Source organism: Ambystoma mexicanum, chromosome 10 (assembly GCF_040938575.1).
Source record: "Ambystoma mexicanum isolate Mex_15411 chromosome 10, UKY_AmexF1_1, whole genome shotgun sequence".
Lineage (NCBI taxonomy): Eukaryota > Metazoa > Chordata > Amphibia > Caudata > Ambystomatidae > Ambystoma > Ambystoma mexicanum.
The window spans coordinates 778916100-778988188 of record NC_090932.1 but is presented as its reverse complement, the minus strand read 5'-3'; positions in this window follow the sequence as shown (position 1 = coordinate 778988188).

Here is a 72089-nt window from a genome sequence, read left to right as displayed (position 1 = left end):
ACAATAATAAAGCTGCCGGTGGACACGTATCCATGTAAACGCGGAGTATTTAACAGACACATTTGGCGTACCTACAGCTTCTTCAATCCCGAGGGCTAGAAGCCCTGAGATAGCAGAGGGCGCAAAAGTGACCATCACCACCAACGTCAGCAGGTATGCAGTGATGCAGTAACCCAGAATTGTATCACATGCAATCCAGGAATTTTAGTTTCCCTTTGGAGCACACACCTGCAAATGCAGTGAGCGTGAACCATAAGTGGGAACCAGCATGCTGTTCAGATCGGGACCCAACAGACTCAAGTAGGAATTGGCATGCACCTGGCTGAGGAGTGAGGAGGGTGGGCCACGTCGGCTGGAAGTCAAGTCAGCGAGGGATTGGCAGCCTAGTATCAAGGCCAGCACATGGTAGGCATCCATCATCTGAGCTGCTAGATATCTGCTGTATGTTCTTTTAGGCCCATCTACATTGAGGATTCCTGATTGAGTGAGGAGGGCATTCCACAGGCTGGCTGTCTCCGATCTATTACTATAATCAGTAGTGTTCACGGAGTGTTGGCCAGGTGATGTAGCCGAGAAATGTACTCCTTGATATTGAAGAACACAATGTTCATGACATCTCTGGTAGTTGTGTGTTCAGCACAGTAGGTTTTGCATTTTCTTCCTTACTCTGTTATTCATTCAATTTAATTTCCACCTGTCACACCAGTGCACTGTACAAGCAGTCAGGGGACAATTACCAGCATCCTGATGTACATGCACGAGGAACTGGACCCTGGAAATCCTGTGCACCAACAATGGAAGACCGAGCTATAGAGCAAAGTTCAACTGTCTTTATTACGCATCCAAATGACAGGGATTGCAGCATGAACAACCTGACATTCTCCACGGTCACCCTCAGTGTCTAGGTGGTTGACAGCTGGTTTAGGTCTTTAATGACATCACAAAATGCGGTTACATCCCAAAAAACCTAACATGAACCAGGATAGGTTAGTATGGTAAACTATATAAACATTTCTAAATGTCTTAGTGTACCCATTAGGTAACCATATCTGGTGGCTCCTCCTGGGACCACCTCCAAAAAACTGTCAAATGCAAAGTTACAGGTTAGTGAAAGGTGGTTGGCTGGTGCAACGTTGTATACACTCATCGGAGTAGGTGAATAGGGATTGGACGGACAGGGTCTTCTCAGCCTTGGAGCCTTGGACAGGTACCAGGCCAAGTGCAATGCTCAAGGTGGTGGGAACGAATCTGAAGATACTCCGTGTTCCCAAAAAGTTACCTTCTCCGATCTCCTACGCTGGGAGACAGAACATTTGTCTTTGAACCGGCTCTACATTTGAATCTTCATGTATTCAGTCCTTTAGGAACAGCAATCTCTATCTATCTTTAATGAATGGGCATTGTCCACCATGTTCAGGTCATGTGTGCGAGGACCATGAAACGGCTCTCTTCTGTTTGTAATTATGAGGATTTTCTGCTTTGGTTTCTTGCAGGTTCCCTATTGTCTCAGCTTATGTGGAAATGTTCCTTCCCCCTGTGTCCTTTGCTGTCGGTGCACAGTAACTGTGCTGGAAGCCTGCTCTGTCAGCTTCAGCTGGATCAGTCTATCAGCTTTTTCTATGTCTCGAATTCACAAAGCCTCTCCCATTCAGTCCAATGTGCCTATGTCGTCCATCTTTATTTGCATGGCCATCCCTGCTAGTTGCATTTAGCTTCAGCAAGTTGTCCTTATATAAACTTATGCGCCTTGCAGTTTACTGCTTAGCGAAAAGTATGTTTCAGTCCTCTAACTATGAGAGTCATAAGCATTTGCCTCGTTTCTATCAGCATAAACTAAAATGTCTGCATAGCTTTGTGTAGAAATGCATATGTACTTCATGTCTAGCGCATCTATGTCATGATGTCAGTTGTGACGTAATCGGCTCCATGTGGCTGCAGTCATTCGGCTTGCTCTATAGAGTGCAGGCTTGTCTTTCCTGTGACGTCATCTGAATGAATATGGTCTGAATGACTTAATGTTTATTGGAACCCCCTGAACAAATCTGCCCGTTACAATTCACTTGATCAATTATTTCTTTTCAGAAATGTCCAATAAATATAAAGGTCTACATATTATGGTGGTAGAAGATCTGAACGCATATATTCCTACTGTTAATGACAAAAGTACTAACTTAGAACTGCATTTAGGAATTGTGTCCATGGTAAAGGGAGAGGAAGGATACTCTAGTGAAGGGGGGCCAATGGGTTGTACAAGGAAATCTCTTAACTGACAAATTGGCTCACTTTGTTTTTAAATTGATTCATGTGTATCCTATGTTAGCAAGCAACCAGGATGGATATACGTGGTCAAATGGAATACAAAATTCAACAATAGATTACATATTGCCCAATGTAACTGTTCACTATGTATTCTATCATTCTGCACCAAGTAATTGTGGGGCCGCATTCTTGTAACCCTGAATCATGCCTTCTTTCATGTCCTTCATAGCGCCTCAATGCCCGAGGGCTGCAGTGCGCTCTATAAATATAAAAATAAATAAATATTCATGTCAGGGAAACTTTATGATGTATGTAAATCTTACACTCTGAATGTTACAAATTTTAGTGACCACAGAATCTTGAAAATCACATTAAATATCAAGGCCAAACTAGTTAGTACGACCCGCTATAAGGACGTTATTGATGTAAACGTAAAAATGAACAGAATAATATGGCATGCGGGAAATATGGAAAAATTAAATGTGGTTTTTAATTCAGATTGTCATAAATTACAATTGGAAGAAAGATGGCAGCTATTTAGTTGTGATAAATTCAACACATACGTAGAGAGAATTATAAGTACGACTATCAAATCAAAGCATGGGATAACATCTGGTTCCCATATCCATGCTTTTGACAGTATTGTAAAGGCGCATAAAAACTGGTGCAATAAAGAGACTCATAGAATAAAAAATCTTCCCCTATGTGGGAAAGAGAAGTCTATCAGAATTAAAAGGGAAAAACAAAAACTTAAAAATTGGCTTAAATCCTATCGGGGGAAAATGTTACGGGCTGATAATGAAACAATGCTGACTACATTAAAAGATGGCTCTGCAAGGAATTTTTGGAAATTAATTAATTCTCTGGAATCACTGCAAATGATATCACACGCAAATAGTGTTTCTCAGGAAGTTTGGGTAGGCCACTTTGGTAATATTTACTCCGCGAAATTTGCTCCAAATGATATTACATTGGAAGTAAAGGAATATGATTGGAAATGTAATCTGACTGAGGAAGGGATAATGATTCAAATTAAGAAATCCAATCCTTCTAGAGCAGCCGGGCCTAATGGCCTCGCAAAAGTTATTTTCAGGGCTAATCCAGGGATGTGGCTGAACATACTTTTTATGCTGTTCTCGGATATTATATCTATTAAAGAAATACCTAACTCTTGGAGAATATCATATATAATTCCTTTGTAAAAGAAGGGTGAGAGAAGTGATACTAAAAATTATCGGCCTATAGCGATAATGGACGCTGATTCTAAGATATTTGCTGGCATAGTTTTAAACTTAATAGAAGAATGAGTGGAAGCAAATCAAATATTCCAATATAAGCAATATGGAGTCAGGAAGAAAATGGGAACTGAGCTAGGAGGGTTGTTGTTCTCTCTATTGCAAGAAAATGCCTGGAAAAAAATGCAGCTCCTATATTTGTGGCTAGTATTGACTTGTCACAAGCTTTTGATCGGGTTGACAAGGTACTGTTATGGTCTAAACTATATCTACTTGGTATGCCAAGATATATGCTGGCTATTTTGATTCACCTGCATGAGGGATTGGTGATACAGGTTCGATTAAACAGTGATGGCAAATTATCGGACCCTATAGGTACATCTAATGGTCTACGGCAGGGCTGCATTTTTGGTCCAACTTTATTTAATTTCTTTTTATCCGACGCAGGGACCCAGTTAGACCAAGCATAATTTATCTCTCCCCAAATAGAGGGGGTAAAGCTAAATTGGTGCGCCTATGCAGATGATTCCTTATCAATGGATACAACCCAGGTAGGCCTGCAGAGGATGATTAACAGCTTTAAAGACTACACTGACAGGAATGGATTGAGTATAAATGGTACTTAAAGGATCATAAACTCGCAATTAGAAGCTTATTTAGGTATTTAGGCTACCCTGTGTTTACTAAATTGTAGAAATTCTTATATTGGAATTTTTTGGAAGAACGTGTGTTCTCTATGATGTCGCTAATGAAAAGAGTTAACAGGCTGTATTGTAGATATTCTATGCACCCCCTGTACGTTTCTATAACCTAAAAGCTATCCCAAAAATGAGCTATGGTCTCGAACTCTTGCCAAAGTGTACACAAAATTGTTTCAATAGGATGGAAACAAAAATTTGGAGAGGTTTGTTGAACTTTCTTCCAAAATGCATCCCAATATCTGCTATTAGGTATGAATTGGGTTTGCAATCTCTCAATAGCATTGTTGAATAGAAAAAATGTTCACTTTTTCAGATGTTGATTATGGCTTCAGGCAACAACTTATACGTTATTTTGGGTTCTCAACTTAATTCAAGGAAAACAAAGTCTTTGTTATTAATCTCTATGTATGAAAGCTCTAAATTATGTAAGGTCAGAGTTGATATCGACCTTCTCATACAGAATCCCATGAAAGTGAAATCCTTATTAAAATACTCAGATTGGGAGGACTCAAACGCCCAAGTATTGTCATCTCCACTCTATTACCAACTTGAATCTAATTGGAAGTCTATTGGTCTACTGGAACCTTATCTGAATCGATTTCCTGATGGTAACAGGACGAATAATGTAATACGTTTTTGCTTTAATGTTTTGGCCACAGGGGAAATCCTTGAAATTAGAGATAGGTTTGGAGGGGACCATATACCGTGTTGATTTTGTAAAAATCCTAATATAAAGGAAACATTAAGACATGTATTACTTGACTGTGAAATCCTACGATTAAAAAGATTGGAGTATTTTGGAAAATTTGTGTCCAACACGGAGAGAGTACTTCCGAAAGTAATGTGGTGGAATATGTTGCACGGAAAATCTGTTTCCTTGAAAATGGCTATAGTGAGATTTTTAACAAATGTCTGTGGCTTAATAACTATTGTATGATTGTTTTTACTGTTGTTTGACTTTTAAAGTAATTTAATAGTTAATGCACAATGTCGCGCCTAAGGTAATTAAGAGAATCAGCAAAATGGGTGTAGAAGGAACGGAATGTTTTACATCTATAGCGACAATGAATATGCTGTATAAAATCTGTTTTTACTGTGTGGTTTTAACTAATTTTTGATTTATGTTTATGTGAGAAGTGCTTCTTGAACAAACAACTATGAATTTGCGTTTAGCCCAAATTTGCTTCTAAAATATATATATGAGATCTAATGAATCTGTGAGACGCTGTTCCATCTAGTTGTCAACAGTAATTGATGAGATTAAAGTAATTGAGAGAAGTAGACCTATTAATCTCATAATAGCAAATGTGAAGATATGTATATATGTATATTTTAATGGAAAAAAGATTACTCTGTGTATTTTTGTAAAGGTTTTCTTTGAAAAGCCAAAAAAAAATTAAAAAAAATTGTCGAGAGTCTGTGTTTCTCTGTCTGCTTTTTTCTCCATGTCCAGTTAGATTTTCATCTCTATTGCCTTTTCAGTGGTCTTTTTGCATTGAGCTATTGCTACCCTGATAACACAGAAGGCGAATAATACTAGCACTAAAGCTGCTGTGAGCACTTTCAGCCCACTAGCCATCCATGATGGTATCCAGCAAAAGATGTATGACAGCCAATCACCATCTTCTTCTGTCGGGTTTGTCACTGCTTCCATCTTAGTAAGCAGGTCTGATAGTTTCATGATCACTTCAGTGAGTGTTCCATTTTGTCCTTCGTGGCAAGGCATGTACATGCAACACAAAGGCCCGATCTTGGTGCAAATGAGTCCTTCCATAACGGTGAGCAGATCCAAAATGATCTGTTCTGTAGGGTTATTGGCCTAACAGCTCCTCCTTGATAGCATTGAACCCCTTGATGGTCAAGTTTATCATCTGCAACAGCTCCCATCTGGTGAGCTGGAGCCATTTGGCCTTCATAGTGGCCTGAATTCCTGGAATCACTGATGGAAAGAACATCTCGGTTCTACTAAAGAGTCTGTGCGCTGCTGGGCTCGAGTCTAATGCGTCTTGGGTGAGATGTAGTTGCTTCTCTTCACTCTCGTCAGTTCTACAGACCTTTTCTTTCTCTGGTGTGCTTCCATTTTATGGAACCCCTCTATTTGCATGTCTTTACCCGGGCACTACTAATGCTGGTATATTCAGATGCACTAGTGGGCATATTCCTCCCCAGTTTGGCGGTAGTTGCATGTACACTTTGGATCTACAGGCCCAATAGTGGTCCATTAGTACTACTGGGCCAACCTTCATGCCTGAAATGTTCGATATTTGCCTGCATCCTATGTTTTCTCCAACCTTCATTGGACCTTCATTCTGGAAGCATAAGGAAGCATTCTCGAGTAGTGTAGGTGAGCATTTTTGCACTTGCTGCCCATCTCTTGAGACAATCATTGTTTTCTTTCTGCCCTATTTCAACTGGAACTGTCAGGAGAGCATGTGCTTTGCTTCCTTCCATTCCCTCTTTCCAACCTTCTTCTGTGAATATTTTCCCATATAGCAGCAACTTAGGTCTCTTGCAGCATCCTGGCATCCCTATCTCCCTTTGTCCTGTCTTTGGGCATTGTAACTCCTTTTGTGTCACTATTCTGGTTTACCCTTTGTTTGGTCCGTTAGGGATGTTCTCTATCGTCTTGTCAGTGCTCCAATAGTCGTCTATCATATTGAGTCTTGATGTAGCTGTCTTTATATGGGAATGTCTTCTGAGACATCCATCTTAGTGTAGCTCATTTCCCTTGAAACCAACCTCTTGTGGTGCAGAGCGACAGGTGCATGAGGCATTGTGCTCTGGCCATTGGGATTTCTGTTGCTATGCATTTTCTGGATGCGCTCATGGCATGGGAAGAGGAAGCATATATAGCAGCCCTCCTTCGTTGTCTTTCTCACCACCTTGGTCATGTGCTTATACCACCCATTGTTAGATACATGGGCCAAATCAGCAAGCTATGTGTTCAAAATCTATAGCTGCCCTTCGCCTGAGTCTTTTTACTTCTCTGGCAGCACTACTCATTTGACTGTCTATGGTTCCTGTGATGGCATAGGTATGGGTGGTGTTAGCGGGTACCAACGCATATTGTAGAGGAGCAGACGTACATATACACAGGAGATCCTACCCCCTTACCTCCCCTGTATTGGAGCCATGAGGCTGTGTCCTGTCAAACACCAGCTGGTGTACCAATACTGCAGCGAGTGTATGGAAGACGATCATATCGAATGTACCCTCGAGTGGATGACAGCCTACATGAGGAACTCCCGGAAGAAATATAAGAAAGAGCTCAGAAAATTAACTGATGATGTCATAAAAAAGTCTGCACTACGTCCTGAGATATTGAATGAAGACGATGTATGGATCCTAGAGGAGAAATGACAAAGTAAAGAACCAAGTGAACCTTAAAGTGTAAAAGAAGAAAATTACACAGTAAAAAGTGCTGCAGAAAACCGAAGTATAAAGAATTTACATATGCTGAAATGCAAGATAGATGAAGTCATCATATAGGCCAGCTACAAGTAGTGAATAGAATGCAGGCGAAGCAGCCATTGTACAGAAACTGGACATTGGTATCATGAGATAATAAGACAAAGAACAATGGAGAAAGAATGAAAGGCTGTGTCGCAGTAGAATAGCAGGTTAGTGGAGCTGTGTTGGGAGGCTGTCTGGCCTAAAGTCAAGAACTGAGAAGTTGAGGTCAGCTATCTCCGCTGAAGAGGAATATGTGTGCGGAGGATTAATCCTCTCACGCTAAGGTGCAAGAAAGAACACAAGGATGCCAAGTCTCAATTCATTTAAAGCATTTAAAAGTTTGCAGAATTAACAGAATCGTGGTCTCTTGTCACGTGAGTCGAGGATGGAAATAGGGCTTGAACTTGGAGTTCCAGATACGATTGCGAGTGCCCTCACTCCCATTACATTCCCAGGACAAGAATGCTCTGCAAGGCCGAGTACAAAAAGAATTTCATGGCAGAAGGCATGGGTGATGAGATGCTGGGCTAATTTGGTGGTAGTGCAGCCTCATGTCCTATCTACTTGCACCTGGGTCTTGGCTTATGTGCTGCTAATTGAATCGAATGTTGCAGACATGGTACAAGCGTGCCAAACCAATTGTATTAGTCCGTATAATGAAGGACCTTATAACTTGAGAAATCAATAAAACACTGTGTTACCGATTTTTGAAGAGGTAGGCATACATTTTCCAACTGATATCGGACAGCCAATAACAAACCTAGCTCCTATAAATTTGTATATCTAGATGTGTCCCTTAACCAATCCCGACCCTTGATAGGTTTTTCACTATTGCCACGCAGCATAATGTCATTCTCACGCATAAAGAAGTATATAATTGTATTTTTTGTATTTTTTGTGGAAATCGCTGAGAGACTGAGCAGACGTTCGTTGATGCACGTTCCAAGGACCAAGCTCAATATGTATCAGACACCACAATCTTTTGCCATGCAGTGAGGGTAAAAAGGTTGAGACAGCAGAAAGCAAAAAATAACATCACAATGAATCTCACGGCAGCCTCTGTGTTCTATATTGCAGGATTTCTTTAATATTGTCCATAAAGTCTATGAAACCATTTCAAAAATTCTTTGGCAAATGTTATTTTTGCTGTATTATGTTAGTCAAGCTCTGCAGTGATAACATTGTGTAAGTGCTGCAAGAAATAATAATTCCCAAATTAATCTAATCTTCATACTTTTGAGTAGCTCAATGACTGCTGGGTTACCTCAAGTTAATTCTGGGTAAATGTGTGCAACGTAAAGAAGGAAAGCATAAAAGAACACTTTATACATGATCATTGGCTCAGAGGTTGCAGTGAATTTAGGAAAGTGCATCTGCAGAGGTGTGCAGGCATAAAAACTATCCGCCACAAATCAGTTCAACTTTCACAATGAATACCTACTGTAAGGAAATAACAGTGTGCCTATTCTAGCTGTTCATTCTGCTCTTGCCTGGCTCTAGGTGCGATCTCATCTGCATGCTTTGTAGTGCCTCTTCTTGTGGTTTTTCGTCTTGCATCCAATCGGCTATCATATGGGCTTAGAAGTTCTCACTTCTGCAGAGTTTGACATCAGAAATATAGTTCTGGGCCATTTTTGCCAGTAAGCTTCAGAGCCTTGTCCATCGCTTGCTCAACTATGCAGGCGCCCTCGAAACAGGGCTTAAACCAGGGGCGTGTAAAATTCTGTAGGAGAGCCTGGTCCCTTGGATACATCAGAGATTGTTTGAGTAGTTCAGAATCTGTCACTTGGGCATCCTCTTCCTCATCCTTTTTCGATCTCCCCAGCCGGGATGTCTGGAGCTGTCAAGAGATAAAAGAAGCACTAGCCGCCATAGAAGCAACTGTCAGGAAGGTCTGTAATCTCCTCTTCCTCCTGAGATGCTCCAGACTCCCTTTCCTCCCCTTCCTCCTCACCTTGAAGTCTCCGGCGTTGAGTCAGCTTTGGATTGTCCTTTGTTCGAGTCTTCACTCCCTTTTTTTTTGAAGATAGGGACGACCAAGGTAGGACGCCACAGTGACACCCTTTGGGTGATCTGTGGCAACCCTCCTCGGTCGCTGGTCAATGGGGAAAAAGCCAGTGGCACAAAAAACCCCGGAAGATTTGGATCTTCAAACGCAGAGAGGTAGTAGTAACACACTCCGGAGGCAGCAGCAGAGGGAGAGGAATCTGATGAACACGGTCCAGAAATAGAAGAAATTCCAATGAGAATCGGGTATGAGACCAGATAATGGGAAAAGTTCCAGTACAGATAGACAGTAGAGGGCTTGGCGAGGCAATCCACAAGAAAGGCTGAGGTCAGTACACCGGGATATCAACAGGAAGTAGTTCCGATACTGGATAAACAGATGAGGTCTGGGCGAGGCAATCCACAAGACAGGCAATGGTCGGTACACGGAGATGTAAGCAGAAAGGAACAGAGGAAGGCAAAAGAAGAGGACCAAGAGAGGTAAGTACAATACAGGAAGGAAGCAAGAATAAACAAAATAAGTATAGAGAGAAAAGCACGAGATGGGAGGGAGGAAGGATAAGAGACGGGAACGGAACAGACAAGGGAGGAGGAGTCAAGAAGGCGAGGAGAAATACTGGTTAAAGGTACGGAGCGCAAGGAACGGAAAAAAAAAGGAAAGGAAGGACAACGGTGGGAAAAAGGGAAACTCCACGAAAAAACAGCAGCGCTGGAAACAGGACGAAAACACTGTACGTTGCAACGCACTTGACCCCGGAAGTGAAAGGATTAAATACCGATGTCAGGAACGTCGCTACGACAACTAGACTTGCACAGCGCGCTTCCCAAAAAAAACGTGATGGAACCCGCTATGGCGGGCGCAGCTTCCACTTCTTCCAAAGCCGCCAGGTGCCCTGAGGCGTGACAGCAACATAGTCACGCATTTCATAACCTAGGACACTAGAGGTGCTCTGGGCATCTGTCAGCGCTCTTTTGGGAGTCGCAAGTGGGATTTGCGTGCACCAATTTATGAGGGGAAAAATTGTGGTTGGATCCAGGCTTATCCTGCAATGCAAACAAGGCTAAGGGCAGGCAATGGAGCCTTCCCTTCTTTAGTGTTGCTTTCATTTTGGTGATTTTTTGCTTGAGTAAACCATTGTGGCATTCACAAATCCTGTTTGCTTGCTGTTGATAAGTGCAGGAAAGCATATGCGTAATCCCCAATAGGGCTGTGATGTGCTCGAAGGTCCCCTTTACAAAGTGGGGTCCAATGTCCAAATGCAGGACCTTGCACACACCCCATTGTGGAAACTCCTCTATGTCAAGGAATTTTGCTACACTCTGTGCATCAGGATTTGAACATGGACCAGCTTCGATCCACTGGGAAAATGGGCATACGGCCACTATCACGTAGTGATATCCTTGAAATATGTGGATCATATCCACATAATCTACATGGAGATGTTGGAAAAGGCCCATTAATGTGTGGTATTTCTCCTTGCACTACGCGCAACGTGTGGTCTGCATTGTATTTCTGACAAATCACACAAGAACTCATGAAAGTGGTGTCAAGTTCTGCCAAGTTTGGATAGAGCCAGTCTTCTCCAATGTGTGCAGCAAGAACATCCTTACTAAGGTGGGTGAGATAGTGCAGCTGCGTGAGCACAATCTGCAATAATGCAGTAGGGATCACTGGCTTTTCTACGCTCTCCTGTCTCCACACTACATCCGTAGGAGATATCGAGCATCCTCTCCTTCTCCACAATTCTTTCTCCTCCATTGGTGCTTGCCCTTGGAACTCTATTATTTGGGTGACGGGCAATGATTATACCCTTCCTTTAATACCAAATTGCGTATGCACTTTTGCATGTCAGATGGGGTATTGAACTCCGTTATTTCTGTAAAATATGTGGCATGCTTCGCTTCTGTGTCTGCGACTTAATTACCAGCTTCATTATCATGGGACTTTACGTCCTCCCCACTTGTGTGTGCCTGGTTGATGAGTTGTAGTGCGTCTATGAGTCGAGCCAATAGGGGCACATGCTGCGCCGGTGGGCTGTCAGTATGCTGATAGCCCCTCCTCTTCCAACATGACAGTCCTGAACATACTGTTGATGTCACGTAGGCAGAGTCAGGGTACACATTGATCTCCTTCTCCTTATGCGCTTCTAATGCCAGGCTGACAGCCACTAATTCTGTCAGTTGTGCTGAAATTTGTGAAGGCAATCTGGCGCTTGCTACTACTTCGACTGTCCCATCAGATTTTATTTTTACCACTGTCGTCCCAGTATGTCTTTCTCCTGTCATGCGGTCTATGCTCGAAGACCCATCAATAAAGATTACTTCTCTCCCCTTGAGTGTGTTCTTCTCTACTCTAGGGATGTCGTCATAAAATGCCGTATAGGTAGCACACTCATGTACATAGTCTCCCTCTTCTACTGGTTCTGCTATAAATGTCGTCGGATTTACAATTCTGCACCTTACTACATTTATCGCTGGATTAGAGATAACACCTCATATCCTGATGCTCTTTGTGTGGACAGTGTTCTCTTGCGTTTTTCGAGAATGGCGAAAAGGGAATGCTTGTTTCATGTTTATTTAATATACTAATAGCCTTACGGCTTTGTATATATAATACAAATACATACACAAGACATCCAAATATAAAATCCAATTATAAAAATTGAAAGCTCACATAGTATAATACAAACATGGTCAATTTTCAATAAATAACATCAATCTATTAACAGTTATACTAAACAGTTTAAAATTTCAACAATTTGCAAACACAATGACACCATAACATGAATAAAATGAATATCATCGCCTTTCATAATGCTTTGCCACAAAACAGGAGTATTACTGGGATCTATCAAGTTATTGTAGGATTTAAAAAAAACTTTATGTGCAGCTTTGAAAGACTATCGCAATACAGCAAAAGAGGTTGTAAGGACTCAGTGACCTCACATCCACATAATTGACACATTCTCTTTTCTCTGCACAACCCCGTCCGTGCCCCCTTTATTTCTAGAGCCTCACAGTTATTACTTTTCAGCATGAGATAGAATCTAAAAGTCTGAAGGCTAAGATAAGTCATAATGTATTTTGGCCTAAACTCATGTGTCACCTGGTATTGACAATAGGGTCCGCTATGAGGTTTTGTGGCCAACTCGACCACGTGGCATTCGTCACTGTATGTTGCCAATTTCTTATTAAGCCAACCTTTAAACTGTGCATATTTACTGTGCCCTGTAGGGTGTATAAACCCAGTTGCCCATTTATCATGCATAGTTTTGATGATACCAAGCGTACTCATTGATGAACAGCCATCAGTTCTCATTAAGGCCTGAACATATGCCACAACAATAGTTTTATTGTTTAGCATATTCAAATTTTCCTAGCCCATTACAGACCTGCTTATGTATTCAGATTCCACACATTTCATGTTGAATTCTAGATATAAAAAATGAACTGATACATTATCAGGTAACCGCATGAATTTACAAATTAACATAGGTTCAAGCTTTTTCAGTAGAGCTAGATATTTATGCCCCCATATTTCGATCGCATAGAGTAGCATTGCTCTTATTTTTGCTGTGTACAACACGAGGACCGCTTGGGCCGAATAACCAATGTTTCTACCAATGAAGACGCTGAGTGCATTGGCTGACATTAGCCATCTTGCTTTTATCGATATCCATTGCCTTCCCATCTAAGCTTGTCGTCCACTAAAACACCCAAGTAATTATAATAGTGGACTTGTTCGAGGTTCTCATTATTCATCAACTTTTTTTGTTGTATTTTTTTACCGGAAAGACCATACATTTTCTCTTTCCAATATTTAATTTTAGACAATTTTAGCTTGAATATACCACCAATCCATTCAGTATCCTCTGTAGACCTGTTGGAGTATAATCCAATATTAAAAAATCGTCTGCATAAACTAGCCACCCCACAGATGCAGTTCCTACCTTAACTGGACACGCTACCAGATTCATGAACTCCTGTAGCATATGCTCCACTTATAACATGGTACTGCAACCCATTGTCACGCTTGCTGAATTCTCTACTGCAAATGCAGCAGCAGCCTGCGCTTGTTCACAAGGATAGTGTCCTCTCATTACTGGATCTAATCGTCCACTGTAGTAAGCCATTGGCTTGTGCCCTAAGGTTGTTTTATGTGTGAGCACCGCAGTCATCACCACTCCATTGGAGTATGACAATAAATAGAACTCCTTGTGATAGACGGGAATCCCTAACACTAGGGCAGTGCATATTGCCCCTTTCAGTTCCTCCAATGCTTCAGTCATGTCTTATGTCCATGTCGGCTTACTGTCCCACCTCTGAGCGTCCCAGAGCCAGCTTAAAAGCGGGCTTGTCGATGTGCTATAGTCAAATACCCAATCTCTGAAGTAATTATAGGGCCAGGAATTGCTGCATCTCTCTTACAGTGCACGGCAGTTGCATTCTGAAGATATTGCCATTGGAGTATGAGAATAAATGGACCTCCTTGTGATAGTTTTGTGACTCTTCATAAAGTGGGATAGAAAGAAAACATTCTTCAAATCTACCACTGTGAAGTGAGTAGTTCTGGAGAAATGCTATATAATATCATCAATGGGCTGGGAACTAACGGAAATTCTGCCTCACCAAGGCTGTTCGAAGGACGTAAATCCTGAATAAAATGCCATGATCCTTCTGTCGCAGTTTTCACCGGGTACACTGCTGTGTACACTGTGATTCTGATGGTATCAATATTCCTTTCTTTACTAATGCAGAGATCGTCTGAAAAATGCCTTTGTCTGCCTCCCTGGACAAATGATATTGTTTTGCTCTCTGTAAGATTGCTCCGGACTTGAGCCTGATCTTAACAGCTCCTACTCCCTTCAACAAGCCCACATCATGTGGGCCGTTGGTCCAAAGAATGCTCGGTACTCACGTACAATCTTCCCCAAGAAATGGTGCTGGCGCTTTTTCAGCAGGGCCATTCTCTGTGGTACTTCCCATCCAGTAAGTAATGCTCATGTGAACACTGTCTCAAGGTTTGAATAGTCATCTCAGAATAACTTTGTCAGTCATGTCAGTCAGTCTGTGTCCTTCTCCTACCTGGATTACTGTTCTCCATGCCCATCCTGAGTCATCAGTGCCATGTAATACTACCCTCTTGTCAGGGTCGGACTGAGCCTTAAAATTGTCTAAGGCACCAATGAAAAAGTGTCCCACAGTTTCAAATTGCTATTCATTCCTTTTGTGAGACTATTTGAATAGTAACCAAAGGGCAATTTTTTGAGATAAAGCGTGATGCATATTATGAATTTTAAAGAATATTTATTCAGCAACACTGCTCAAAACGTCTAGCCACAGAGTGAATTAACTCATCAAACTGGCCCAAATTGGCCAAAAAAGTGGACGACTTTAACCAACAAAACTGGCCAACACCAGCATTTTGTGTTTTTGAATCACCCATGGGCCTATTGCCCTATAGGCCAGTCCGGGCCTACCTCTCGTCCCTCAGTATAGCTACCTATAGTTCCTGTGGGAACACTATGGGAACACCTGTCCTTCCTTCTCATCTAAGGAGATCTCTAAGGAGACCTCTGGCCTGAACAAAAACGTATTAGGTATGTGAAGTAATTTAACTTGTATCCCTGGAAGCCATGCTAGTAGTACTTCCACTCCATATTGAAATAACTGTAGGTTCACCGAAGGTTCTCTGGTAACCACCTCTGCATGGTCTGCCCACAAAAGGCTTCAATACATTCTTGTGCGTCCATGTAGTGAATTGCTGGGATCGAGCACACTGTCCCCTGTTTTGCAAATGAAATGGTCATGTTAAGTCGGCTCATCATGTCTCTCCCCATTATGTAAACTGGCATCTGTCGGGAGTATAACAGCGGCATAGTAAGGTAATGTTCTCCTATAGAAATCGGGAGTTTGTCGGTGAAATATACCAAGTCTCTAGCCCGAGAGAATCCCTCCCCTCCCTAATACCCCCCATATTCACGAGGAAGTAGAATGTCTTGTCACCTATGGTTACACCTACACATGGTCCATCAGTCAAGTTGGGTGTAACAGATAGGAATTAACATATCAGGTCATCTATGGGATGTCTTATTGTAGATACATGCTCATCCCTGTTCCTGTGAAAGGGTTGCCTCCTATCACATCCCTACTACCTAGTTTACTCACTGGAGTCTGTAGTGTGGGGTCTTTGGGCCTCGTGGCTGTGGCATTCTGCTGCACCAGTGCCTGCTGAGTTGTCTGCAATGGGTGTGTGTATCCTTGTGTCTGCATTGTGTATCCCATGTGCTGTTGTTGCTGCCCGATGGTTGCTGTGCCGGTGTCATATGGGGCACGTATTACTGAATCTGCATGTGATCGTGGGCATAATAGTCGGGCTGTTCAGTTTGATATGCCGATTGATATGTCGCCCCTCCATTCTGCTGTATTCCACCTCCATTCCTACCCTGCCTTTCTATATGACCTACTCCACCGCACGTCCAGCAATTTGGTGGACTCCCCATAGGTCTCGGCTGTCCTCATTGAATATCCGCCCTGCTGCATTGGATATTGGAACCCTCTTCCCCGGGGCATCCCTCTTCCCTGTGGCCGTTGGCTGATATGTGTCCTTCCTGCAAAATGTCCTCCTGCCATCTATGGTCGATTTTGTGTATTTTGAGTGACTATTCCCTCTCCACTCGTTAACATAGCTCCTTCCCTGGTGTATTTCGATAGCTTCTTCTGTACTCATTTTGCCTTTTCCTGCTTCTTTTCCTCGCAGTTCTTTCTCACATTCTCCTACATTAGCCGGCAATAATGTAGTAATGTCAAATGAATTACTGACCATGGTTTTGTTTCCATTCCCACTAACGTCTATAATTGTTTCTGTACTTGTTCTGGTAGGCCTGCTCAATATATGATAAATTAACTTTACTGTTTTTTTCCCACGGTTCCCTCGTCTCAAGACGCCAAGGTTCTTGTATCTCCTGAATATCCTGAAGTGGGTCTTCATCCACATGCATTTTGTGTGCCATAATCGTGCTTATGTCAGATGTGTCTGGATACTGTACTCTCAGAGCCTGCCATATGGCTGCCCTGCAGTTGGTAAACTGTGCGCTGTTGTGCTCCGTATTCTGTGCTCCAGGATTCCCTACCCGTTTCCACACATCATCAGCTACGTTCCCCAAGAATGGCTGAAAGTAAGCTCTTCATGTCACCAACTGCTAGTGCCGTCCCTGCTGTCAGCCTTTCTAACTCGTATATCCATTTCCCCACTTCTGTGGTCAACGAGGGTAGCGTACATCTAAAATTATCCTTGTTCATTTGTTGCCACGGTACATATTGTGGTGGTCCTCCACGCTTCTCTAGCAGCGGAAATTGTGCCAGTCCTACTCCCCTATCGTGCTTCCCTATGTCTTTAGTGGCAGTGAAGGCCCTTGTCATTCTCAGCCTTTTCCGTCTGGGTAAGGCTCTTAACCTCTGTGCATATGGAGTGAACTAATCTGCACTATGTAATCTACCTTTGGGACGCTGAAGGCGCCCGTCGGGTCCGATCTTACTCTTCCCAATGTTTTCCTCTCCATCCCATGATGTCTTCTGCTCAGGGCCTATCTTCCTAGATAGGCGACATGGTCTTCTCCCTTCATCATCGTCACTTGCCCCTATGTCCTCATCCGACCCCATGGTTCCCCTACTATCATCGCTGTCCTCTTCTCCTTCATCTTCAAAGTTAAGTCTCCTTAACAGTTGTTTCTCCCATCGTTTGTCAGTTACTCTTTCTACTGAGCCGTCGTCCCCCCTCAATCAGACCCTGCCAGTGTTCTGCTTATCTTTGGGGTAGAGGCGTTATCTCTCCTGGTCCTATACAGTACTGTTAAGATAGACTTCTGAACTCTGACCTGGTGGGCAGAGGTTCAGGATGCCAGCCTAGTTTCTTGGAACAGGGTAACCTTCTGGACAAGCCAGACCAAGCAAGGTAGCTTGGCGGCGGTCAAGAGTAGGTCTCAGGAGGGGTGAGGGTGACTGAAAGACCTCAATGAGCACACAGAGTAAAGGACACTTACAAATCACTCCCAGTCAGGTGTATATATATTAAAAATGCATATACATTTATTTCAAGGCCTTTGAGTTTCAAACACACAAATCGAATCACAGTAATACTTATTAGACCAATACAATCTTATCCAAATAGATTTATACAAGACCAATGGGGTCTAAAGGGTTAAGCAAGCACAAAAGTGATGGGTGGAAGGTTTTGAATGAATCTGAACCACTGGCATTGCTCTGGGCAACCTTCCACAACACCGTTATTTAGCCCGTCTGCGCCATTGCAAAAGGGGTCCAGCCATATGCAAATCAGTCAGGTACTGCCACCAATGGTGGCAGCCCAGCCCGAACTGCTAGGCCAGGTCCCCTCTGCACGGAAACACAAGCAACCCCAGACATGTTTCGGCCTTGTTGGGCCTCCTCAGTGAGGTGCAGCTTGGTTCCCTATGGCGCAGCGAGCAAGGGACCCACGTCTGGGCATACCCTCTCTCACATAGTGAGACAAACAGTAAGCACAAAAGTGATGGGTGGAAGGTTTTGAATGAATCTGAACCACTGGCATTGCTCTGGGCAACCTTCCACACCACTGTTTTTTAGCCCGTCTGCGCCATTGCAAAAGGGGTCCAGCCATATGCAAATCAGTCAGGTACTGCCACCAATGGTGGCAGCCCAGCCCGAACTGCTAGGCCAGGTCCCCTCTGCACGGAAACACAAGCAACCCCAGACATGTTTCGGCCTTGTTGGGCCTCCTCACTGAGGTGCAGCTTGGTTCCCTATGGCGCAGCGAGCAAGGGACCCACGTCTGGGCATACCCTCTCTCACATAGTGAGACAAACAGTAAGCACAAAAGTGATGGGTGGAAGGTTTTGGATGTATCTGAACCACTGGCATTGCTCTGGGCAACCTTCCACACCACCGTTTTGTAGCCCTTCTGCGCCATTGCAAAAGAGGTCCAGTCATATGCAAATTAGTCAGGTACTGCCACCAATGGTAGCAGCCCAGCCCGAACGTTAATGCACGAAATGGGTCCAAAACCTAAAGGGGAAGGAAACAGGCAGTGCAAATAGTCTTTAGTCCCTTCTGCATCCAGCACACTCTTAACTAAGAGGCAGTCCAATCCCTAATAAGAGGGGAGCCTAATGCTCAAATGTACATGCAGTGCAAGCGCATGCGGTAGTTCAAATGGGCAAAACGGGGTCTCTTCAAGGGTCTTTAGCAGTTCAGGAAGGTGGTTGAGGCGATGAAGAATAAGTTTCCACTATTCGAGAAGGGTCTCCACTTGAGGGCAGAGTCGATTCCAAGAGTTGGGAATAGTTTGCTAGTTCGCACTAGCAGTGGAAAGGAGAGGCCCCCCCGGGGGCCACTCGTGCCTAAAAATCGATGAAGGAGCTAGGGGCCACCGGCTAGGGTTGCGATTGCGCACTGACCCCCGGCGCACTCCAGACCAAACTTCGGCAGTCGAGTCCACTTCGGATGCAGGTTCAAGTGCAGCAATTTGGCGGCTTTCAGCGACGAAGATACAGCGATGATTCCCAAATGGGACAGTGGCAATTTCTCTGCTCCTGGTGGATGGATCAGGCCAGTTTCACTGCAGCAGGCTTCAGGGGCACAAATGCAGCGCACCTGCAAAGGTCACCACCACGGTTGTGCGACACGGTAACCGCGTATGCTTCGGTTCTTCGGTTCTGGTGCACTCGTCTCACTTCAGACCTGGGAATGCCAAGTTTATGAAATTCGGTGTGAGGTTGCCGTGATCACAGAGCTAGCGATTTACCAAGTTTCGAGGGCGGCGGAGACAGAGCAAAGGGCCTGCGTAAGTTGGTCAGCCCACTGGTTGGCCCAGGGACACTTCCGAGAAGGCTTACTTGCAGGTTTTGGTGAAGCTGCCGAGAATAGTTGGTCCGACTGTTCCAATGGGTCGAAGCATCTTCACAGACCTTCTAGGACGACCAGATGCAGAGGGTTCCCACGGGACGACAGCGGACTCAGGGTGCCAAACCTTCCAGCGGGTCACCAGCGGTTCCTCGACTTGGCTTCTTAGCTTCAGGATACTTGATCCTATCCTTCGTTCAGTGAGAACTCCAGAGATCGACACCGTATCAGTGTTTGGGGTCTTCTCTTATCCAGAATCTCCTTTGTGCCAAAACGAAGAGGACCCAATGGGAGATCTGCTCACATACAGGCATACCATACGTGGACCAATCACAGACCACAGTGGTCCCAGACATTCACAGCACGCCAGACTCTCTGGCACCCAGGATGTGTATTGGGGACAGACACCCCAGCCCACATCCTGGAGGCACACACACAAGGCATGCAGAAGCCTGGGAAAGCTTGGCGTTTCGCGGGAAAATGCATGCCCAAATAAGGAATGACACGGGTCGGCTTGACCTGCGGAAGGTGAAGGGGCAAGATGGCCAATGGACAGGACAAAGAACCTTGTGGCATGGCCATTTTGGAGCCAGGCCACCTATTCGTGCCAAACGCGGTAATCGCGGTTTACCTGGCAGGAAAGGGTTAAAATTACATGAAAAGATAAGCTGCCACCAGTATCTTGGAAAAAGGCTAAGGGAAACAAAGTCTCCCAGTACTGACTGTCTTAAGGGCATTTCAGTTTCCCCATAAAAAGTGAGCGAAAGCCCAGAGGAGTGCAGCAGAAGACTGGGCTCCCCTGGTAAAGTCAGACCATGGTGTTAAACAGCAGCAAAAAGTTTGGGGGGGTATACAACTGGAGGGAAAATTACACATAAATGCAAATCTTTCCTAACAAGTACCCCTAGTCTCCTCCGTATCCCCTCTTCTTCATCATCATTTAACTGTGTTGGTCCTGTCATAATATCTACTACCCCCTTGAGGCGTTTTTCTCTACTTCTCTCCCGTTCCCGTCTTCTATCTCTTTCTTCTTCTTGTTTACACCAATGTTCCTTGATGAGCCTTTCAACTTCTAACCTTCTTTTCTCTTTTTTCAACTGCAATTGTCTCACCTTTTCCTCTTCTGCCCTTTTCTTCACTTCTTCCTCCACCTCTTTCTGTATCTTCCTTTCTCGTTCCTCTCTTTCCTTCTATTCTGCGTACTCCTTTTCCCTTCTCAGTCACTCCCATTCCTTCCTCTCTTCCCTCTCTCTTCTTTCCACTTCCTCCATTATCTCTGCCCATTCTCTATCTTCTTCATTCTCCTTTCTGTGTCTCTGAGCTTCCTCCTCTGTGCTTGTATGCACGCTTGTGTTCTTTCCGTCTAATTTGAGCAATATCTGTCCTCCTACCCACCCTTTTGAAGGCACCATCACTTTGCTATCCCCACTGTTTTTCGGAAGCCCCTCTATCACTCTTCGTCAATTACGCTTGGCGTTTGCTGCGCTCCTTGCCCTCATCGCTTATGTGTCTATTCTATTGCTTGCTTGCTTTGAGCCACTAAGCATGTCCTCGCGGCTATACTCGGGAGGTGCATAAATGAGATTGGTATACCCTGTCGCACTTTTAGTTCCTTCAAGGGGTAAAATCCCTGTCTTTCTGTTGTAGCTTGTACGGTTTGAGGAGGGGGAGGAGGAGCCGTAGGTGCTTTACCCCCTGCATTAGGGTGGCTCAGCATCCACTCTTTCTGCGGTGGGTCTTCTTCCCTGTCCTCAAACATTTTCCAAAGTTCCAATATGGCTAACAGCTTACTCAATTTCTTCCCGTAGTACGCGGTATGTAAATACGTGATCATATGTTGCAGCACATATTTGGCAAGACTGCCCTCTGGGGGCCATGGTTTTGCCATTTTCCCTCTGTTTTGCAAGTCCATTCCATGCTTGCGTATTTTGTCTTGATACCGCGGGAGGGACTTGCACAAATGTTGATGTGGTGTGTCCCCGATAGCGGCACGTCACATTCTGACTGCCGATACTTACTTCACCTGAAGACGGACATTTTTGACACAGTTTAACACTTTTTCAGTTTAATTTAGTTTAGTACATTTCTCAATTGCCAACAATGTTCAATCGGCTCTCTCGAAGCTACAATAAATCTCCACAAAACTTCCAACAGCCTCTCTGGCTCACCACCATCAACAAGAACATTCTGTGTGCACTGCCCACACTGTACTCTGCGCCCCAAATGGCCGACCTGCAATTCTTGCATGTACTCGTCAAGCCTCACCCAAAAGGTTGCACTCCTCCATAACAAGTTGACCATCATCTCGCCATGTTAAAAACCATCACCTATTTTCTTTTGAACTCTGCTTCCCACTAGGGGTCTTCACTTCCACAAAAGGTCTTGATGCTTCAAAATACACCCCTAAATGCCTCACAATACAACATAGCATATATACGTCTGTCTTCCTGCCTTCAACCGGGGATTTCCAACAAATACTTGGTTCTTCTTTTATATCGTCACATAGGATAACATCTCTGTGAGATAAACTAAGAAACCAACTTCCGCAACCTAAACGAGCTACATTACCACCTAGACACAGGACTTCCACTTTTCTTTTCTTCACTAGAACACAAACCAATCAACAAACAACAACTTTCCCTTCCCAATGTTTGCAGTATGGCTGATGGCTGAGTCTATACTTACACTCCTCGGACACCACTTGTGCCTCTAATCTGCCACTCTGCCATCCGGTCTGCTTGGCGTCCCACAGGGAGAAGGCAGGATTTTCTCCAAGACAACTCCTGACAACTTCTCAAACATCCATGCATGGTCTTTTTTTTTATCGTTTCCTCGTGGGTCGCAACGCAGCTCTTCGGTCATGCAGCGAACAAGGTTGTCTTATAGCTGAGGGTTTTTAGAATCCATCCTCTCACTACCACCTGTAAATGCGGTCACAGGACTATTTTCAGCCTCCCGAGGTTCAGCCAAGAGGAACTGGGCCCTGGAAATCCCCTGCAACAAGAACGGAATACCCAGCCATAGAGCAAAGTTCAGCTGTCTTTATTATGCATTCAAACGACATGGATTGCAGCATGAACAACGTGACATTCTCCATGCTCACTCTCAGTGTCTAGGTGGTCAACAACTGGTTTTGTCCATTAATTATGTCACAAAATGCAGTTACATCCCAAAAAACCTAACGTGAACTGGGATAGGTTAGTAAGGTGAACTATATAAACTTTTCTGTATGTATTAGTGCACCCTTGGGCAACCATATCTGGTGGTGAAGATGGAGGTCCAAGTGTATTCCTTGTGACCCCCTACTCGGCTCGCTGCACAAAGGCAGAGAAACGATAGATGGACATCACTCATAGGCCCTTCATCACCATTGACAATGTATTGCAGATGTGAGAAACGTTACTCGCTCAGACAGCCGTTCAAGCCATGCATGATTGAAGATATGGAGCAGATACAGTTGCCATCGATCGAACAAGTTGACTGACTGCAAACGGGAAAATGAATGATGTCATCGCTAACATCACGATGTCGGTGCACATAGACATGAAGCATATAGACATCCATGCACAAAGCTACATGAACATACATTAGTTTCTAGCAGATAAACATGAAACAAATGCTTATGACTCACGCAGATAGATGACTGACACACATATATATCCTTTGCTGAAGCAGAAACAGCAAGATGCCAGGAATACATATATCCAGCTTGCACATACTCGATTGCGACTAACATGGAACGCCATAAGAACAAAGATGAAAGACATTGATACACTGAATGGGGAGGGTGAGACAGACTTTGAATACATGGAAAGGCTGACATTGTGATTCAGCTAAAGGCAGGCAGAAAGAGCTTCTAGCACAGACACAGTGCACATCCTAGCCTAGGACAAGCAGAGATGGAAAGTTTCCAGTTCACCAAGACGATAAGACACCTGCAAGGAATTTAGCTTAAAATCCTCATAATTGCAAACAAGTGTGCTCCATTTCGTGGTCTCTACATACATGACCTGGAAGAGCAAGACAATGCTTATTGTTACTGCTCCCATTTAACCGGATGTACTCTCTCAGACTTAGGTGACCAGAGATGGCAACATGATGGAATACACAGCACATTCGCGCTCGTTCCCATCGCATTGAAAAGGTCCAACCAGTTTGGTAGCTGTCCAGGGTCCCAAGGCTGGGAAGACAAGTTTTACCCAAGCCTTAGGTACCTTTCACGTTAAGACATATTATGTTGCAGTGGCCAATAGTTTCTCCACTTTCCTGCAACTTTGTGTTTGTTGTAGGTAGAAGTGGCCACAGGAGGAGCCATCACATATGGCGATCCAATAACTACACTAACCCTTATGTATTGTGTATGTAGTTTCTCTAAACTGACCAATCCCCATCACTGATAGGTTTTGGAGGATGTAACTTGTTTTTATTACGTCGTTTATGATTATCCCTGTCATTTTTGTTGGATAATGAAGACAGTAAACTTTGCCAGTAAACTTTGCCCTATGGTTGAGTCATCCTTTCTTGGAGCGGGATTTTGTTGGGGCCCAGGTATTCTCTTGCTGGTAATCGGTGTAGCTGCTAAGAGTGCGTCTGCCGCTCCCTTACAAGTGGTAACAGAGGACGGTCGCTAAGCCCTCCTCATCTCGCCGCATTTCTGAAGGGCTGCGTGGCAACCCATGAGGACTGACTCCCAACATTAAGCGCAGAAAAAAGTGAAGAGGTCGACAGGAGCCGCTTTGGAGGAAATTCCTGCCCACTCCCCGTGGGATGCCAAGCAGACCAGACAGCAGAGTGGCAGATTGTGGGAGAATCGGTGTCTGAGGGGCTTAGCGAACCACAGAGTGTAAGTATTGACTCTACTATATGGTAAACATGGAAGAAGGGCAAAGTTCTGCTTACTGTTGTGATTCTATTTTTTGTATTTTTGTGCAAAGGTTATCTGCTCTTTAGGCCGTCAGTTTAGATGGTCAGCTTAGATGGCCAGCTTGGTTTGCAGAAGAAAGAAAAAGATTCAAATATTATAAAAGGGTTGCCTATATTCGAGGCTTTAGCTTGATATATAGACAAACAACATTTTTAAAAAGAGTATACCTATGAGTTAAGCAGTTTAGCTTGGCTCATTGATGATTATGTATGGTTAACTGTGTATAGGTATTAGCAGGGGAAGCTAGCTTATATCATGGAAGGTGGTTTTCCTAATTTATCTTTTGACATGTGTTCCTATATGCAGCAGTATAGAAGAGGGACAACGTGATTTTGAGAACACCCTGTTACGTAGGAAGATGGCTGTGCAATATGTCATATTTGTTATTATGTTTGTGTTGTTTAAAGCCAACATATATACTGAAGTAGTAAGGGCTTTTCCTCTAGGCAGTTGGTGACGTCTCCTGTGAGGTTGTCGACTCGAGGTGTGTAGAAGGTGGTGGATTTCTGTTGATTGAACTGTTGTTTGAATCGATTGGAAGCATTGTGCCAGTTGGGATGAGCTCGAGGAGCATATGAGTGGTGCCGTGGTTTGGGCCTTAAAGTCAGAAAACACAGTGTGGGAGGTCCGAGGTGCGTGGAGCATGCTATTGTTGATGGCGGTGAGCCAGAGAGGCTGTTGAAAAGATTTTTGTATTGTCATGGTTTGGAGAAGTGTGATTAAGTAGTAATGTTAATTATGTAACCTGCAAATTTACAAGACAGATTGAACATGTTGAAATCCCGATTTGAGGTCAAGTAAGCATTGACGAATGTAAAATAATGGGTCAAAATGAGGGATACACCCATTCAACATTTGTGCAAGTCCGTCCTGTGATATCAAGGCAAAATATCAAACTATTGCGCAGAATGGACTTGCGATACTGAGAGCAAATTGGCAAAGCCATGGCCCAAAGACGGAAGCTTTTCCAAATGTGTGCAGCAACATGTGACCACATATGTTCATTCAGCTTATTAAAGGAAAAAATTAAGTAACCGGTTGGCCATATTAGAGCTATGGAAAATGTTTCAGGATGAGAAAGGGGACTCCATCCAAAAGCAATGCATGCTGAGTCAACGTGATATGGAAGGTGGACCACCGTCGGCTCCCCCTCCTCCTCAAACTGCAAACGTGGACCCAACAGCATAAAATAAAGGATTTTACTCCTTAAGGGAGTTGAAAGCAGCAGCAGGATATACCAATCCTATTTTTGCACCTCCAGCATATAGCAGCGAAGGCACACTTAGTGGCATTGTGGGATATTTTGACCCACTCAGCTATGCTCCACTACATCACTTTGCTGCATTGGTGCAAGAAACAGCACACAATGGATCTGCTGACCCTTGTACGTGCCAAGATCCCTAAACTGCACTTTGCAATAACCAGAAAATGGCTGCACCGCCCTGCCAACACACATTTCAGGTGGGGTGCAACAGAGTACTCTCTGCAGGAGTATGCCAGTGTGCTCTGCAACCTTTTATATGAAGCAAAGTGAAAGAGGCAGCATTACTTTGCTGTAAACCCAAAATGCCTCTTTAAAATGTCATTTTTCAACCTTAAAAAGTGCTGTTTTGGTGCTAAATCCATTAATTTCTTATGAACCATTGTGACCAAAGGGCCCTGCAATGCCCAGGATCAGTCTTGAGTCTCAGAGGAACCGGGCCTCATTTGAATGACAGCTCATACAAAAAGTATCTTTGGAAAAGCAACCAGGGACTTTGTTTTTCATTTTCCATGGGAAATGCGGCAATTTCTTTGCAACAGTATCTAAAGAATCAGCTGTCCAGAGAAAGACTCTAAACAAATGCTTGATACATTTATCCATGCTGCAAACAATTCCAGCACTCAAGGGAAGCATTAGAGCTGACTAAAATGTGTATTTGCTGCAGATGAAAACCAAATTTAAACGAATAAGTTAAATGTGCTTTTTCCTGAATGAAGGGAAAGATCGTCTATTTTTAAAAGTATATTATTGTGCAAAGGCTTGATTATTTAAGAATGTAAAACGAAATGCTACTGTTAAAAATCCACCTATAAACTGTTTTAATTCTGTAGGTTTAAAGTAAAGATTTAAAAGGTGATTGCTACCTGGAGGCCTTGAATACCCAGGACAATGGGGTTTCCTTGTCGGCATCAGACATTCGTCTTTGCGCAAGGCTGAGACAATAGCAGGCTAAGACACTCACCCTTCCAGTGGGAGGGGCAGGAAGCTTCACTCACAAGGGAGAGGCCCCTCATTCTACTTCAAAGGGATTGACATGTGCTTACACTTGGGAAAAAGAAAAAAAAAACATATAAGTGACATTTCGTGTTTAAAAAGCCTATTGTGCAACTGAACTTTCAAGACATTTAAATTGGCAGCAAGAATGAGAAAAAATGTGAAAAGTGCATAATTCGAAAATCTAATTTTATGCTATTCATTTGAAGACTTGGTAGGACTTACTACCACATAAGGAACAGAAGTTATAAAGAATGACTGATTGCACGAAAAGTATTAATGTGGCGAATATAACATTTTATGCACATATTCTAGGCGTAAATGCGCATCTATGTACAAAATTGGGAAATGTTAGGCCAAATCATTCATGGTTAAAATTGCCAAAATGTAGCAGAAAGTCAAAACCAGGTCCCAAAGACATGGGATTTGGATTGAAATGTGACCCACATAATATGTAACCTGTGCATCTGATTTTCTTAGAGGTCATAACTACATAAATATGTGTTTGTGGGAAAGTTAGATTTTGGTCCCAATAGCTAGGGGAGGTTTCTAGACATTGTAAAAGGAACCTCATAAACATGATATCCTTTTCTGTCATCCATTCACTGAACAGCAAGGCAGAGACTGTGCTCCTGCCCAATCCTAGCATTAGGGGTGTGGGTAGTAAGCCTGCCCCTGCCATAAACTTTATTGATGTCATTTGGCATGATGAATAAGGGAACCTCACAGCACACACAGAGACTGATTCCTGACTTCTTCCCGATTTTCTGCGTGGCACAGTGTTCCTGATTTCTCCATCCTTGTTCCTGATTCCGGATTTCTTTGCAAAGCCAAGGCCTCAGCATTGCTGAACTCCTTTTTCAGCTATGCCTCAAACTCTAAAAATCCCCAAAACCTAAGGGAATCATTCTGATCCAGCTGGCCTGCGTCTACTAAATGCATGCCTGCTGCAAACTCACTATCCCACTGATCTCCAGTCTCCAGTAACCAGTGCAGTCCAGTGCAGTCTCCAGTCCAGAGCAGTCCAGTGACCAGAACCACCCACCTGATCCTGTTCTGCCCGAGTAGACCAGCTGTCCTTGGTTAGACCTGATCCGTGTGATGACCAGAACCCTTGACGTTCCAAAATCCTAAATTAAAGTGGACTGTAAGTATTAATAGGAAGCACAGAAAATCATAGCATACCTTGCCTTGTTTTGTTCCATCCCAATCTCTAGACCATCCTATCCTTACCCTAAGAACTTGTAACATTCTCAGAATCCTTATTGCCACCCTGCCTTTGATTCTTTGTGCTAGTGCTAACTTCTTTAAATAATTGTGTCTTGTGAAATCCTAAACCCTCAATCCTCCTCGGGTAATCAGACTGAGTCCACCAGGGCAGGCACGGGGGTTCTGGGGTTGGTTCCGCGGATCAACTCTAGAGCTTACTGTGTTTCAATCTGGTAATCTAGCCTGAATGCCCTAGTGTAGACCATAACTATCCTTGTAAAAGTTGATTTCTGTTTCTTTTTCGCACCTTTATTTTCCAAAAAACGCCTCTCATTCAACATTGCATAAGTCACTCAATTTAATAGCTAGAGACTTAATTTGAACTCTGGATTATACCCAGGACCTCTAGCAACATCCCAAACTAAAACCCGCACTCAAAAGTATTTCACCCGTTTTTCTTAAAAACCGTTTGGGTAATGTTAGGCAGGAATCCGCATTTCTGCAAAGTGTGATTTTTGTTTTAAATTATTTTCAAACTTCCATTCCGATTCAAATTGGTTAATTCTGCTCGCTGTAACTTATGATTGTTAGCATCTATTCCATGTTGCTCCCATAGCTATTTGTATTGATTTAAGGATTTTTCGCACATTCATTGTTTTACATAGCCATTTTGGAATGTCATTTTAAAGTGTAAAATTTCAAACCCGTTTTTCTCTCTTGTTTGGGGAGGGAAGGTTGTATTCAAATTCTTTTTACTGTTCTTTATTCCTGAATACCTGCTGCTTTCTTACATCTGTTTAGAATTGCTTATTTGTGGGTTGAGGAGTATTGCAGGGGGAAATTCTAACATAAGTACTATCTTTCTAAACAAGCCCCAAGTGTTCTTTCTCTGGTGCTTTGCTTCTGCGTGCTAAAGAGTGACTTTAAGTGCCTTACATACTTTTTTATTTGTTAGTGTCACCACATTGGTGATTGCTGCTCCCTATTAAAAAGTATGTTTAATTTTAATTTTAAATAAAGAAACAAATAAATAAGCAAGTAAATAAATACATAAATAAATAAATATTACCTTTACCAACCAGCCTGATTCCTGGTCCATTGTGGCCTGGGGTATTTTGAGAAGAGGTGTGATATGAGTGGTATATCACTCAGAATATTGAACCTATGGACATAATAACATAAGCATTTCAGCTGTGCGCTGCATACTAGGCTGAGACCAGGGTGTATCGCCTGATTGAAATACTTAACAGATTCAAGCAGGCAAATAAAAAGCGCAAGTTAACAGCGAATTGCAGGCAAAACTAAGGGAAAATTACGTGGGGAAGACAGCAAAACAGAGGCCATGAGGCGATAGTCCAGACAAATGAATGCATAGGTGGACTGAAATTGCTTAAACTGGACGGGAAAACTTCAGGTGAGATGTGATATACAGGAAAGGAAGTTCCAAATCGTAAAGATACGGAGGAATATGCTAAAGAATGGGCAGAGATCATTGAGGAAGTACAGAGAACAGAAAGGTAAGAGAAGGGAGAATATGACAGGTTGAGAAAAGAATGAGAGTGGAAAGGAGAAAGAGAGAGCGAGAAGAAAAAGCAGAGAGAGCTAGACGAGACAGCAAGGAGGAAGCCTGAAGCAGAGTATGAGATACAATTACAAATAAAGAGGGAAAAAGAAAGTTGGAGGTTGAGTGACTCGTCAAAGAGCATCGACACAGAGAAGAAGAGGAGTATAGGAAACATGATTGGGAAAGAGACAAATGTAGGGAGAGACATTCTAAGAAAGCAGTGGACATTAAAACGTACTTGACACATTTGTTTGTTTGTTTTGTTTGTTTTATTCACTTATAATGTGCACCAAACCCAAAGGTAACCGGGCACAGCAGTACAGAATATGCAAAGCTTTCAGTTACAGGTTACAAATAATAAGCACAACATTTTTATACAGGCAATAGGGGTCAAAAGATAGAAAAAGGGAACATTTACAAAAGGGGATGGGGAATATGTACAAACAGATGGTATGAGAGTCTAGTATAACTAGTGAACAACTAGTTGTCGGACACCTTCAGCAGATTGATGTAGTTGGATCTGAATTTGAGGTAAGGCTGCTCAACACGTAAAGGATGTGGTAGAGAGTTCCATAATTGGGCCGCTCGGACAGGGAAGCTGCCGCCCCCGGACTTAGCCAGCTTGAATCTCGGTATGGAAAGGCTATTGACATTAGAGGTTCTTGATGGTCTTGTGGAGCTTCTGTTAATGAATCTACCAGTGAGGTAGAAAGTTGCTGCATTATTCAAAGCTTTGTGAGTAAGGGATGCAGCTTTTAAGTGGATTTTATTTTGGGTCAATAGCTAGTTATTTTGGCGCCTTATCTTAGATATGTGCAATCATTTAGGCATGCCTAGAGCTGCTCTCAGGGCATTATTTTGTAAAATTTGAATTCTATTAATGATGGATTTGTTAGCACCGATGTATAGGGCATTACAATAGTCGAGCGTGGACAGAATAAGGCTCTAGCTAAGATCATGCAGTTGTCATCTGAGAGAAAGTGTTTACCTGCTCTAATGATCTTACATGTGTAAGCTGTGGCAGATGCCAGGGAATTCACCTGTTTATCGAAGGAGAGGGTGGAATCCAGATAAAAGCCAAGTGTCTTCACCTCCTTAGCCACCTTGATGATGTTGCCATCAATCTCGAAAGAGGTGTAGTCTTGGCCTAATTTTTTAAGATTGGAGTGAGTGCCCAAGATGATTAGCTCTGTTTTATCATCATTAAGGCATAGACCGTAAGTTGCCATCCATGCCTGGATGAGATACACCCTATTTACCAAGGCCAAATCCTTGTTGTACTCCACAGAAAGTGGGAGGAGAATCTGGGTATCATCTGCATAATTAGTGTTGGTGATACCAACAAAGTCCAGATCATCAAAAAGGGGCTTAGTAAATATGTTGTATAGGGTGGGGGAGACACAGGAGCCCTGGAAAACTCCGCACAGAATGGGGATTGGGTATGCCGCCGCTGAAGGGGAGACCACCCTCATAGTCCTCTCACTAAGGAAAGACTCTCTCCAAGTTATAGCCTTTTTGGAGAAGTGTGCAGCTGAGTCTAGGTGGCTACAATGGACCTTGTGGTCGACAAGGTCGAATGCACCAAAAGGTCAAGCAGTAGGAGAAGGGCTGTTTTATCTTTATCTCGTAACTCATCTATTTGCGCCTTTAAATCGATGAGGGCGGTCTCGGTGCCATGTTGGGGTCGGACTCCTGATTGACGTGCTCCTAAGAGTTTGTGTTGTTCCAGGAATTTTTGAATTTGTTTGTAGGCAATCTTGTCAAGGATTTTTAGCAGAAAAGGGACTGTCGGGATGGGGCTGTAGTTAGTAGGTATGAGTGGGTCAAGGGTTTGCTTTTTGAGCAGAGGCAGTACCCAGGAGTGTTTCAAGTTGGTTGGCAAAATGCCCAATGCAAAAGAGGCATTGATAAGTTTAGGGAAAAATGGGGACAGATCTCTGGCCGTGTCTTTTATAAGTTGGGCTGTTCAAAGGTCGCCTTGGCAATTGGATGGCTTGAGAGAGAGGATGACTTTCTCTACCTCCAGGATGGAGGTTTGTGCGAACATGAATCGAACAGCTGATTCATGTTCCTTTGACTGGGGATTGGTGTTGGCCTGGGGTGGTTGATTGAGTGAGGCTTTCTTCTTACCTATTTTCTTTTGGAGCATGGTTACTTTGTTTGCTAGTGCTTGTTGTATATCTGTACACCAGGTTTTATCTTTAGAGCATATATCCGGAATGGGTATAGGTGACTCTAGTTCCTTGAGGATGGTGAACAGTTCCCTCATGCTCGAATTAGCATTAGATATGCACTTGTTATATGAATTTTGCTTGGCCTTTTTGTAACAGGATATTTCCATTAGTTTACTTTTATGATCTTCTGAGGGGTTTAGTCTCCATGGGTTTCGCAGCTCCTCTTAAGTTGTCGAAAATCCTTTCATTCTGGAGTGACCATTTATTTAGATGGGATTTGGGTTTACTCGGTCTGAGTTTTAGAGGGGTGATGTTGTCAAGAGTGGTTAACATAATTTTTTTGTACTCTTCTACAAGCGTTTCTGGGTCTAGGTGCTCCGATAATTGGTTAGCGGGAATCACTTTATCCTTTGTGATACTCTTTTTATTCCTAGTTGGACATGGTGGGGCCAAAGTGGAAACTAGAGGGAGTGGTCTAGAGGTAGAGAGTTTGAAGGACAAGAGGAAATGGTCAGTCCAAGGTTGTGGTGTGATAGATGTGATGTTGGCGGTGCAGTTGTGATCTGCCAGCCAATCTAGAATTCTCCCTTTGATGTGGGTGGGTTTTAAAACATTTTGAGTTTTGCCCAGTTCAGTGAGGGTATTGGCAATGATTGTGGTGTGTTTGTCTAAGGGGTCCTTGTATCCCAAATTAAAGTCCCCTAAGACAAGTATTGTAGATATTTTAAGATTATTGGAGAGAAGACTTAATATCCTCCTTGAATCTTCCAAGGGGGCCAGGTGGTCTGTAAATGAGGTGGATAGTCAATGTCTGGGAGTTAGGTAGTGGGAGTTTGACTGAAAGCACTTCACATGAATTGGAGACTAAGGTGGGTGTACTTCTCATACATAGGCTAGTTTTAGCGATAATGGCAATGCCGCCGCCTTGCATATTACTTCTGTCCTGTCTCATTATGATATAACCATCCGGGATCGCTAGCGACAGTAGGGGTCATGCTGCATCATGCAGCCAGGACTCTGTGATAGCAAGGAAGTCCAGCTTATCAGCCGAGATCAGATCACAGATATCCATAGCATGTGCAGTAAGGGATCTGGCATTTATTAGTCCACCTTTAAGGGGGGGGCACTACAGTGGATTGGGTTGGTTTAATTTTGGAAGGAGTAGTTTGAGGCCTCAAGATGTTAAGGAAGGTGATCTTTACCTTCTGGTTGTTGGATCTTTTTTTGACGGACGGTAGGGATCTAGTCAGAGGCTCGTGGAGTCTCGTAAATATTGCTCGGAGTCTAGCGTTTCTGACGGGTAGGCTGCATGGATTACTTTGAGGCCAGCTTAATGGGCTCGGGTCAGGGCGATCCATAGTAGTGGGGGTGACTCGAAGTATGTTAGTTACATTGTAAGTCCCTCTCTTGTTAGTTGTGGGGAGGCTAGTGCAAGGTGTTTGGTGGGTTATAAGCAGTAGACATGTAAAGGTCATGAGGCTGCTAGCTATGATACTCATAATGTGATACTGCTTGAGATGTGGCTTATTATAAGTTAGATGCACCATCTAAGTAGTGGCATTTGATCAAGCTAGGCTAGGCTTATAGGTTGGTGTAGGAAGGCGTATAAGGGTCACTGGAGGGAGAAGCTAGTTTCCGTTATAGAGGAAGCAGGTCTACTCTGGTCGCTAATGCAGAATACGAGTAGGCTGGATCACTTACTATCAATGGGCATGTTGAACATGAATGCAGTAGTGACAAAATCACTAGGTAAACTGGTACATTTCCTGCCTGTGATCATACTAGGCATAGATGCAATTAAGCAGATGAATCATTCTAATCATATAACCACATCTATGGCACATGCATAGATTGCCATGGAGGGGGGAGGACTTAGTGGTGTTGCGTGCATCAGTTAATAGGGTAGAGGAGTGATGTTATAGCATATTAGTCCTAAGTATGTGGTAAGGTAATGATGTGCCAATAAATTAATATTAGGTGATGTTGACAATACACACATGCAATGTTCGTCGGGCATCAAGTGATGGTAGCAATAAACAAAGATACAGCTACTATTAGTACTCACATCTGGATACAGTTCAATGTCCTTAAGTCACTCTTATAGTTACAGGATATCTGTACGCTGGGCGAGTAGGGGACTGGGCTGATGAGTGTGCTCCAGGTGCACGCAGGGTAAACAGGGCACAGGGTCATGTCTAGGGCTATTTGTTGAAACGTTAGTTTGTCGGAATAGACACAATATTATGCTCCTATTGTAATAATTGTATGTGTATTGGCCTACACCAAGTTGTCTAAACATCATGTGCGAACAAACTCCACCGCAAGGTCTTGACCTTAGAGAAACGAATGTAAGGCGCCATCATGGATTGAGCCGCCATTTTAGGTTCTCTTGTTATGTAGAAGTCACCCTGAACATCAAAATGGAGGCCAAATGACATTCTGAGTAAGATTCTGGCCGTTGTGACCTCCATACAACTAAATAATTAATATGCCTGCAGGCCACTTGTCGGGGTCGCGAACAGAGACCTTGTCCTACTGTTGACCTATATGTAAATGTACTACTTATATCAGCGAAACTAATCGAAATGCATATATTAAAGGATTGACCTGGCAAGGAACCCTAAGACCATAATTAAATATTTCGCAGAATGGTTAACCCGCAAGAGGGATGGCCAAGGGCTGGGCAAATTGTATAAAAGGCCCGGGTATTCCAATATGCGCTCTCCCTCATTAACACATCGAACCCTCGTTGAAGTTCGTTATGTTATACTGAGAGCCGAATAGCTATCCGTTTGTCAATTGACTTGGTAACTGTTGTAGCCCAGTTCTGGGTACTCCAAATTACAATAAGGCCTTTGTGTTGTTTGTGCATGAATGTGATGGATGTGCTTTGGCTGTGTTAACACAGGAACACGGAGGGAAAAATAGACTGTGCGGCTACTACTCTTCCGCCCTTGATCCTGTCGCATGCGCTTTGCCAAGATGTTTGCGAGCTGTCGCTGCTGCTGCCGCGTCTGTAAAACAGAGTGAGGGAATGGTCCTAGGCCATGATTTAACCCTGATGGTACCTCACTCTGTAGATGTCCTATTGAATAAAACCCAAATACAGCACCTCACCTCTGCACGGCTGACGAGGTATGAATTAACTTTGTTTGCCCCTCACATTCAAATTAAGAAGTGTTGTGTTCTTAATCCGGCTGAACTCCTACCTTTCCCGCAAAATACTGTTTGCGGTGACGAAGAATCACATGACTGCCTGTATACTACTGAACAGGAAACGAATGGCAGGATAGACCTTATAGATACTCCTTTGGATAATGTGGAAGAGGAGCTGTTTTGTGATGGCTCCTGCTTCAAACTCCCGGATGGTACATCTACAGCTGCTTATGCAGTTACTACATTGAGTACGGTTGTTGAAACTACTAAGAGAATTCCGCATAACTCTGCGCAGGCCGCAGAGATTATAGCGTTAACCCGAGCTTGTGAACTCTCCGAAGGGCATACAGTAAACATATATACTGATAGCCAGTATGCCTTTGGGGTGGCTCACAAATTTGGGAGGCTCTGGTCGGAAAGAGGGTTCCTAACCTCGCATGGGACCAAGATTCAGCATGGCCCCCTGATAGTGCAATTGCTCTCGGCACTCGCGCTCCCTAGTCAGTTAGCGATCATAAAATGTGCAGCGCATCGTAAAGTCATAGATGATGTGGGAAAAGAGAACACTTTCGCTGACCAGATAGCCAGGCAAACGGCCACAGACCTTAGCGCAGACATGTATGCTCTTAGAGAAACACAAGAGGCCTATGTAATGGATGAGGGTATTGGGTCTGTATGAGATATCCAAGCTGATGCCACGATCGAAGAGTCTAAAAAGTGGGCTGAAGGGATGGGGAAACTAGATGAAGATGGGTGTTGGGTGGATACATCTGAAGGCAAATGGTTGCTCCCTGATTCATATGTGCTGGTGATGGTTACGATGGCACACGGTCCTACACATGTGTGTGCTCAGCAGATCACGAAAATGTTAGAACAAGTCTGGGTAAATGATAAAATTATGAAGATCGCGCAGTGCTATGTCCGAAATTGTATGATATGCTTACAGCACAATGTGGGGAAGTGGACAGTAACTCCAAGGGGTAGTTTCGGGCCTCTTTCTGTTGCCTTCGAGGTCATCCACTTTGATTTTATTGAGATGGAACGGTGTAACAATCTAAAATATGTCCTTGTGATCATTTGTGCTTTTAGTAAATGGGTTGAGGCTTTCCCCGTTAAGGATGCTACTGCCATGACCACTGCAAAGACTATGGTAAAGGAATTCTTTCCACGATTTGGGCTGCTAAGAGTAATTTGGTCGGACAACGGTCCCCATTTCGTTGCAGCAGTAATTTTGCAGATATGCACAGCGTTACACATTGAAAAATGATTTCACTTGGCTAGACATCCTCAAAGTGCTGGGTTGGTAGAGAGACATAATGGTATCCTAAAGAATAAGCTTGCTAAAACATGCACCAGCACCAAACTGAAATGGCCGGACGCCTTACTATTGTATTGTTAGCCATGCGCGCCACACCTCAAACTAAGACTGGGCTCTCTCCATTTGAGGTAGTGATGGGGAGACCTGCTAATATTTGGGGTCTTCCGAAGCCTAAAGCATTGAGGGAGGTTGAAAATGTATTGCTTGTAGACTACTGTAACCAGTTGACTAAAAATCTGTATCTCATTTATCATCAGGTTCAATCAGCTTTACCTGTACGGTTTACGGGCCCAGGACACAATATTCACCCTGGAAGTTGGGTCCTGGTGAAGGCCTACGAAAGGTCTTCCTGCCTCGCACCTCGCTGGCGGGGACCCTACCAGGTGCTGTTGGTCACCCAGACAGCAGTGCGGGTGGCTGGAAAGAAGCATTGGATTCACGCGACGCATATCAAGAAACTTCCTCACCCGACGCCACACGTTACAGAAGAAGCAGAGCCCCTCGCTTATGCTACAATCTCAGATCCTGGAGTAGCAAATAGCGCTGTGAGTATGTCGGAGAATCTCTCTGAGCCCGTGGAGCTTGGGGAACAGTCCATTTTGTCTCCACACTCTTTGGAAAGGTCACTTCCGGAAAACGTTGTTTCAAGTTCTGCGACTTCCGTCGCCTCTGATACGTTGCTTCCCTCAGGAAGTGACGTTACCTTATTTCTGGATCAAACAGTACCGGGAATCACCAGGTACGACCTTCGACGGCGAAAATAGAACTACGGCACGGGTTTTGCCTGTGCAGCTGGAAAAGAAAAGAGTCATTGAGAGTTTGTTCTTGCAAAAGAAAGTTTTGGGAAAAAAGGGATTCTGCTGGCTAGGGTTGGGGAAGGACTAAGAAGTCGCGCGACCGTAGTGTCGCCAGCAACGAACATTGGGGTCGTCGATTGAGAAACTACGATGCCTGCCACCTCCACCGCTGCTGCTTGCATTGGACTTGTAAATAAGGGGGTGACCAACTCGGACAATGAACAATGTGCCTGGGCCCCGAAAACGTATTGCTGTGTTGTGATAATAGTAATTGGAATTTGTATAGTTACTGCCGTGGGACTCTGGTACTTCGAAGAAATGTATCCTCTAGAGCCTCTTCTGCCAATTGAAATTGTACCTACTGCTTTGACTCCCTCTGTACACCTTCATACCTTGTCACCTAGGGACTCCCAGCATAGACGAAAGTACCATAATAACACTTTAATGATAATAATGAATTCAACGCATGCCATTTTTAACAAGAGTAATTGCTGGATTTGCACCCATTTACCGCAACATGGGAACAAGGGGCTAGGATGGTGTATTCACCCTTTACCTTTAACGACTGCTTGCTATGCCTCTCTTAGAGCACTATTCTTTGGGCGTTGGAATGACAGCATCTCAGGGAACTTTGATGGAACTAATTTAAATAATTTTGAGAAACGTGAATTGACTCCCCTGGGATGCTCGCTTTTTGCAAATAGAAGTAAGCCTAATGTTGCTTCTATTAGGCCCTCTGATAAACTGTCTCTTCCTTTCCAAACTCTAGTTTCCTTTAAAATGGCTCCGATAGGCAATAAGGACGCTGTGCCTCCTTCCTACTCCATTAACCATAGCCCCGATTCAGTCCCCTTCTGTGTACAAAGAAATGGCACTCGGTCAATGGGAGATTTTGAAAGTTGTGTGAACATTGTAAATTTGACCGGAGAGAACAGGCCTCTATATGTAGGGGGGGCCTGTCTATTTCGTTTGCGGTAGTACAGCATTTCCCTGGTTGCCCAAGGATTGGCAGGGAACCTGTTATTTAGGAATCCTGTTACCTGGGGTATTCATAGCTAGTACATTGGAAGTTTCTAAGGCTCGCCCATGGCGGGACGAGAATGGAGATACCCCTTGGCAAATATTGGGAGATATAACAAAATCAGTTGTGCCATTTTGGGGACAAATAGCAAATTCTGAAAATATTAGGGGACTAGCAAGAGTACTGGAGAGAACCAACAACCGGACCACGGATATACTCTACAATATGACATTGGAACAGAAAGCAATAAGATTGGTAGCGCTCCAAAACCGGATGGCATTAGATGTCATTCTGGCAGAACGTGGTGGAGTATGTAAATTAGTGGGGTCCGCTTGTTGTGTTTTCGTACCAGATTCCTCACCGACAATTTTCAAAGCAATACAGAACTTGCACGTCCTTAGTTCAGAAGTGCATGTTCCTGTGGGAGATTGGAGTATTAGTGCTTGGTTCTGGAATTCTCTACGATCCTGGGGTTGGAAGGTGCTTTCTGTCATACTGGTTATTTTGGGAATCCTGCTATTCCTTTGTTGCTGTATCCAATGTCTACCCAGTATATGTGCAATGCTAGGGGGATGTTGCGCTCAGGCAGTGAGCACGATAGGGCACAAAATGTATGCCCCAGATACAGCATCTAAAGAGTTTGTGTTGCAAGAGGTTCTGGTGAACGACCTAATGGCTATAGATATTACAGATAACGATTCAGGATGTATGGACGACAATGCATGGAATTATTTACAAAGACATTAGAAATGGTATTAGCACTTGGCATAGGCCAAAAGGAGGGTTTGTCAGAATAGAAACAATATTATGCCTCCTATTTTAATAATTGTATGTGTATTGGCCTACGCCAAGTTGTCTAAACATCATGTGCGAACAAACTCCACAGCAAGGTCTTGACCTTAGAGAAACGAATTTAAGCCGCCATCTTAGATTGAGCCGCCATTTTAGGTTCTCTTGTTATGTAGAAGTCACCCTGAACATCAAAATTGAGGCCAAATGACATTCTGAGTAAGATTCTGGCCGTTGTGACCTCCGAACAACTGAATAATTAATATGCCTGCAGGCAACTTGTAGGGGTCGCAAACAGAGACCTTGTCCTACTGTTGACCTATATGTAAATGTACTACTTATATCAGCGAAACTAATCGAAATGCATATATTAAAGGATTGACCTGGCAAGGAACCCTAAGACCATAATTAAATATTTCACAGAATGGTTAACCCGCAAGAGGGTTGGCCAAGGGCTGGACAAATTGTATAAAAGGCCCGGGTATTCCAATATGCGCTCTCTCTCACTAACACATCGAACCCTCGTTGAAGTTCGTTATGTTATACTGAGCGCCGAATAGCTATCCGTTTGTCAATTGACTTGGTAACTGTTGTAGCTTGAAATAAAGCACTTGTATGTTTCTTTGTAACCTGTGTTGGTGTGTTTCTTTTTGGGCTTCCCGGCCTCATATTATTTCTCTGTTTTCACAAGTTGGTATTAGCAGCCAATGCTTATTGCTGGGCAATATAACCGAAGCCTACTTTCAAGCCGCAACGCAGCTGACATTTTAAATTTTGTGATGTGTCGGCACGCGTGCGATTTTAACTGCAAATAGAGGTAGGGCTAAAGGAGTACCCCAGCATAAGGTGCAATATGCCGGCTGGGGCCAGGAGTGGGACAAATCCCAGGGCACGTCTGGTAGGGCCTCCCTGTAGACTAGTGGAGTTGGAATTACAAAGGGGTATGCTGCCTCACGCCTCAGTACGTGAAGAGGTGCAGAACATGGCCTTTTCATTTCAGGCCTTCTCGTGGGAGGGCCTGCTTCCGCCTGCCGGTGGGGAGGTCTGGGTAAGTTAACATGCGTTGCCTAGAAACGTGTACACAGCCTCGTTGTCGTGCTGTGTAGAGCGGCGGCCATGATAGGAACAGGCAATGATGGGACAAACACCTCATGTATGGTGCAGAGCCACAAAAATACTTGTGGCAAACAAAACACAGCGCAGCTTCTCACCTCTCTGTGCACAGTACAGGAGTTTAGAATCAAATCTAGATGCTGCAGTGGCTCGTGTGTGTTGGCTACATCGGTGATGCTGGGGCAGGCTCCTGCCTCGATTCGATCCTTGGCTCAGCTGATGGAGTTGAATCCTCTGATCAACCGGTGTAAGCTGAGTCCTCTGTGTAGGTCGTCGCTTGTGGGCCAGATGTAGGGCGGAGGAAGAAGAGGTGCCAGAGCGTGGCTGGAAGGGGCTCCTGCCCACTCCAGGATCCAGGGGCAATGGGACGTCTGAATGACGATGATGGGGAAGGGATAGGAAGAAGATTAGGGGGACATTATAGGAACAGGAGAGACAGTTTGGTTTCCCCCAAAACTAGCAGGGGTACAACAGGGTCCTCAGTGAGGGGAGAATGCCTTTTTTTCCAATCAAGCGAAAGGGAAATAGCGGGAGAAACCAATGTTAAGGAGGCCTAGTTTCAAGGACGAAAGAGAAGAAGACAGTGACGATAGCATAGGCACCATTGGGTCAGATGTCGATCAACAGGAAATCGACAATGAAGAGGAGGAGCGGCCTCGCCACCGCTCCAGGGAAACAAGCCCTGACAGAGACACATTGCGGGGAGAAGGCAAAGACATTGGAAGAGAAGAGGGAGAACCTGAGGATGACTGTAGCATCCTAGGGACAGACTACACAGTGCATACAAAATGACCTCGTATGTGCAGAGGCTCTGAGCCCTGCCAGGATGGAAACAATCAGAGATGACAAGAGCATTTACATCCACTAAGAACATGGAAAGACATGATGGAGGAATGAGATTGACACAGTTTCTGTTACTAGAGAAGGGTGGTGGACGATCCCTGTATATACTGTGGCAACAGATGGACAAGGATAATTTAAGGTGCACACTACCCTTGTTGATTGTAGGGGCTGGGAAATGGATTGATGAAATTGAAAGACAAACAGCAGGGACGACACTGGGTGCCATGAAGAGCTTACTTTCAGCCACTCTCAGGGAGGTAGCAGACGATGTTTGGAAACGAGCAGGGTATCCCGTAGTGATAGCACAGAACATGGCGCACGGCACATGATGGCACACCGTACAATGCAGAGTGGCAATATGGCAAGCTCCATGAGTATGGCACACAAAATGCGAGAGGACGATGACCCTCTTCAATGCATTCAGGAGATTCAAGATCGTTGGTGTCTCGAGACGAGAGAGCCATGGGATAAAACAGCGGGGTTGTTTCATCACATACTATGTCATGGGTTGCCAGAAAAGGTACAGAGGCAGTTGAAGAAGTTAGTGGGGATGGAGGCTAAGCCATGATCAGAGATACAACTAACTACAGTGCACTATTCTTGGTTAATGCAAGAGACTGCGAGAAAGAAGCGCGAGGAGAGAAAGCAGGAAGAAGCAAAGATAGTGAAAAAGTTATCGAAGTATACAATGGAAGGGGTGATGCTGATGCATGGAGAGGGAGTTGTTACTCAGAATATACAAAATTGACCACATGGAATAGGAGGACGTTTTACAGGAAGAGGTGTCACATACCACTGGCTAAGGGGACGGAGAGGAGCTAATTGGAGAAGAGGGTTCGGATACCCGATCCACAGGGAGGACATAGATTCATGGGGGACATCCAAGACCAATGGGGGGCCCATTACAGTGCTGGCTATGTGGAAGGATAGGGTACATAGCTTGAATATGCAGAATCAAGGGCAGAATGCAAGCGAATGCCAGGATGCCGCATCAGCGGGCCTATCAGACAGAGCAAGTCGCCTATTATGCCCAGTATCACAATCAAGCTCAGGCATACGTGCCACAACCGGTGCACACACAAAACATGCAAGTGCAGTCATATCAGTCCATGACAGATGCACCACAAGCACAAGAACATATGTAGCCACCTCAACCAGCACAGCAAGCACTGCTGCAGGAAAACATTGTAGCAACGACACATACAGACTCCATGATGCAGACTCCCATACGGAACTGGGACTTATAGGGGCAGGAATGTCATTATATATACAGTAACACAGCCCACAGAAAAACCTGATGTGTTCAATCCTATCTGTTACACCCAACCCGAACGAGGAACCACGTATAAGGATGACAATAGGTGACAAGACTTTCTCCTTTCTCGTAGATATGGGTTGACTCTATCCTGTATTAAGGAGGGCAGATTCCGGATATCTGGCATTGCCATGAATGCACTGGTATTCTCTGGGGCTTCATGATTTGGTTCCTTTCACTGACAAACTTTCAATTTCCATAGGAGAACACAACCTGATTATGCCATTGTTATATCCCTGACAGACACCAGTAAACATAATGGGTAGGAACATGATGAGTGGACCCAACATGACCATTTCATTCACAGACCAATGGATAGTGTGCTCGACACCAGGAATTCACTACATGAATGTGAGGGAACTCATTCAGGCATATTGCGGGCAGACTGTACAGAGGGGGGTGCGAGTGAACCTCAAGCTTTCCTATTGTGGAGTGTAAGTGTTGATAGCATGCCTTCCAGGGATACAAGGCAAATTATTAGGTATACCTAACAAATTCTTGTTCAGACCAGAGGTTCCCCTAGATGAGAAGGAAGGACAGGTGATACCGTTAGAACTAGAGGTGGTTACAGTAAAGGATGAAAGAGTAGTATTGCATGGAACTGACTTTTTCGAGACGACCGCTTAGATCAGAAGACAGCGGGCCTCATTACAAGTCCGGCGGTAGCCGTGCCGGTACAACCGTTAGGCTGCCACCGAACTTGCAAGATTTTCCAGCACCTGGCTTGCCGTATTTACTGTGGCATTACAGCCCCGGCAGGCCGGGAAGTCAGGCACCAGAAAAGGTAAATCACCATTCCCATTTGAGTCCCCATATGACTCAATGGGAATGGGGAGCATGGAAGCACCAGCACTGTGTGCAACAGTGCCAGTGCTTCCATGTAACTCTGCAAGTTTATGAAGCGGTCTGCCTGGAAGCTACCCATTTCACAGTTATAGATTTTGAAGAATGCCTTCTTTTCTATACCACTCCATGAAGAGTCACAGGACTTTACTTCCTCCCTATATAGGACCCGGAAGTGGAAAAACACGAGATTATCAAAGGGGTACTGTGAGTCTCCTTCTATCTTTATTAGGGTCCTTCAAATGGACCTCGGCAACATACAGATGTTAATGTTAAAGGACATTTGTACCGCGCACTATCACCACCAGAGTAGTCCCTTGGCACTCTGGTGGCTCTGAAAGAGGAGGGGAGGTTGAGTTACTGGGAGGAAGCAGGAAAAGTGCAAGAGAGCAGTGATGTGCTGTTGGCGGCCTCAGCCCTGTGGGTCCGCTGGCTGGGCCTGGTGTGTTTGCAGCCCTTAGTCATCGTGTGCTGTTGTCCAAGGCTATGTGTGTTTTTTGTTTTGTTGTTGTAATGTAGTGAAGTTTGTGCAGTTTGTTGTGCTGTAGGTTTTGGTTGTGTTTGGTTTGGAGTTTGAGAGGTGTATGCAAGGGAAGTTGTTAGTAGGGTTGGTTAGTTTGCGTCTCTATCCTGAATTGAAGCGTTCGGCTTTTTTTTTTGCTTTTTTTTTAGTCTCCCCTGTTGCGGCTCTGTCCAGATCTGGGTCTGACTGGCCTACAGGTTCCTTACTCCTCTAGCCCCCGCCTCTAACATGCTCTCTCATAGCTCCCCTTATCTTCCATTCATATTCCTGTGGCCATTGCACCTGGCAATGACAACCTCTCGGGTAGTGGGGTGATTGCCAATATCTCGATAATTCCACACCCGTGTGGTACCTGGCGGTGATTAAGTAAGGGCGTGGGATAGTGTTGGTGGGATTGTCTGGGGTAGTTGACTCGGTCTCCGTGCGTGCCGCCTATGTTCCAGTCTATCCGGTGTCCCCGTCCAGGTGCGTGGGCGTTAATCTCTCGGGTCAGGGATGTCTGTGACTTTTCAGTTTAGTCATCCTTTTTTTCCAGTTTCGGCTTCTTGGTTTAGTCTGTGGTGTTGTAGAGCCAGGTTTTTAGTGATTTCCAGATGAAGAGTACTGTTATTAAATATGTAGATGACATTTTGATTTGCAGCAAATCTCGAAAGCAGTTTTGAAATGACTCAGTACAATTGCTGACAGTATTAGAAGAGAAAGGTTACGAGGTAAATAGGCAAAACTGCAATATTGCCAGAAGGAAGTGTTGTACATCGTACAGTTAATATCGCAGGAAGGCTGAAAGGTAACTCCAAAAAGGGCAGAGGCGATCTTCAGAATGCCCATGCCAAAGACAATGAGAGAGATGCAGCAATTATTGGGTCTCTGTAATTATTGCAGAGCCTGGGTATTTGATAACAGCACATATACAAGACCCCTATTAAGTGGGATTTGTGAGTCACAGAGAGGGGATCGTAATCTATTGTGGACACACAAAATTACTGAAGCATTTGAGGAGCTGAAGAAGGCAATATGCACAGCTCAATTGTTAGGGAGTCTCAATTACCATGGCAAATTCTATCTGTTTTCACACTCCAATGGAGTCCTGATGACCGCAGTGCTGACGCAGAAGACAACAGTAGGAAACAAACCAATACCTTACTATATGGGCCTGAGCTGACATTATGTGTGTGAACGAACTTTGGTCACTGCTGCATTCACCGTATAGAAATCGACAAGTATCACAAAGGGGTGTAGCACCACATTTTACGTGTAGCATGCCCTCTTTGCAATCCTCGGAAAACCCAGAAGCACGTTGTCTGCCCAGAGAGCATCTGGATACGAGGTGATTATCTCAAATCCAGCAATAAATGTAGTGAGATGCCGAATTGTAAACCCAGCAACATTTGTAGCTAAACCAGTGAAAGAGGGAGACTATGTGAATGACTGCACCGTGTACAGGGAACAGTATTAAAACAGCCCTAAAGAAGAGGAGAATGTCCTTGAGAGAGGAGAAGTACTTTATATTAATGGGTCCTCGACGATAGACCAGGAAACCGGAGAAAGGCATACCGGACAGCAGTGGTGAAAATGAAATCAGACAGGACAGCTGAAATAGTAGCAAGCACAAGGATGCCTTCACATTTTTCAGCGCTAGTGGCAAAGTAGAGGCTCTCATAATGGCACTAGAAGCACGTAAGGACAAGCTAGTTGCAGTATATTCCGATTCGGCCTATGTGATGTCTACAGTACATGTTGGACTGTCACAATGGCAGCGGAGGTACTTCTGACGTGCTGACAGCACACCAGTGCAGCATGCGCCCCTATTGGGTAGGCTCATAGATGCGCTTCAACTCCCATCAGCCATAGCTGTCGTGAAGTGCAAAGCACACACAAAGGGGGGAGGGAGGGCTAATCTCCTGTGGCAATGAAACTGCAGATGCAGAAGCAAAGCGTGCAACATATTTTGCAGAAATACATGAGTTTGATATTCCATCGAACACACGTACACGAGTGTGAAACATGATCTTGAAGGAAGGGTATAGTTCATTACCTGACATTCAAATAATGGTGTTTCAAGGAAAAGCACCAGTAGAAGAATAGGAACTATGGGTGAAGAGGGGTTGTTCAATATCCCCTACAGATGCATTATGGCAACAGGAGAGCACAGGAAAGCTAGTTATCCCAGAGCATTGCTACAGATTGCACTCATGCAATTGCATCATCCCACTCATCTAGGTAGGGACATAGTTCCCGCACACATTGGGAAATAGTGGTTCTGTCCAAATATGGAGGAGCATATATCTGCATTTATGGAGAACTGTATGGTCTGTAAGAAATGTAATGCAGGCCATACTTTACGCATAGTGTGAGGAGCAATAACCCACCTGATTGGGCCTCTCCAACAACTCCATGTCGACTATGTTGATATGATTCAAGTATGTCAAGGCTACTGCTACATGATAGTGGTTGTGTGCTCATTTTCCTGATGAATCGAAGCTGGTCCCTGTTTGCACCTTGATTCTCTCAGAGCTGCAAAATTCCTTGTTAAAGAGGTATTCCCACGATGGGGGAGGCGGGGTGTGAGATGTCCTGCGGTCTGACAATGGCCCTCACTTCGTAAATGAGAAGTTTGAGCATATAACGGCTCTGCTGGGGATTAAGCACAAGTTCTCCTGTGCTTATCACCCGCAAGCAAATGGAATATGTGAGTGCTTCAATGTCCTGCTGAAATATAAAAGTGACAAAATTAAAGTCACGTTGAAAAAGTGATGGCTCCATTGCCTGCCCCTAGCCTTGTTTGCATTGAGCAATCACCCTGGATCCGACCACCATTTAACCCCACATGAGGTGGTGACAAGGCGACACATGCTCCTCCCACTTGCTCCTCCCACTAGAGCACTGACAGACGCCCACAGTTCTGCTGTTGTTTTGGGAGATGAAATGCATGATTACATTGTTTCGATGATGACTAGTGCCTCTTTTATTTCTCAACAGCTCCAATCCTGGCAGGAGAGGTCTAAGAAGACTGAGCAAGACAACATACCAGAAATGAACTAAGAACTTTTGAAACCACCACAACTTTATCCAGGAGATTCTGTTCTTTTGCAAAGTTTTGTGTGGCCTTGGTTCAAGCCAAGGTTCGAGGGACCCTATTGTATCGAGCAGGCTCTGATTGTGCTGTTAGGCTGAGTGGTAAAAAGGCCTGGAATTATATTTGAGACGTTAAGCCCTGCCGAGGTGAAACCTTCTCCCGCCAGAACGAAAATGAGTTGATGCAAGAAGAAGAACAAGAAAAAATAGAAGCAGCACCACTCTGACTGACTAGGTCTATGGCTAGAGTTTGGGAAGGACAAAATGCACACTTACATTAAGTACGCAATATTTTCCTCACCCTAGGTATTCATCATGAAAGTAAAGTACTGCTTTAAATACATGATTCCGTATCTGCACACATCCTTTGAGGAGCACTTTTTTAGATTTGAAATTGAATCTGAGACTGAACGGATAATCCCGCCTAGATTGTTCTTTCATGATTTTTTGCTCTATGTGGCTCAAACCTGTCCACGTCTGACCCACGGAGACCCCTCTGTCAAAACATTGCTGAGTGATACTAGGATCCGTTTAGTGTGGGAGAGGTTGTTCTTTGCAGCGTTCTCCCAATACTTTAGACGAAGAGTTTAAACTCAACACACTAAACAATAATCATGCATTTTTGAGACTTTTCAGGTCAGTTGTGGATCTTTTTTGCAAAACAAGTGGACATTCGGTATTACAAAATGCAAACTGTGATTCACATTCAGTATTACAAAATGCAAACTGTGATTCAAACTACTGTATTGCTGTTTTGTGCCTTCTGTTGTCTCTACCTCTTTACACTCTTTGCACTAAGAAGGATTTTATTTTCGCATGCACAGACTGTGACCCCTGCTAATGCAACCCCTATCCATGCTTTTACAGAAGTCATATCTGGACAAATGACAAGCCCTGCTAAAGAGGTAAAATTACTTAAACGCAGTGGAGACGTAGACTATGACCAGGTACATTTGTATCTAACTGATTCAGCCCATATCTCTAATAACATGATATGATGTGTTATTTATAAGGCGCTTAATAACCAGAGGTTTATAAGCGCGGACCCAGGGATTGAACCTGTGGTGCTCCATGTCGTCGTGCTTCCAAGGTGAGCATGTTGCCCCTGAGCTAGCCACCCGACAGGAAACATGTGGTACAAGCACATGAACAAGGTGGGGAATTAAACTATGAAGGAGAGCTGTTATGTATGCTCTATAATACCCCATGCCATGAGCACATTCAGAACATTTGTAGCAACTGAAATTCTGATCGCCAGAGCACAATGCCTCATGCATTTGTTGCTCTGCACCACCAGAGGCCGATTTCAAAGTAGCTGGACTACATTAAAATGGATGTCGCAGAAGATGTTCACGTATGAAGATAGTTATATCAAGACTCAAGACATGATAGATGATTATTAGAGCACTGACAAGACAATAGAATACATCTCTGATGGCCCACATAAAGGAGAAGCAAAGATAGTAACACAAAAGAAATTACAATGCTCCAAGGCAGGACACAAGGAGATTGGAGGAATGCCAGGATGCTGGGCAAGGCCTTCGCTATTAGTACATGGACACATTTACACAGCAGAAGGGTGGAAGCGGGAGTGGTTGGGAGCAAAGCACACATGCTCGAAACAGTTCCAGTAGAAATAGTGTAAAAAGAGATTGACAACAGCCTCAAGGAATGGGAAGCAAGTGCAAAGTTGCTCATATGGGTAGAAAATGAAGCAGGTCCTATGCCAATTCTACCACTCGAGAGTGCTTCATTGTGTTTCCAGAACAATGGTTCAGTGAGGATTGCGTAGAATAAAGAACGCAAGCAAATATCAAAGATACCATGCATGAAGGTCAGTAACGCAGTACTAATGGACCACTACCGGATCTGCCGGTCCAAGGCATACATGCAACTGCCACCTAACTGGTGAGGAATGGGCTCTCTAGTACAGCTGAACACACCAGCATTAGTAGTACCTCGAAAAGACATACAAGTAGAGTGGTTCCCTAAAATGGATACTCATCAAAGGAAGAAGAGATCAGTAGAGCTGACAAGAGTGAAGACAGGTAACTGTGCATCATCGAAGATGGAAAAAGCACTGAACGCAGTACCACCAGAACATGGGCTGTTCAGCAGGAATGAGATGTTCTTTGCGTCCATTTTTCCAGCAATTCAAGGGAATGCGAATGGCTCCAGATAACACAATGGGAGTTGATGCAAACGATAAATTCGACCCTTAAGGAAATTCAATGCTTTCAAAGAAGAATTGAGAGCTGTCAGTCTAATGGCCCTATAGAAACCGAAACATTCTGGACCTTCTCACAGCAATGGAAGGTGACATTTGTGCCAAGTTCGGGCCTTCATGCTGTACATTCAGATCTGCCCACGATGAAGAGAATGGGCCACTGACAGAGACTATAACCCAACCATCAGAACTGTACACTAAAATGGAGGCAGAGGCAAACACTGTAGGAAAGGAGGATGACTGGTTGTCATACATCTTCTCCTGGATACCATCATGGATGACCAACAGACTGAAAGTACTGATAGCCACACTGATACTAATGCTATTCGCCTTCTGTGTCATCAGAGTAGCAATATCGCAATGCAGGAATACTACTGAAAAGACTGTAAGGATGAAAGTATTACTAGAACTAGAGACTGAACAAGAAGACGAGGAAACAAAGACACACAATGCACTGAAATCACAACTGACACAGTGCCCTCTGTTCCTGGCAGGAACAGTGTTCGGGTTTCCCTTCGACACACGTGACTATTGGGGAAATGGGTATGATTCAACCCTAGTGGCGATTCCAGTTATTTGAGTTGTAGTCTGGACAACTGTGGGCACCTGGTTTGGCTTCCAAAACTGTATGTGAATAGAGAGTCATCTAGGTAGTGTGGTTGACTCATCAACCAGAGAGGGGATTGAAGATGAAGGTCCAAGTGTGGCCCTTGTGCCCCCTACTCTACTCGCTGCCCAAATACAGAGAAATGATAGATGCACATCACTCATGAGCCCTTCATTAACATCAAAGATGTATCACAGATGTAAAAAAGGTTACTCGCTCAGACAGCCATACCCGACTGATGATATGGAGGAGATAGAGTTGCCATCAATTGAACAAGTTGACTGACTGCAACTGTGACAGGTTCTTCTTAGCCTTGGATCCTTGGACAGGTACCGGCCAAGTGCAACACTCAAGGTGGTGGAAACAACTCTGAAGATACTGCATGTTCCCAATAAGTTACCTTCCCTGATTTCCTGTGCCGTGAGACACAAAATGTGTATTTGAACCTGCGCCACACTTGTATCTCCCTGTATTCAGTCCAGTGGGAACACCAATCTCTACCTAGCTCGAATGAATAGGCATTCTGCACCATGTTCAGGTCACGTGTGCAAGGACCATGAAACTCTTCTGTCTGTAATTATGAAAATGTACTGCTTTGGCTTAGTGCAGGTGCCCTATTGTCTCTGCTTATCTGCAAACATTTCTTCCTCATGTGTCCTTGGCTGATGGTGCACAGTAACTGCGCAGGAAGCCTGCTCTGTCAGCTTCAGCTGGATCAGTCTATCAGCTTTCTCTATGTCCCAAATTCACAAAGCCTCTCCCATTCACTCCAATGTGACTTTATTGTTGCCCATCTTCATTTGCATGGCCATCACTGTTAGTTGCATTGAGTTTCAGCAAGCTGTCCATATGTATACTTATGCGTCTTGCTTAGAGAAAAGTATGTGTGTCAGTCCTCTAACTATTTGAGTCATAAGCATTTGCTTCGTGTCTATCAGAAATAAACTAAAATGTCTGCGTGGCTTCATGCAGGAATGCATATGTGCTTGATGTCTAGCACATCTATGTCATGATATCAGTCTTGACATTATCAGCTCCATGTGGCTGCAGTCAGTCGACTTGCTGTATAGAGTGCAGGCTCTTCTCTTCTGTGACGTCGCCAGGATATGGTCTGAATGGCTGTCTGAGTGAATAGTGTCTCTTACACCTGCAATACATCATCGATGAAGGGGAGGAGGGGGTCATGAGCGATGTACCTCTCTCATTTCTCTGTCGACGGGCTGAAAGTGGGATGGGTGCAACAAAGGCAATGTTTAGGTCCCCGTCTTCAGCACCTTAGCACATTTTAACACTGCTAATTACGCTTGGTTCTCAGAGTACTCAAGCAGCTGAAAGGCAGTCACTTTAATTTTTAAATGTGGATAAATAAATAATGCCAGGATGTATTTGGTGTTATCTTTCATTGAAGCTATACGTGGATTTGCATGCCAGGTTGAGAGCAGATACCTCAACAGTCGCGCTGTATCCACCTTGCTAGCAAAACCATGGGTCTTTGCCACATTGAAAAGATTAAGTTTGAGCTGATTCACCAGTGACAGCATGTCACTGAGTGATGCACTGTGCTGTTAAACATGCTCAGTGGCCACCTCAAAAGGCTCTAGCACACAACCGACATATGACAACAATTGAAACTGTCTTGGCATACATACTGCCCATTCTAAAGCTTGGCTGTGACCTTTGCAATAATAGCCAGGCATTGTTTAGCATGTCCAATGTAGAAACTCAGTAGGTGGCAATTGTGGTCTTCTAGTGGTGCTGTGGCAACGGGCGGCACATCTGCAATGGGTGCTATGCATATCTTACCCTGTAGGCCCAGCTGAATTTTGAGCTGTTTTTTGGGACCGTTACAATTATGAATTGCCATTGCTGATGAAATGTACCACTACAAGAGAAATGTACAAAGAAAGCAACATACATTATTTTGCCAATTTGCAGTGTAGCTAGAATGTGTAACCCATCATCAGCAGCAACAGAGCTCACCAGCAGGTTGCCGTCAAGGAACGTATTGCCATCTATGAACTTCCTGGCAGTGATAGGCTGTACACATTAACCGACAAAGACTAGGGTTTGGGACAGAGGGATACATGAAGAGGTGAAGAGGCAATAAAGCCACCGGATTAGTGGTGAGCAGGCACGCTCTGTCATGCTAGCTACAAAATGTCTGCCCATGCTCAAACGCCTCCCTCACACTTACATGGTGCTTAGGGCTTATATCACCACAGGAAATGGAATTCAGGCTCTGTGTCTAGAACAGCATTGGCAGTGGAACATGAGGATTGATTTAAGTTTTGCATTACGGGCTAGGAATGGTATGGCGATTTCATGCTGGAGAAGGCGAAACGTTGAGGTCTTGTGTCTTCCTCCCACTCCTGCACATGGCACCAAATCTTGTGGCACTGTAAAGATGTACTGTCAAGGTTGGCCCCCAGATTCATCCTGGCAAACAGATTTCTTTCCCAGTGCTGGTGGTGGACATTTGTGGGGGGCTAATATTTGTTGAACTACAAACATATAACTGCGTAGGTGGCAGGGATTGTGGTGATTGCTTCTTTGGTCTGCCGCTAAATGTAACTGCCTGCCTGCCGCTGCGTCTAAAGGATTCTGTCATGCTATTCCCCTCCAGTTGAAAAGCAATGGCATGTGTGTTTATAACCAGCAAGGGAGTGACTGGAATTCCCTCCTGCCTAGTACTGAGAAGGCAGGCTGTGCTACAGCCTCTTGATGTCATTTCATACCTCCCAACAATTCTGCAATGCTCTTCTCCTCTATCTGACTAGCAGTGGCACATGCCTTTATCTCATGCAAGGTGGTCCCAGGGGTTCCCTCTTCCCTACGGTGCACTGCTGTAAGGCCTCTAAGTATAATCTCGATCTTCCTGCAAACAGTTATCAGACATTTCTATGCAAGCACCAAGTATTGGGTTTTGCTGCCACAAAAAGACAATACACTCATGTACAGAGTCTAAACTCACTCTCTTGCCTAAAAATAACCCTAAGCCTTTTCATTTGTTATATTATCAGAAACATTTCTATGGAGTTGCAAAAACATGTCGTGCACTGAATCACATGTAATCATTTGCCTGTGGCTGCCTTCAAACAATTCTGTAATTCCTTTCTCCTCACTCTGACAATGGCACATTACATCATGCAAGGGAATTGACATACACAGAAAATGCATATCTTATTTCACCCCCCACACGGAAGTCCTGTTTCAATCTTCTTACTATCCCCCCAACTAAATGTGTCCTTAATGTTCTAGCTCTTCCTCAATTAAATACTAATTTTCTTTTCTGATTCTTCTCTCTAAACAATATTTTGAATTTCCTAACTATCCCTCAACTTAATCCTAATATTTGTTTACCTATCCCTCAACCCGATTCCCTCAATTGGTGTGCGCCCTCCTGCCTACAAAACACTGATTCCAAAAATTGTACCACACATACCCTATTTATTTATACAATTTTAGCCTATTTCACCTGAATCACCCTCGTCAATCACCTACAGAGTTCAGGAAAGCCGGTTTCACACCAAACTGATCAAATGTAATTGATCGCCCAGGCTCAAACACAGCCACAGCTATTCGGGAAGAGAGGCAGAATCAATGACCACCTTCTCCTTATGGGTCTGCCAACACAGGACAATGATCAGTCCTATATTGCCTGTCAAGTTGCCCATCATGAATGGGAGAGTGCATGGGAGTGCATGGGCAACTCATAGTATGGCAATTGAGTAATTTAAATGGGCATTTTATGTGCATTGGCAGTTGAGGCTGAACTGAGTAGGTGAAATGGATGCCAGTGGGCGGCTCCTGTGTCCTAATATACTCAAAGGTAACTGCGACCCCAAGCAAGTAGCTGAAGAATAAAAATTGTTTTTTTCTGCATCAGCATGAAGTTACCCATCTACACTATAACACTGACTGTGAGGATAGGCCAGCTCGGGTCAAGATGGCCCTGAAACCTGCAGTGCAGCAGAAGTGGACTGTGCAAGGTGGTCGCACCATGAGACAGATTACGCTATGATCCTTCGCAGTTAGATTAGGCAGGAGGCCACAGAGTCACACTTTGCTTAATGTGCAAATGGTTATTTGCTAGAATCAAGATCACATATAGGCACGCTATGCTGCCAGAACACATGTTGTTTAATAAAGGTTTTGCTCAGGTTTTCTTCCAAAATGGCCACGCTTATGGCTGCTGTGGAGTTGCAATAGAGTTTTGGTCAGAAGCAGAATGATTTGAGGTGGCCTTGGCTGCTTTCAACTGTTAGGAGTATATGTGGCCATTGCCCTTGATGGTTATTAGGGACGGGTGAAATTAGTGAGTAGGGGTGGGTGACATTACCTATGGCGGAAGGGAATTGGTGAAATTGGCCAGCAATTCTGTTTTGTAGACAGGACGGATTTTTACCTTTCCTCGCACAGTCTTTGGTGTGTTTTTTCCCTTGTGCGGTAATACCCTTTTCTTCCTGAAATTTCATTGGTTTTTTTTGGCCAAAAACGCAAATAAAAAACCATAGAATTTCAGACAGAAATCGAAATTCTAGGCACCAAAAGACCGGAAGTTTCGTTTTTCAAAAAAATAAATTTTGAAAAGCGTAATTTTAGGTGGGAACAGGCAAGTAACTGCCAATTTGGCTCCCCACGCAAAATTGGCAACTCGGGCAAATTTGTCCATGAATCTGCGAATTTTTCCACAGAACAGAATTGAGCAATTTTACTCATCCCTAATGCAGACCATCCAGGAGCCTCTGCGGGAATGATGATGCATTGATATGCATCCAGCATCTGTCATCATTGGAGCATGCAGACCTTCTGCCACACGTAGGAACACGTCTCTAGTTCCAGCTCCGAAAGAAGTAGCTGAATAATAAAGGAGTATCATTTTACGTACAACTGCCTATCTGTGTCATCTGCCTGAAGTCACCCACCTGCATTATAGCTGAAAATCAACAAGTAACATACGACTCTCCACACACAAACATACGCATTCACACACACACCCACACACACACACATGTGCCTCCCTCCACACACACACACAAACACATGTGCCTCCCTCCACACACACACACACACACGCATTCACACACACAACACACACACACACAAACACATGTGCCTCCCTCCACACACACACACACACACACACAAAAACCCATATGCCTCCCTCCACACACACACACACACATGCACAAACAGGGCAGGCCTTACGGCAGGGCCACCCGAGCAACTTCCAGGGCACCATTAGCCCCCTGCCACGCCAGCTCGGGAGAGTCTTTCAAGGTCTCCCCTGAGCTGGTGTCGGGGGAGAAGGAGCAGCAGGTGCCCTATTGAAATTAAATGCACCCCTCTCAGCGCATTTAAAAACAGTAGGGCACTGATACTTTTGCATAGGTGCCTATTGAAAAATGTGGCACCCGCCCTGGATGACTAGGGGTGCACGGGGAGTGGATGAGGGGTGTGCCAGCCCTGTGCACAGGTGTTGGGGAAGGTTACAAGACCCAATCACTATGGGATTGTCAGCTTGCCACCATAGAAAAATCCACAACTAGCAGAGGGCAGGCTTCTAAAGAACTGGGGCAGCTGTCAGAGTGAAGAGGCTGCCTAAATGTCAGACACTGCGCTTTATGGTATGGTATAGTATTGTTTATTTGTAAAGCGCCTATACACAAAGCAAGTGTTTGAAAGCGCTCAAGGAGGGAGGGAACAGTGGAAAAACAGCAGTCATTCAGAGCCCTTGAATTTCTGAACAATGCAAGTCTGCACGGGCAGAGTGGGTGCATGTAACAAGTGCATATACTACAATTAATGGTGTAGATAACAGCAAATGGGTCTGACAACGATTCTGCAGTTTTTCCAAGTGCATTAAGGGGTGACCATGCAAGAAGGAGAGACAAGGGAAAAACAGATAGACGATCTTCAAGGCATCTTCAAGGCATGGTGCATTCAGATTGTGCAAGAGCGCAGACAGGGGCAGGAGAGGGGAGGGGGGTAAGTGCAGGGGTTGGGGGTGGTGAAGGAGGGGATCAAGTGCGTCCAGTCATTCAAAAGCTGGGGTAAGTGCTGAGAGATGCCACTCTCGTGGGTCATTGACCAAGTGCAGTAACGATGAGGCAAGTGCAAGGCCGGAGGCAAGTGCGAGAGAATGTGTGAGGGTGCCAGAGACCTGTGAGACTCTAAGGTACACCAGGCAGACAGTCAGTCAGCAGGCTGCACAGAAAATGAGGGAGAGAGGGAGAGAGGGATAGAGAGGAAAGAAAGGTTAGCAGGGTAGAGGGAGAGAGAAGGAAGAGGAGAAGAGGAATGTCTTAAGGAGTTTCCGGAATTTAAGGAGATCAGGATCAAGACGGAGTGCGGCAGGTAGCCTATTCCAGAGGGAGGCCCCTGCAGAGGATAAAGATCTCCCTCCGAATCTCTGCTTGGAGAACTTGCTCACTCGCAGAAGGTTGGCGGTAAATGATTGGAGGGCTCAGGAAGGACAGTATTTAAGTGAACAATGTTACCAATAGGTAGGTCCCAGGCCCCAGAAAGCCTTGCGGACAATGCAGAGGATCTTGAACTTGATCCTTGCAGCCACAGGGAGCCAGTGGAGGGATTGCAGCACCAGAGAGATGTGGTGCCTGGGCTTGAGGCCAAAGATAAGTCTTGCGGTTCTGTTCTGGATGAGTTGCAGAGGGCGCAGAGCAGAGGCAGGGAGGTTGAGAAAGAGGCTGTTGCAGTAGTCCAGCCTTGAGAGAACCAGGGCTCTGGAGACAGCGAGATGCTGGGGGATGGTGAGAAAAGTAAGAGTACCTGTGAGGAGGTGTAGCTGGTGGTTGGACTTTTTAGAGTTGTCCGAAATGTGAGTGGAGAAGGAGAGAGTGGAGTCGAAGATGACCCCAAGGTTTTTTGTCTCGCATGTGGGTGTGGGCGCAGGGCCAAGGGAGGCCGGCCAGAGTGAGAGTGGGAAAGCGACAGCAGGAGTCCCAATGCGAAGCATCTCAGTCTTACTGGCATTGAGGCAGAGGTTGTTTTCAGCACACCATGACTGAATTGCAGACAGACAGACAGATATGAGCGATGTAGAGGAGGTGGCTAAGGGTAGCCTGAAGGAGAGTTGTGTGTCAGTCGCATAACACTGGAAATTAGGGATGAAAGTGGCAATCACAAATGCAGGGGCAGCCATGTAGAGATTGAAGAACCAGGAGGATAGGTCAGAACCCTAGGGAACGCCACAGGTTGAAAGAGTGATAGTGGAGAGAAAGGACCCAAGTTCCACCTGGGATGAGCGGTCGTAGAGGAAGGAGGTTAATGACACCAGAGCCTGTCCTGTGATTCCCAGGGTGTCATGCAGACATGCGATCAGCATGGTGTGGTTTACTGTGTCAAAGGCAGAGGAGAGGTAAAGATGAATGAGGACAGAGGGAGTGTTCGTGTCGAGATTTGAGAGCAGGTCATCACAGGTGTTCAAAAGAGCAGTTTCTGTGCCTCTGGATGCTCCAAAGCCAGACTGATGGTCATGGAAGCAAGCAGCAGTTTCAGTGTGGAGGGAGAGCAGAGAGATAGCCAGCTTCTCCAGGAGTTTGCGCAGGAAAGGGTTATAGAGATAGGGAGGTCGTTTTCCGTAATGGTGGGTCGGCACAGGGTTTTTGAAGAAGAGGGTGCACAAGGAAGTGCTTACGAGAAGTTGGGAAAACAGCAGTGGTAAAAGAGAGATTGCAGAGGTCAGCCCAGGCTGGAGCGAGAGAGTCAATGTTGTCCTTAATAGTTTTGGAGGGTCAGGGGTCCACCTGTTTCGATGAAGCTTTCATAGACCGTACTTGTCTGGTGACCTCATCAGGTGTGATGGGAGTGAGAGAAAAGAGAAGTGGTGGAGGGTGCAAGGGAGGCTCCAGTGTTGTTGGTGAATGAGGTGGTGTGGCGGAGAGAGGGGAAAGGATGTCCTGGGTTTTTGCAGCAAAGCGTGCAGCCAGGGCCGAGCAAAGATCCTGGGTGGGTATGACAGAAGAGGAGGCTGCTGCAGGATCGACCAGTTCCTTACAGACTTTGAAACGTTTGGCTGTGTTGTTTGATGCCATGGAGATGCAGGCTTGAATAAAGACTCTTTTATTGGTGTGGAGGCAGAGTCGATATTACCTTTGAGGGAGGTGGCAGGCCAGTTTGCCTGACGGTCCGCCCGACAAATAGTGATTAACATAGCACAACTACACAGTGCTTCTTCTACTTTTTGTTAACACGCGTTTCTTCTGAAAGGCTATTCGGTGGAACCAGGCGTGTTGCTACGTCTGGAAAAGATCCGGGGCTACGCTAATGTCGGGACTGTCGGGACTCGGGGACTGTCGGGACCCGGGCCTAGCTAGTCTTTTGGTTGTAACTTTTATTCGGGGCTACAACCAAAAGACCCTGGGCTATAGCCCCCTCAAACCCCATACCCCAGCAACGCCTCTCCTCTAGGTGAAACTCATTTAAAAGAAATAGAGTTAAAAACGACCTCTTCTACTTTGAACTACGTGCAGGGTTTGGGATCTAAAGAAAAATACGCCAAGGAAGATAAAGGGCATGTTTGATCTTTCTAACAGGTGCAGAACACACACATTCTGGCCTCTGTCAGGCTCTTCCCTTTCCTGGGCCCTCCTCTCGGCTCCCATCTGCAAGGGCCATGGCTCAGAATTTAACAAGGCTTTCATGCAACAGCACGTTGAGTGCACGATTTGTTACATTTTTGAAAGCCTGCTTCAAATCATCCAATGTCCCATCGACCATCTGTGCCCTTGTACGATAAAGGTTGATATTAAGTCTAGAAAATACAATATAACCTTTGAACAAAACACCCAGTGCTCAGCTAACAGCGGCTCACCCTCACCCTGGATTTCTGAAGCGTGCTTTCATGTTTTTATCTTTTTTTTTATTGTGCAAAACAGCGGCGAAAGGTCCTTGGCAACCAAAGGGCACTGTCGAGCTCTTTTGTTTTAAATAATAAAATAAATCACGCTATGTATTGCATCAATTCGGGGCTGCCTTATTATGTGCCAAGGTGAATTGTGGGGCTCATTAGAAGATCATACGGCAAAGATGTGTACCAGGCGAAAAATAGATTTGCCTTTCTGACTAATGGGCAGGGCAAGCAAATTGCATTTCTTTTATGGCATACACACCCCGGGACTAGTACTTGCACAAAACCGGTTTGCTGCTTCTCTTATTTATTTATTTATTTATTTATTCATTTAGTCTTCAAAATATGTACCATTATGTTACCACACTGCTGGCTAGTACATGTTTTTTTTAATGTAACTGCTGTTCCCAGACGATATTACACATGTGTAAACATAAAGAGGTTCCAGGGAAATCAAGGCCGGAGAACAGTAGAACAGTGAGGTCATATTGGGTCTACGCACATTTATTTATTTATTTGTATTTATAGTGCATTTGTTAGGCGCTTATACAGTAAGTCAATTCTGCCATACAAAGCACTAAACTAGAAGCGTGAGGGTGCACATTTATAATTGATGAGAAGACTGCCGTCAACTGGAGCATTATGCGATCACCCGGGAAGAATACGTCGTCGACCATAGCGTGCTGTGTTCCCCAGGGGACCACAGAGCTAGGCTTCACAACAGTTACTAGTCTGGACTACAGTAAATTGAAATGAAGGTTATGCATTTCAAGGAGTGAGGCCACGGCCACAGAGAGCGGCTGCTTCCCCAGAGTCCCACGCAACAGTCACCTTCCGCATCTCCTTCCCTTAACATTCTGAGTGACCCAATGAACAGCGATGTCGGGGTAGAGAGACTAGGCAGGACAAATACGGACAGAAACTGCGTGGGGGGGGGGAGAAGGTCAATGAGAACATGAGCATAGTAGAAAGGGGCATCTCCAAAGTCATTACCCACAGGTGTCTTGCATCTATTGGATTTGTTCATGAGTTACCCTACAAAAAAGATTGCAAACTCTGTGGCTCTTGAGCCAATTTTTCTGAGAAAGTGAGTTGTATAATGCACCAGTGTGTAACCCATTATTCAAAACATTTACTTGCTGGTACAACCTCTCCTGAACACCCTTTCGTTGGTTGGCCTCCTCTCTACGCTCAGTCGCCCTTACATACTTGTGTCAAATGCTTATGATCCTCTAATAAAAATATTGACCAGCTGCCACTGGTGGCTTCTGTACATTTGGGTGCCAGGCACTGCCCCCTTGTTTCGATGCTAAGCATTGATTAAAAAACATACATCTTTCACCTAGCGGAGTGTGCACGGGTCCAGGCTGGCCCGGGATGTGGCACGTCTCAGGCTTTGTTTAGGAGTGGAGGGCGTGCACTCAGCATGGCTCACAGCAGGGGGTCCGGTATTGTGTGGTACGCTGCTGACACAACCAAGTGCAACTTAGTGCAAGAGACCCCAATGGAATACTTACTTTCTTCTCGAAGGGACAGATAATCTATTTCCTGTACTGGACTTGTCAAATAAGACCATGATCCAAGGGATCGCAACATAATGAGTAAGTCAGTAAAAGGCAATCCAACTCAATATAATAAGAATGATATAAGTTACAAAGGTTTGATCAAAGCACCCACCCTTAGACACAGCCATCCCCCTTGATATTGTTCTGAACTATAATATCCACCAATGTATTCCAAACATGTCCCAGTCCAGTGGTCATACCATTGATTTCTACTGTGTAATTAGTTTCATCACTTAAAAAAGGTGGTGGACAACATACCCAGAGTGTCCTTCTTTGCACTCACCAGGCTTGTGAAAAGAGTGCATAATATTAACTTCGGTAAGACCTTTCGCCCACAGAACCTCAGTATCGAGGCCCTGGCTAATTCAGGCCTACAATTGGAAAAGCTTACTCTTGAAATTACTTGCTCACTAAATAGCGTGGAAAAAAATTAAGCCCCTTAAATAAAACAATGAACAGAAATTTTAACCAGGCACATCAATTCGGTGAAAGGCCTGTTGTAGCAGAATTGACATCACACACCGTATGATGTCACAGGAACCGTCATCACCTGACCTTTGACCCTGATGACATCATGGGAAGTAAGGTGACATATGAAATATGATCTTAGACCCTAGTGGCTTCAGAAAATATCTACAATAAATGTGAGAATAATAAAATAAATAGTAAATAGGAGTTTGGTGGTATCTCGGTGGTAATACTACAGAGATACCACCAAACGGTATTACCATTGCCGCCACTGGGTTTAGTGGTATTACCACAGGCAGCAATACTACCAGATTACAAGTGGCGGTTTGGGAGTGTGGTCCCATTAATGGAGTCCATAGGAATTTGATGGCCACCAGCAGTGATATGATAGGTTATTTCTAACGTGCTTAATACTCAGAGGTTTCTAAGCGCGGACCCGGGAATCAAACCTGCGTTGCTCCGTGTCGCCTTGGAAGCAAGGCGAGCACGTTGCCGATGAGCTATCCTCCCGAGACGTATAATACTGCTGAAATTAACACATTTTGGCAGTAAGGCGGTGGAATTACCTCCAGTATTTTGCTGCAGGTTTTTACTCCACCTCACTGCCAAACCTGTAATTCGGTGGTGCAGTAATGCAGCGGTAATGCGATGATAACAGAGTTATCTCTGATATTTCCCTCATCCCCAAACTCGTAAGGAGGCCCATTGATGGGTGACACCCAACTGAACTAGCAGGGGCTGGTAGACTGCTTTCTAATTCAAGTAAAGCCTCATATGGCCATTTACTGGCATTACCCCTCACTACTCTAACCTCAAAGATGGGTTGGAAAACTTATTGTCACACATATATACATTTACAAGACAGCATTAATCTGTGCAGACAGCAACTATAGACAGCCACATGCGTGAGCATACATGAAAGTAATTTTAATTGGGGATGTCAAACATATTAGAAGGCAACTCGACTAATACATCAACAGATAAGAACGCGCACAAAAATGAAAGTACAGTGTTTTGTGTCAGGGAAAATAAGGCAAGGCTACAGGTAACAAAAAACCAGAAAGAGAACGAACATAAAAGATGAGGCAACTTAATATACTTTCTAATCCTAATACACAATTTATACAAAATGACTAAAATTAGACATTTAATGAGATAAAAATGTCGACATGTTTCGGCCAATAATCAGATGGGACAGTTTCTCAAGTGTCCATACAGAAGATAAATGTAGTGGCCATCTTCAGGACAGGACATTTCTTCAGGATGAGCCTTATGAACAATTTACTATTGGCGTCAAAGATCTAAAAAAATACATATATATACAATTAATCATGGGACATCAGAACATTGACTTACAAAGTGGGACTAAAATGTCCTTAAATACATAACCTCTAATGTATACACAAAACTCATATTGGCTGTCTATTTTATTTCTCATATTGCAAAATATATGTAGCTATACTATCAATCTTTGTCCTGTATACAAGCTAGTTTTAAATCTGTGCTTGCCACAGAACACAGTTAACATACCCTTGTGTGACACATAAGAGAGATCCAACCCTTACCAGTACCTCATGGGTCGAGTGTGATCAAAAAAGTAAAGGCAAAGCCATCAATGACTCTTTCGGGGACAGAATTGTCGCACCTAATGCCTGATTACTAGTCATCTAGATGATTCATGGCATAGTCTACATAAATAGATGAAAAATGGCCAGTCATTTTAAATTGGATCTTTTTCCTATTGGTATTACCATTTATCAGGTTATTACTACCAAGGGCAGTGCTCAAAAAACATCGGGGCACAGAACAGTTTTATTCATGCAGAGAATGGCTTACTTCCGAGTGTCGCCAGGTAGGTCATACACGAAACTGGAGGGAAATTCTACTAAACATCATTTAGGCATCCAGTGTGGAACTTAGAAACAGCGACGTGGCATCAGATTCGCAGGGTGTCCTAAGTCAAATAGAGAGAGAAACGCGACAGTTTAATCTGAGGGTCTTTTTAGAAGAGAATGAACTTTAATAAAGGCAATGTTTCTGTATACCTTTTAACAAAAAAAGCGTCAATCCTAATTCGTGGTATGAAGAGGCGGCAAGAAATTAATACCGACATTCGAACACAGGTGAAATTAAGCCTGTGTAGTCGAGGACATGCTGTCCAATTCATGTGCAGTCGGTCTGTAAAATGCAGGGCACAGAGAACTAATCAAAAGCACAATATTAACAAAGGTGGGCTCGTCGCTGTGAGCTGAGTGGAATACAGCAGCTTACCTCGCACTCCTCGGTTCTGAACCGAACGATCCTCTCGCCACGGCCGTGCTGCAACAGCTAGTGGAAGCGATCGTCCAAAGGACGGAATTAAATACGTCTCGACGTCGGCACAACGGCAGGTGGAGACTCCTTTATTTAAAGATACAGTGTATCAGATACCTCGCAGAAGGCGAGGACTTGATCCACACGTCAGTGTATGATGGTATTAGAGAAAAAATATTTTATTCAACGGGGGCCCCGCGGTGGTGTGGGGGTGCCATACTGACATGTCCACAGCGGTACAAGTGACTTATGAATAAAAATCCGCCGAGTTCTGTGTTTAACAAAGGGTCATACTTAATTGAGGTGCCCCAAGGTAACGTAACAAACACGGGCAACCGACCATTATCTGACCAATCAAAAGGTCAAGGGGAGGGAAGGAGTGAAAAACGGGTGTGCGAATTTACAGCACCCTCATATGTGATCCAAATTATTTGATCAAACTGTTCCATTCCACAGAGGAATTCAGGCCATGGCTGACCGTGTTCAGATTATATATCAGCCTTTGTTCAGCTAAACTCAGAGCTAGATCTCTATTACCTCCTCTAGGGGAGGGTAGAATCTTTTGAATGACAAACCATTTTAGATCGGTGTAGTTATGCTTTGCAGCAATATAGTGAGATACCAGGGGTTTGTTCTCGGTTTTATTCTTCAAACACAACCTGTGTTCACAAATTCTGAGCCGTACAGCACGGCTGGTTTTTCCTATGTACAATAAATTGCACGGGCATTTAATGCCATAAATGAGCCAATCCGAAGAACAATTGGAAAAGGATTTTAAATTCCATGTTTTGCCATTAAGTTCAATCGACTTGCAATTGGAGGTTAAAGCACAAACTGAACAGTGGCCACATTTAAAATGGCCTACTACCGGTGGAAGATTCCACAGGGTAGCTTGTGATATTGGTGGACATATGGTTGGATAGGTATGGACCAAAAAATCTTTTACATTTTTTTGACGTTTGAAAGCAAACCTGGGTTGAGCGGGGCAGAACTCTTCCGTAGTCAAAATATGCCACTGTTGTTTGATTACTTTGCGTAAAGCATTACTGATAGGGCTGAAAGTGCTCACGCACGTTATTCTATCTTCTGCAACCATGGGCTCGCGATGAAGGCATCTAGTTCTATTGGCATATTTGGCTCTTTTATATGCTGATTGATGCATTTTTTGGGGTAACCCCGACTGGATAAATGTTGTTTCAAATCTTTACTTTCTCGGATAAAGTCACCGAGATCAGTACAATTTCTTCTTAGTCTTAGGAATTGCCCAATGGGTAGATTCTCTCGTAGGCTAAGAGGATGGAAGCTGTTGTATCTGAGAAGTGTATTTTTGTCCGTAGGTTTACGAAAAAGGCTAGTGTTCAGGGTGCCTTCTTCAGTTTTAAAGATGGAAAGATCCAAGAACGGAATAGTGGTTGCGTCAAAAGTCATGGTGAATTTAATGTGTGGGTTGTGATTATTTAACCATTCTAAAAAAGAATGCAGGCGAGGGAGGTCCCCCTGCCAGATCATAAACACATCGTCTATATAACGAAACCATTTTAGGATGTTGTCTTTGAAAGGATTAGATGGATTGTAGATAGAGGTGCTTTCAAAATGGTCCATGAATAAATTGGCCAAGTCTGGCGCGAAGGTCGCCCCCATACTTGTGCCATGGATTTGTTTATAGAAAGTCCCTTCATAAAGAAAAAAGTTTTATGTGAGGGCAATTTTAATGCACTCCATGATAAATGATGTAGGTACTTTAAGCAATGTGTCAGTCCTTTGATTCAAAAAAGTCTCCATAATCTTTAAGCATTCTCCCTGTGGGATGCTTGTGTAGAGGGACGTTACGTCCAGGGTGACTAAGAGGTCTGAAGTGTTGAGATGGAGTTCAGATACTAAATTAATCATACTAGTGGTGTCTTTTACATAAGAATTCATTTTTAACACAAAAGGTCTGAGGAAGTAATCGGCGTAGATGGAGAGTGGCTCAAGGATGGAATTCATAGCTGATACAATAGGTCTCCCCGGTGGAACACGCTCGTTTTTGTGAACCTTCGGGAGGAGGTAGAAGGCAGGGGTGGTAGGTGATGTTTTATTGAGAAACTGATGTTCATCCTGATCGATCCATTCCTCTTGCAAGGCATGGTCCATCAGGCTTTTGATTTCTTCCCGGATGAAACCCGTCGGGTCATGGTTCAATTTACGATAGAATACTGGATTGTTGAGTTGGAGCATAACCTCTGTGGAATACAGTGTAGTGTCCCATAGAACAATACTTCCGCCTTTATCAGCAGGTTTTATTAAGAAAGCCGAGTTCTTTTGTAAAGCAGTTAAAGCGGTACGTTCACTGTTGCTAAAATTGTCTTCATGTTGATTTTTGTCTTTCAAAAGATGTTTAGTTTTTTCTAGGATCTTGTTTTTAAAGGCTAAAATAGCTGGACTAACCATAGCATTAGATGGAGTAAAATGCGACGGTAATTTGAGGCCAGTTATGCTAGGTGTTTTAGTAGAGGGGTGGCCATCTTTGAAAAAATATTTTAGGCGAATTAAACGAAAGAATTTATGCAATTCAACCTGAGTGTCAAAATCTTTTGCTTTTGTGGTTGGAACAAAACTCAATCCATTTTTTAGGACTGATGTTTAGGCGTCGATAAGAACATGATTTGACAGGTTAAAAATAGGAATCACCAGTTCTGAGGAGGACCCCTCCAGTTGCGGGTTTGCATCCGCGGAGGCCCTTGCTGCCACTGACGTGATTTGTTCCCTCGCCCTCGAAAAAAAGGAAGAGCTGGGTTGTTGGTGTTAGGGCCATTGGAGGTAGAAAATCTGGAAATACAAAAAAGATAATGAAAACTATAAGGAAATCACTACCTATCCCTACCTTGTTCCTTCTTTTTACGATGATCAAAATAAACAATCACAAAGCAGAAACAAAAATACAGGTCGCCCTAGGAACAAATATGTGAGTTTCTCTAATACATCCAACACCACGTCAAGTAGTGACTCTGACAACCCCTCTACCTCCAATGGCCCTAACACCAACAACCCAGCTCTTCCTTTTTTTCGAGGGCGAGGGAACAAATCACGTCAGTGGCAGCAAGGGCCTCCGCGGATGCAAACCCGCAACTGGAGGGGTCCTCCTCAGAACTGGTGATTCCTATTTTTAACCTGTCAAATCATGTTCTTACCGACGCCTAAACATCAGTCCTAAAAAATGGATTGAGTTTTGTTCCAACCACAAAAGCAAAAGATTTTGACACTCAGGTTGAATTGCATAAATTCTTTCGTTTAATTCGCCTAAAATATTTTTTCAAAGATGGCCACCCCTCTACTAAAACACCTAGCATAACTGGCCTAAAATTACCGTCGCATTTTACTCCATCTAATGCTATGGTTAGTCCGGCTATTTTAGCCTTTGAAAACAAGATCCTAGAAAAAACGAAACATCTTTTGAAAGACAAAAATCAACATAAAGACAATTTTAGCAACAGCGAACGTACCGCTTTAACTGCTTTACAAAAGAACTCAGCTTTCTTAATAAAACCTGCTGATAAAGGCGGAGGTATTGTTCTATGGGACACTACACTGTATTCCACAGAGGTTATGCTCCAACTCAACAATCCAGTATTCTATCGTAAATTGAACCATGACCCGACGGGTTTCATCCGGGAAGAAATCAAAAGCCTGATGGACCATGCCTTGCAAGAGGAATGGATCGATCAGGATGAACATCAGTTTCTCAATAAAACATCACCTACCACCCTTGCCTTCTACCTCCTCCCGAAGGTTCACAAAAACGAGCATGTTCCACTGGGGAGACCTATTGTATCAGCTATGAATTCCATCCTTGAGCCACTCTCCATCTACGCCGATTACTTCCTCAGACCTTTCGTGTTAAAAATGAATTCTTATGTAAAAGACACCACTAGTATGATTAATTTAGTATCTGAACTCCATCTCAACACTTCAGACCTCTTAGTCACCCTGGACGTAATGTCCCTCTACACAAGCATCCCACAGGGAGAATGCTTAAAGATTATGGAGACTTTTTTTGAATCAACGGACTGACACATTGCTTAAAGTACCTACATCATTTATCATGGAGTGCATTAAAATTGCCCTCACAGAAAACTTTTTTCTTTATGAAGGGACTTTCTATAAACAAATCCATGGCACAAGTATGGGGGCGACCTTCGCGCCAGACTTGGCCAATTTATTCATGGACCATTTTGAAAGCACCTCTATCTACAATCCATCTAATCCTTTCAAAGACAACATCCTAAAATGGTTTCGTTATATAGACGATGTGTTTATGATCTGGCAGGGGGTCCTCCCTCGCCTGCATTCTTTTTTAGAATGGTTAAATAATCACAACCCACACATTAAATTCACCATGACTTTTGACGCAACCACTATTCCGTTCTTGGATCTTTCCATCTTTAAAACTGAAGAAGGCACCCTGAACACTAGCCTTTTTCGTAAACCTACGGACAAAAATACACTTCTCAGATACAACAGCTTCCATCCTCTTAGCCTACGAGAGAATCTACCCATTGGGCAATTCCTAAGACTAAGAAGAAATTGTACTGATCTCGGTGAGTTTATCCGAGAAAGTAAAGATTTGAAACAACGTTTATCCAGTAGGGGTTACCCCAAAAAATGCATCAATCGAGCATATAAAAGAGCCAAATATGCCAATAGAACTAGATGCCTTCATGGCGAGCCCATGGTTGCAGAAGATAGAATAACGTGCGTGAGCACTTTCAGCCCTATCAGTAATGCTTTACGCAAAGTAATCAAACAACAGTGGTATATTTTGACTACGGAAGAGTTCTGCCCCGCTCAACCCAGGTTTGCTTTCAAACGTCAAAAAAATGTAAAAGATTTTTTGGTCCATACCTATCCAACCATATGTCCACCTATATCACAAGCTACCCTGTGGAATCTTCCACCGGTAATAGGCCATTTTAAATGTTGCCACTGTTCAGTTTGTACTTTAACCTCCAATTGCAAGTCGATTGAACTTAATGGCAAAACATGGAATTTAAAATCCTTTTCCAATTGTGCTTCGGATTGGCTCATTTATGGCATTAAATGCCCGTGCAATTTATTGTACATAGGAAAAACCAGCCATGCTGTACGGCTCAGAATTTGTGAACACAGGTCGTGTTTGAAGAATAAAACCGAGAACAAACCCCTGGTATCTCACTATATTGCTGCAAAGCATAACTACACCGATCTAAAATGGTTTGTCATTCAAAAAATTCTACCCTCCCCTAAAGGAGGTAATAGAGATCTAGCTCTGAGTTTAGCTGAACAAAGGCTGATATATAATCTGAACACGGTCAGCCATGGCCTGAATTCCTCTGTGGAATGGAACAGTTTGATCACATAATTCGGATCACATATGAGGGTGCTGTAAATTCGCACACCCGTTTTTCACTCCTTCCCTCCCCTTGACCTTTTGATTGGTCAGATAAGGGTCGGTTGCCCGTGTTTGTTACGTTACCTTGGGGCACCTCAATTAAGTATGACCCTTTGTTAAACACAGAACTCGGCGGATTTTTATTCATAAGTCACTTGTACCGCGGTGGACATCTCAGTATGGCACCCCCATACCACCACGGGGCCCCCGTTGAATAAAATATTTTTTCTCTAATACCATCATACACTGACGTGTGGATCAAGTCCTCGCCTTCTGCGAGGTATCTGATACACTGTATCTTTAAATAAAGGAGTCTCCGCCTGCCGTTGTGCCGACGTCGAGACGTATTTAATTCCGTCCTTTGGACGATCGCTTCCACTAGTTGTTGCAGCACGGCCGTGGCGAGAGGATCGTTCGGTTCAGAACCGAGGAGTGCAAGGTAAGCTCCTGTATTCCGCTCAGCTCACAGTGACGAGCCCGCCTTTGTTAATATTGTGCTTTTGATTAGTTCTCTGTGCCCTGCATTTTACAGACCGACTGCACATGAATTGGACAGCATGTCCTCGACTACACGGGCTTAATTTCACCTGTGTTCGAATGTCGGTATTAATTTCTTGCTGCCTCTTCACACCACGAATTAGGATTGACGCTTTTTTTGTTAAAAGGTATACAGAAACATTGCCTTCATTAAAGTTCATTCTCTTCTAAAAAGACCCTCATATTAAACTGTTGCGTTTCTCTCTCTATTTGACTTTGGACACCCTGCGAATCTGATGCCACGTCGCCGTTTCTAAGTTCCACACTGGATGCCTAAATGATGTTTAGTAGAATTTCCCTCCAGTTTCGTGTATGACATACCTGGCGACACTAGGAAGTAAGCCATTCTCTGCATGAATAAAACTGTTCTGTGCCCCGATGTTTTTTGAGCACTGCCCTTGGTAGTAATAACCTGATAAATGGTAATACCAATAGGAAAAAGAACCAATTTAAAATGACTGGCAATTTTTCATCTATTTATGTAGACTATGCCATGAATCATCTAGATGACTAGTAATCAGGCATTAGGTGCGACAATTCTCTCCCCGAAAGAGTCATTGATGGCTTTGCCTTTACTTTTTTGATCACACTCGACCCAGGAGGTACTGGTAAGGGTTGGATCTCTCTTATGTGCCACACAAGGGTATGTTAACTGTGTTCTGTGGCAAGCACAGATTTAAAACTAGCTTGTATACAGGACAAAGATTGATAGTATATCTACATATATTTTGCAATATGAGAAATAAAATAGACAGCCAATATGAGTTTTGTGTATACATTAGAGGTTATGTATTTAAGGACATTTTAGTCCCACTTTGTAAGTCAATGTTCTGATGTCCCATGATTAATTGTATATATATGTATTTTTTTAGATCTTTGACGCCAATAGTAAATTGTTCATAAGGCTCATCCTGAAGAAATGTCCTGTCCTGAAGATGGCCACTACATGTATCTTCTGTATGGACACTTGAGAAACTGTCCCATCTGATTATTGGCCGAAACATGTCGACATTTTTATCTCATTAAATGTCTAATTTTAGTCATTTTGTATAACTTGTGTATTAGGATTAGAAAGTATATTAAGTTGCCTCATCTTTTATGTTCGTTCTCTTTCTGGTTTTTTGTTACCTGTAGCCTTGCCTTATTTTCCCTGACACAAAACACTGTACTTTCATTTTTGTGCGCGTTCTTATCTGTTGATGTATTAGTCGAGTTGCCTTCTAATATGTTTGACATCCCCAATTAAAATTACTTTCATGTATGCTCACGCATGTGGCTGTCTATAGTTTCTGTCTGCACAGATTAATGCTGTCTTGTAAATGTGTATATGTGTCCCAATAAGTTTTCCAACCCATCTTTGAGGTTAGAGTAGTGAGGGGTAAGCAATTCTCCAGTGCCAGTTCCCTGACACACACATATATTTCGTCGTCATTTATCCCTATTTTGAGAATTGCTCCCCCGTTAACAAATAACGCTGGGATCGGGCCTACTTTTTTAGTACATTTACTGGCATATCACGCCATTTAAAGCCTTATGTACCACGCCAACTCATAACATTCAGAAAGTAGCCTCACATGCCAAAGGACTATCATAATACGCTAAGGGGAGCCATGTATACCTAGGTAGTGCCATATTATACCAGGCTGGCAATTTCACACCAGTTATTGTAAGCATGTGCTTGTAAAGCCTCACAAGTCCAAGTGATGTTATTATACGCCAAGTGCAGCTTTAATTGACCACATACTGCCATTTCGCGTCTGGTAAACTCGGATATGCTAGGAATAGTTATCTTATCCAAGGCAAACCCCAGCACTGTTATTATATGCCAAGTACACTCTCAGTAACCCAGGTACTGAGATTTGATTTCAGGAAAAACCAGATATGTCAGGGAAAGTCATCATATGTTGGGAACACGCTCCATCACAATTGCTGAATCCCTCGGCTCCATCATCCTTCCTCTGCCTGGTCTCTTAGTCCACCTTAGCTCCAGCGGACCTCACCCAAACACCTCTCACCTTGTCTGATTCCCATGGGGTGGCGGGGTGGAGGGGGTTTCTACCCCTGACTGCCTTTGTCTTTTGTGTCCCCCTGTCCACATTGGTTCCCTAGATCTCCTGTTTTCTTGGTCCAGTCTCCCTTCCTTGTTTCCAAAGGGCCAGAGCAGGGTGAAGTTTGAAAAACTCTTAGAATGGGGTACAGTTGGCATTGGGTGACAGATAGTGGTACCTGGTGCAAGCAGTATGGCGCAAACGGAGCGGACAGAGACTTGAGTCCTCCTAATGCCCTCCCTCTGGCGCAGGACTGCCTCTAGTGACAACCCTGGCATGCCTCCTGCTGATAAGGGTCCCTATCACCACTGACCTTGTCACAGGTGTTTGCCTAATTTAGACAGGAATTAGTGAGGCTACAGCTATGTGGGGACTGTTGCATTAGGAATTAACAGTTTGCTTGGCTAATAAAGACAGGGTTTTATTAGATGGTTAGCATGAGAAAGAAGGGTCATATACGGGTCAATACAGACTCAGATGTTCTAAACAGAGGTGATGGCGGTGGACTCCTTGTCTTGGCCATTTATGAAACGAGGAAGGCAGAGAAAGGTTAAAAAGAAGCTAGAGGAGGAACATCAAACAAGAAAGGGGATTGATCCATGCGAAGACTTTGAGGGGAGTTTCAGTAAATATTTCTTGGATATTAACAAGTACGTCCTGGAAAAATAATATGACACCAGTCTGAAAATAAAGATATTGAAAAAAAAGATATTCTGGGTTTAGTGGTGAAATAAATGGGAAGGTAGAGGAGAACAGCAGTGCACCGGTTTTGTGTTAAGCCCCCCCACAAGTGGTTGTAAAGTTCATGTCCTCGCTGGCCAGATATCAAGTTAATTGTTGACCGCTGTTGTCGACTTGTAGGTCGCAGGTGGGGCAGAATGGCATCCCTAGCGGGGATGGCTCAGCCAATCAACCTTTCTGAACCTGATAAACCAAGAGCCATTACAACTGGGATTGCTGTAGCATTACAGTAATTAACCCTGTTATTTCCCCTGCAACAAAACTGCAAACGCTGTGGAAGCATGTGCAATGTAAGTAAAAGAGTTTTTAACATTTGTATAGTGTACCAGCACATTAAGGAGTCAATGCCAGTATAAGGATGCACGACCAAAGCGTACATGCTCTACAATGCTGCCTTTTACTCCTATCACTGCATAAGGCTTTCCAACACACCATAACGTACCAGTGACTCCAGACTGTACTCAGTGTTTCCTATGCTCACTTTTGATCATGAGTAAGGGAAACTGGAAATTAATCCAATCAGGGAGAATGCCTTTCAGCTGTCCGCTGCCAATGCAGGGGGAGCCCTCCGTATCTATGTAAGTCATGGACACCTGTCCCTTATAACCTCTGCTTGGGGCTTGATGCCTGATGCTTGAATCAGAACATCCTATACGAGGGTTTGGGCCTATTTCACCTAAAACATTTGACCTAATTACATTTGATCATATTTATTTGACCTTTTTTTTGGGCTAAAATGCCGGGGGAGACCCTCGCAACAACGTCCCTCCACTTCCCCTCAACCTAATCTATACCCGTTCCCACCCCGATATATATATTTAAATACATTTGACC